Consider the following 72,089-nt stretch of genomic DNA (forward strand, 5'->3'; position numbering starts at 1 on the left):
ACTGGCGTCTCAAAGAGACAAATCACAACAAGAAAGATAGTGCCCCAAGAACAGAGAAAACGATCCAAGATTCCAAGCAAGCAAAGCTCTAACAAGACTGAGTTAGTCTCTAATCAAAGTGAAGAAAAAGGTTATCAAATAAACTCAGATTTCCATTCAATTATTATAAAAATAAATCAAGTGTTAAGCAAAGAAGAATTTTCAATTAAAAAATACACAACCTAATAGCAATCATAAAATAATAAACAACATTAATTAGTCCAGACCAGCCGCTGGATAGCCTAATAAAGCAAAAAAACAATATCAAACCCTTCTATGCCCAACCACAAACACCACCCCAATATGGGGATGAAATCAGATGATGCTAGAGTAATCATCTGATATCATAATACACAAGATAATATTTCTAATCCCGCCTTGAAATCAGACAGTACTCATGTCGATAATATCGAATAGAGTAGTTATCTGATCTCCTTCTTTCCTAAAACAATTTATTTAAATAAAATTTAAACAAATATGATAAGCTTCAAAATAATCTCACCTGAACAGTCCATTCATAACCACCTTTAGAACCTAACTCAAGGTTTAAGATAAGAAGAGTATTAAAAATATCAACAGATTATACAAATATACTCAATGATATTCCCAATTTATAAAAAATTTAGTGCAAAACATCGCTGAAAAGTGGACAGATTTTTAGTGCGAAAATGGTGAGCCACAGAAATATAAAGACGGGCTCCAAGTAACCTTATCATTGCCCAGAGAACCGACAGAAAACTTCTGAAATCAATGGACGATATAGGAACCCTGAGATCTAAGGAAAATCCTAAGACTAAGAGAAACCTCGAAAGGGAAGGAAAGAGAAAGCTAAGGTGACAGATATGATGCTCGAAACCGGGACAGATTCGTGGGTGAAAGCTGAGATCTAAATAGTTAAATCCAGGTATCAATCTTAGGTCAGGAACGGCTCCTCACAAACTGCAATTCCTAAGACTCAATTTAACAAATTCTGACATGTTGCCATAAGAAGCTGGAATTTCACTATCGAAGTGGTTGCTATCAAGCTGAAGCAGGAAAAGGTAGGGCAATTGAGATAACTCGGGTGGGAGATACCCAGATAAGCTGCTACTGCCCAGCAGCAAGTGCACAAGCTTCGGCAATCTGGCAAGCTCAGGTGGAATTTGCCCACTAATTGAATTATTGCTCACGTGGAGTAGTTCCAAAGATGTCAAATTGCCTATCTCCTTTGGTATACTGCCACTCATCTTGAAATGAAATAAATCACTGACAGAGCATCACTAGATGAATTTTATCATAGATCATTACACAGGAATATCATTTTAGAAAATACCAAGCCTCTGCAATTATATTTCCTATCCCATCCTCTGACCCCACAATTTGGGTTGATTCCAATTTTCTACATGCCATGAAATGGAGTAAATTACATGAGGAAGAAAGACTGTTTTCATGCAATCTAAGACAACGAAGAATGGCAATGATATTTGTGAAATCCAAACAACTCTTTTTCAATCAAAACAAAAAGGATAGGATATAAATCTCAAGATCAACACGATGAGCAGCAAGAAAGTATAAAATCACGAGTAAAACATGAAAATTTATGAATAGATGAATCGAGTAAAACTCACAAGAATTTCAATCAAAGAAAATTTCAGAACTACTTGGTAATGAACGGAACACCCGTCAGCGAGACAATCACACACAAAAAGATGATTACGAAGTAAAATTGCAGGGAGAAAATGAAATTAATTTTTACCTCTTGGATCGCCTTCCCTGCTCTACAAATAGGCGTGGATGGGTTCCGGTTTCCCGCTCTAGCTCTCCCGCTTGCCGCCGCTTGGATTTCTTATTATCTAATACATTGATTCACTCTCCTGTAAACGCCCAGACCCTACAAATGTCCATGACCCAAAACCCACAATCCCAAATTCAACAGCCACATTTACTCGCAGACCCAGAGAGGATATTTGACAAATTACAGATTCGGTGGGATATAAAAAAAAATTGGGCGGATGAATCTGCCCGGTGAAAAAGGGTTTTAGATAGAACAGGGGATGGGTTGGACATGGGGTTTGTGGTGGAGGTGGTTGGGTGGAGAAAATGAAGGAAAAGGGAAAAAATGGATGAGAGGTTGAGAGGATGGTCGGTGGGAAGTTGGTTTTGGATTGGAGGTGACCGGAATCCGTGGTGGCTGTAATCGGAGAAGAGGAGTTGACTGGCCGGAGGTAGAGGTTAAAATGGAAGTGGGAAAGGGGTAAAATAGAGGAGGTAGTCGGTGGTGGCTGCTAGGGAGATGGCCGGAGGTAGCAAGGTTCGCCGGAATCCATGGAAGCTCGCCGAAGAAAATGGGTTTTGGCTAAATCCGGTCGGAGCTTATGGGTGGAAGAGATGGAGATGAAAAATAGAGAAATGGGAAATGGAATAGGGGTATGGTGGTCGGAGAAGAGTGGCCGGATTACAGAGAAAGGGGTTTTTGGGTTTGAAATGGGTTTGAGGGTTGGGTTGCAGTGGTTGGAAGATGGGGTTGAAACAGAGGTGAGGGTCGGTGGTTGAAGTTGGTGGAGATGGATGATGATCGGCCGGAGGATGGTGGTGAGTGGAAATAGAAGAAGAAGAAGAAGAAGAAGAAGAGGGAGATGGTGCTGACCGGCGGCGAGGGGGAGTGGCCGGAGAAGGTGGCTGGCCAGGAGGATGCCGGAGAAGGTGGTTGGCCGGCCGGAGGAGGTGGGTCTCTCTCTCTCTCTCTCTCTCTCTCTCTCTCTGTTTCTCTCGTGAAAATGGTTTTTCTCCCCCTGGGAAAAAACCTAGCCTAGCCCTTTTATTCTAAGGGAAGTGATATATTCCACCCCTTTTATTTACTGGGACAGCCCCTCTTAGGGTATATATGGTTATTCATTTGGCATATATGGGGGGGGTCCATGTAGAAAAGGGGGCAAAGAATCTCTTCTCTCTAAATGATCCCAACCCCTGATTCGATCCAAAGGTTATTAGGGGTTGCTTAAAGCAAAAGCAACATGGGGATTACTCAAACACCCTTCTAAACATAGCAAATCCCTACAAAGCCTTTGAGTTTTATGGTAAAAGGGGGGGATATTTGCACACCCAAGCTTTGACAATTCATCCCAACGCATCCATCTTTGATTATTGCACACACTCCGCTTGTCTTATCTCCCATTTCTCAACCCCATCACTTGAAATTTTACAGGGGGATCCTCGGGATCACTAGCGACTTCTTGGGGAATTTGTACCCACAAATGTGGGCCATAAGCTGATGGAAACTAAATCTTTCCTCTCATTTTGGGCCCACTCTCTCTGGAATTATTTTTTTTTAACTCTGAGGCCTCAACTCTATTTTAGGGACTTTAGGGCCCTGTCAAAATGGGGTGTCTACAGAAATCCGTTTACGTACCATAAAGGTACTAGGCTAAGAGTGGAATGCTTCTCTAGCACAGAGGCACCAGGTGATGAAATCTCAGTCAACCATGCTAGATAACACTCTGAGTTCCTAAAATAGGATGTGTGTGCATGTGAGATGCAAGGGTTTAGATGCAAGTGATGTAAGTGTGTGCAATATGTTTGCGCAATCTATGATGCCTTCAGGTTTTGTTAGATTAAGTTTGAGTATGATGTGATGAGAAAACAAAGCATACAAACTAATCTAACAAGTATATAAGAGATAGAGTTTTCATGAGCCAGTTAAAATAGATTCAAATGAGTTATCCTTTGGAATTGTAATGAAGTTAGGTGGTACCCAGCAGAGTCGCCAAACTGTGGGACCCTATCCCGCGAGAGGGGTGGGGCGCGAGCCGCCACGCTCTCTCTTGGTCTCTCGTACCCACGCGATTGGAGTGTGCATTTTTATTATTGATTTTAATTCATCTTTTATGTGAACTTGGGATCACTAAGGCAATCCGAATTCCACACAAAAGAGAGTGACAGAGTCGCCACCTAGATGTGGGATCTAGGACCCATAATTAATCAGAAATCTAGACTCGTTACCTGGTTACAAGAATGGAAGGTATGGGGAGTTATCCACCACATGCACAATTCCTGCCCGATAATCGGTCTTCAATTACAAAAGTTAACTCTTTTAAATTTATTTTAAATGGCTCATTCAACTCTTTGTTAATGTGCGAACTATGTGACATGCATCCTATGATCTAATTTCAATGTAGATCCTAAATGTGTATCTTGATTTCTTAATTTGTTTGAATTCAATCTAAGTGAAAGTTCCCCTAAAATTCTAATTTCATGGAAAAATCCTAAGTGATTTAATTAAGCATTTACAAGAAAATTAATATACAAAACCCCACAATTTGTTGTGGAGCCGACTCGCGGTTGGTATGCCATCACACATCCAAGCTGCATACGTACCCAAGCCTCACTGGGATCAGAGTCGATGTAGTTCGGTGCATCTAAGCTAAGCTACTTATGCCTAACTCAACTAAGACACCGATCTAGACTGGATTGACTGTTTCAACAGTTTTAAGAGAAGTTATTTAATTCAAGTTGAAGATTTTATTATCATAGGATTTCATCTAAGATGCTATATGATCCTATCTAAGTGCAAGTTGTCCCTTAGACTAATGCAGGTTAACCTACATCCTAGGTAACTAGGCTTGTCCTAGGGAAAATTTGGGTGACTAGTGTAACTAAACCTATGGCACGGTTGCTATCCATAGCAAACGTCTGTGATGAGGCTGGACTCCTAACTCTAGGACTCCCTAAAACCTAAGACTCCCTAGGACCTAGGACACGACCTGACATAACTGTTCCTAAGTTGGGCTCTAATGGTTCTTATATCAGAAACCATAATCCAATGGTTCCGAAAGACATGAGATAAATTGATTCAAGTTCTTAAAGTTAATTAATTTTAGATTTCAAGGATTTTCGGTTTCTGGACATTTAAGGAATACCAAAGGTTCTAGGGTTCTCCAATTTCGGCCTCGAATGGCATCCAAGGAAGGGAATCGTGCGCTCTTTCCTTGTGTAATTTAATACTTAGGTTATAGCACCTTATTGCCTGGCATATCTCAGGATTTTCGTGGACAGTAACCTCGGAGCCAATAACATGCTATAGCTTAAATATTCAAATTGTCAAAGATCGGTTACAATTGGGATACGATTATGGATGCACTGACCATTTTACCAGGGAAATCTAAAGATCCTAAGATTTCTGTTTCGATTGATTAAAGAATTAATATGTAACAAAAATTTAAGGTTCTTTAGAAATTTTGATAATGATTTTTAATTAATTTCAATTTTGAGTGGATTTTATCAATTTTAAACCGCATGAGTGATTTTACAAGTGAATTTATTGCAACCGAATTCGAAATGGATTGAAATTTCTACAGCAGCAAGATGGGAATGTATGTAGCTTACTCGAAAAGTTTTACAGATTTTTAGATTAACTTCCTATTTAATTTTGATTTAACAATAATATGACCAGATTGTTAAAATAACACAGAAACTACTAGAAATAGAAATCTAAATTCATTAAAATTTCTACAGAAATAAGATATGGGTAAACATAGAATCCTGTGAGATTTTCATGAATTTTAAAAACCATTTACTACCAATTTCGGATTTTTCAATTTTAAGACCAGATTATGGATTTACACTACAACCCTTAGGAAAAAAAATCCAAATCACTTGACAAGTTTACAGAAGCAATAAATATGACATATAAGACTACTGTAAAAATTTTGAGAATTTTAATTGTGATCTGATGTCAGTAACAATTCTCACAAAATCTAATAATTTTCAAAGAAAATATTAAATAATGTATCAAACAATATCCAAAAATTCTCAAAACTTCATGGTAGAATGTATCAGTATTATATTAGTTTTCCACGAAATTTCATTAATTTTGGAATCTGTTTACTATATATTTTAGGTTTCTTCGTCAAAAAGATGTTTTTGAAGAGTTTTCTATTTTTAAAACACGATTTTCGAGAAAATTACGACTCCGAAAAATTGCATTTAACCTTGTTCTGATGTGATGAACACAAGAAAATTTTGAAATTCCACAAAACAAATCATCCTGAGATAGCTATTTTTTTAACTTTTGTAATTTCTCAGCCATTATTTTAAATGAAATTCCACTCTTCACTCAAAATTTTAAAATCCTTTGATTCAATGTCCGATCCGATCTTATGGTTATTTTAGTCTATTTAAATAAATCAGTGTATTAAATTTCGGGACGAATCGAAATTGAAACACTCATGTAGATCATGATTTTGAGCACACACATATAATATCGAATTAAATTCAATTAAATGCTAAAAACGATGCAAAAATATATAAGGAATACCAAATAATCCTGGAGAAATCTGAGAATAGTGCACCTACCTGTGATGGAGATCCTCGCCGAATCCAAAAGCCAAAAATTCTGAAAAATCTCGCCGACGCTCGATCATGCGTCCTTTCTTCCCTTTCTTTCTTTGCTTTTTTTTTTTATTTCCACCACGTTGATCGCGCTCCTTGTCTTTAGGGTGTGTAGATCCGAGGTATACGCTTTGTCGCACCCTTTTTTATGATGAAGAAGACCCAAATAATTCTTGATTGTATGATGCCTTGGAGAAGAAGAAGGAATTCAAGAATTCCTTTTTTGAAGAACACTTGAGAGAGAGATCACACTTCAAGGAAGAAAAGAAAATAAAATAAAAAAATTTCTTGGGATGAGAGAGAAAATGGACGAATTTGGATTTTTTTCCCCTTGTCTGGATTGTTTGCTTTGATTTTTATATAAAAAAAAGTTAGGGTTAAGAGAGAAATAGCAATTTCCAATGTGAGAGTTCTCTTTTTGGCTTGTTTCCAATTTTCCCCTCTTGCTTTCTTTCTTTCTTGTTTCCAAATTGGATTTGATTCCAATCTTAATTTCTTGTCAATCAAGACATGTTATTCTCATTCCACATTGTTTATTTGGAAGAAAACCTTTTTAAGCAATCATTCCTCTTTTCCTTCTTTTCATTTTTTATTCTTTTTATTTTTCTTTTAACAAATATGATGTCACCATTGTGACATCATCAAGGTGGGTGCTCAACTCATGTGGGTCAACCATGTGGACCGCCCACCATGGTGGTTGACCCATATGGGTGAACCCACATGACCTCCATCTTTGCGGGCTTTAGCCCAATGGGCCATTTCACACGGGTTTCGGGTTTTTCCGTAAAAAATCAATAAAATCTTTCTAAATTCAACATTCTATATATGGACCCAACCCATTTGACATTTATGTTGCATCCCTCACACATGATCGGACCATCTTTTTTGGGAAATAACTTTTCGGACCAAAATGCCCCTACTTGACTCTTAGACATCCAAATGCGACCAAAATACCCTCAGATTGGTTCACCCCTAAAGGGAAAAATTAAAATGAAAAGTCTTTATGGTCAAACTTAAAAAATAGAAACTTTTAAAATTGGGTCCTTTCGGTGGGCAATATTAAACAGAATCATTTGGTATCCCCTGAAAATACCCAAAATGCCCTCAACATTTAAAATTTCCAAATTAAGCAAAATTCCTGAGAAATTCTAAATTTAGCAGGTTTTCCAAAATTCAGGAAATCATTCATAATCTCTCAGACATATTTCGGGGATCAAAAGAATTACACAGGAAAAGACCAAATTACCCCAAGGTGCTAGAATTTTGGCGAGACTAGGGAAAACCCTGAGAAATTCTAAATATAGCAGACTTTCGAAAATTTATGAACGGACTCAAGATTTCTTAGACACAACTTAGGGACCAAATATGATATGTTTGGAAATGTCTAAAATACTCCCGAAGTGCAAGACTAAGAGAAAATCTTGAGAGATCTAAATTTAGCAGGTTTCCCAAAGCTTACGAAATTATTCATAATCCATCAGCCGTACCCTCGAGATGGTTTTGGACATATGAGAAATGATTGAAATATCCATAAGATGATGAAAATGTGGAAGCCCCATGAGTTTCTAAAAATAGCAGCCTTTTCAAAATTTGTAAAATCACTCAAGATTTCTCAAATATAACTCGGGGGGTCAAACGAGACACATCAGGAATGACCAAAATACCCCTGCAGTGCAAAATAGGCAAAAATGAGGGAAACCCTGAAAATTCTAAAAATAGCAGGTTTTTTCATTTGCTTGAAAACTTGAACTTTCATCTTTCAGAGGCCAAAGGAACCACCTAGAGACCTTCAGGATTGTGAATCAACTTCAAAACTCTCATAATGAAATGAAATCTACCCTAAAATGCATGGATGCCTAATCTAATGCTGAATACGGATATAAAAATTGATGATACTACCGAATCTTTTGCTTTTTAAAGCCTAGCAAAATGGGGGTGTTTACAGAAAGTAAAGAGCAAGTCAGAGGGAATAATGTCTCAAGAGCTCGGTCGTAGCGGAACAAGTCTCTTTGACACCTCAACCTCGTATCTTACTATGCAAGTGTAAAAGTAAAAAAAAAACAGTAAAGTGCTGAAATTAGTGAAAGGTAGGTAGAGGGGCTTGACATCAAGGCGATGAAACCCACACTACCCGTTTTGTAAATACCCAACAGAAAAGTAAATGGATTACTTATTTTAGGTTTGTATCGTAAGTTGCTTTCGGGAGAGCCTGATTTCGCAACTTACTTTACGACAGAAAAGTAAATGGATTACATTTTTTAGGTTTGTTGATCTTACCAATGGAGAGTTAGGCAGCATAACCGCGCTTGTTGGAAGAAGGAGACTTCAGAGATTGCCGAAATTTCGGCAGAACCATGGCGCTATATTGAAAATAGGGCGTTGGGTTCTCTGAAATTTGGCAGCACTACCACGCGTGTATTAAAAAGGGGGCCTTCGAGGCTGCGGAGAAATCGGTGGCGCAACAGTTCTCCATAGCCGAAAATGCCTCCGAGTTTACCGAAATTTCAGCAGAACAACGATGCTACTATGAAAAAGTAGCTCGTAGTTCTGCAAAATTCTACAGAACAACGGCGTAAACAAAAAAAAGATTCTCTGAACCTTTAGAAATTCGGTGGAGTGCCGACGTCCGAAAGGAGCTACCTAGTGTTTCTCTACTTTCTCTCTTTTAAAGCAAGCTAACTAGGATTTCTGTCTGATTTTATGCAAGGGTTTGGGGTATGGAAAGAAAAGAGAAATACACCGAAAGAAGGTGTACACACCTGAGGGGAGAGAGAGAGAGAGGAAAGATAAGTGTTAAAAAACCTTATCCCCGCTCCCTTATTTATAGGGGAGGGGTAAAAAATATCTGGGCTCGACCCAAATTCGTCTGGGACGAATTTGGTGCTGACATCACCCACAAATATCTGGGTGATGTCATCCCCGGTTGTCGCGATAGTTCGTCTCTTCTCCGTTTTGTTTTGTAGTGTTTTCGTCTTTTATCGGTACTTTCGTTGGTCCATATCTCTTCTGATTAGACTCCGATACGCACAAGCTCAAATCCGTTGGATCCCTTGTGTTTAAGGCTTTCCAATGGACAAGAAATCGGATGCTTTCTGAAAACCAAATGCCCTTTGGATGCCAAAAGAGAGTTTCGGACCCAAAGTTAACCTACCGATTGGGAATGCCGTGTGCAGACGGGCTCACCTACGAATGTCGTAAATGGCGGGTGCTGAGTGGACAGGCTTCTGGTTTGACGACAAAAGTGTTTGCTGTGTTTAAACAGGCTTCTTAGTGGTGGCAGTTTTGTCTCTTGCTAATGCATTTGGTAATCTATATCTCTTCCGATTGGACTCTGATTCGCACGCGGTCAGGTCCGTTGAATTCCTTGTGTTCAAGGCTTTCCAATGAATCTGACATTGGGCACTTTCGAGATAGAGGGTGTCCTTTGGGTGCTAAAAAGAGAGTTTCAGACCCTAGGTTAGCCTACCGATTGGGAGTGCCGTGTGCAGACGGACTTATTGGTTTATGCCGTAAAAGATGGGTGCTGTGTAGTAGGCTTTTGGTTTGTCGGGTGCCGTGTTAAACCAGGCTTTCGGTGGTTGAAAACATCGTTAGGTACCCTAAAGAAAGATTGAGAGAAACACGAATGGTGCTCTAGAACTCGTCATAAGGTTCTTCCTCGCGTCACCTATCACTAATACATTCTTGACAAAATTGGGTGTCTACAGAGATTTGGGGATTTTAATAGAAGGGACGAATTTCTAGTGTTTTAGTGGAAAAATAGGGTTTTGATGAAAGATGGCGGTGGATTAGGGTTGGATTTCGGTGGATTTGGAGAGAAAAAGGGTTTGGAGAGTTAGGGTATTTAGATGGATGAGAGAAAGGAAGATAAGAGATAGAGATATTAGGTGGAAGTGAGTGAAAAAGTTCGGTCCAGGGGTATAAAACGCGCCGGATTGAAATTCGAAATTCCAAAAAAATCCAGCGGAATTCCGAGTTTTAATTTTCTTTTTGTTCTGTTTCAAATTCAGAGTTCCAAGAATTTTCTCGGAATCCGAATTTAATTTTTTTGTCTCTATTGCAACTGCGGAATTCCTAGGATTTTCTTGGACTTCCGATCTTGGAATTCCGAAAAAAAAATTCGAAGTTCCGAGTAGTGTATTTTTTTTTGTAAACAATGTTGAGGTTACTCCATATAAGGATATATCCAATAAAAACAGTCTATTTCAAGCACGAAGCACACATAAGACTTAACCATGGTTTAGACGATGGCACATGGCCACAAGATTAAGTGTCTTAATTAGAGTGACGATACCGACCCCCCTTCGAACAAAGTGGGCTATGGGCATCAATTGAGTAAATTTCAGCATTAGGGTTTGATTCTCTTGAACCATGTAGTTACTATCAAAACAAGGGTAATAAATATATATAAATACATGTATAGAGAGACATTACCACAAAGTCATGCTTCATTTTCGAACTCTTTTACTTGATCTAAACTCCAAATGTTGAGTCCACTTCTAATGTCACAAAATCTATCCTCATTTAGGGGTTTTGTGAATATATCCGTCAATTGATCATTTGTGTTGCTATACTTAATAGAAATATCCCCCTTTTGAGAATATCTCTTAGGAAATGATGCCCAACCTCTATGTGCTTGGTCCTTGAATGTTTAATAGGATTCTTTGTCAAATTAATAGCACTTATATTATCACAATGGATTGGAACACAATTAAATTCAAGATTGTAATACATGAGTGTGTTTTTCATCCATAAGATTTGTGCCCAACAAGCTCCGGCCGCAATGTACTCGGCTTCGGTAGTAGATAGGGCTACATAATTTTGTTTCTTGCTAAACCAAGACACAAGAGACTTACCTAGGAATTGACATGTGCCACTTGTGCTTTTTCTATCGATCCTACATCCGGCAAAGTCGGCATCCGAATAACCTACTAGGTTGAATCATTAGATCTTTCATACCACAAACCTGGAGAAGGAGTTCCTTTGAGATACTTGAAGATTCTCTTAACCGCACTCAAATGGGACTCTTTTGGAGCCGATTGATATCTAGCACAAATGCACACGTTGAACATTATATCCAGCCTACTAGCGGTCAAGTACAATAGGCTTCCTATCATTCCTCTAAACTTCTTTTCATTGACCGGTTTTTCAATTTCTTCCTTTTCTAATTTGGTGGATGTGCTCATTGGAGTTGGCTTGATTTGAGAGCTATCCATTCCAAATTTCTTTAGGAGTTCCCTAGTGTACTTCTCTTAATTGATGAAATTTTTATTTTTACATTGTTTGATTTGAAGTCCTAGGAAATAGGTAAGCTCTCCCATCATACTCATCTCAAACTCTTTTTGCATGGATTGAGCAAAGTCTTCACACATTTTATCATTAGTAGCACCAAATATAGTATCATCAACATATATTTGAACAGTAAGCATATCTTTTCCTTTTCTCTTAATGAACAAGGTTTTGTCAACCTTGCCCATTTGAAAGTCACTCTCTAATAGGAAGGAGCTAAGCCTTTCATACTAAGCTCTAAGAGCTTGCTTTAGACCATATAAGGCTTTATCCAACTTATAGACATGATTAGGGTATTTAAAATCTTCAAAACCGCGAGGTTGTTCAACATAAACTTCCTCCATAATATACCCATTAAGGAATTGTAAGCCCAAGGATTTCCCTGGGTTAATCATTCATCTTACCTTCTTATTTTGATGCTAGCAAACTAAATTTATTAGCATTTATGGACTGATGTATTGCTTTAAGGTGCTGTGTTGTATACAGGATTTTCATGTCATAATCGCCATTACACAACTCTTCACAACACATGACTTCTGGATCAAGGATCAAAGGAACCAAGAGCTTGCATCTACATTGGAGTCATCCTCATTTGAAGATGCTCAAGTAAAGTAGCTCAACATGAAGATCCCACAAGTGTCAAGAAGGAGCTTGGAGTTGAACATGCCATGGTGACACCTCAAGTACCTCAACATGCATTGAAAATTGGACAAGTCACAAGATCCAAACAAGGTCAAGATGTTCACCCAAGCCGAAGAAGTCCAAGAAAGTGCAAAGGAGCCAAGACATTCCAAGAAGACTCATTGTATTCATTTTTAGAATGTCTTTGGAGTCCTCTTGATTTTATGTGTAAATGCACTTTCAAAAGGTTTTCAAATGATTTTTACACAACATTTTACATCTTTAAAAACCATCAACACACCCAAAAATGTGTTCAAAAACCTTGGACTTAAGTCCATAGACCATTGCCCAAAAGCCCCTGGATTTTAAAGTTAAAAGGGAATTTCACTCAGGGCCGGTCGACCGGGCTATGCACAGCGACCGCGGGATGGAACTTGGAAATCCAGGCCATCTCGAATTTTATCGGGCCGGTCAACTAGTTAAGCCGGGCGATCGCGGATGCGCTTCTGTTTCAAGCAGAACAATCCAATTTGGTCTAAGGCGGGCGACCGCCGTGGGTCGGTTGACCGAAATATGTTTTTGAGCCAAATTTTTTGAGCAAACAGTAAGCCCTCACCGGGCGACCGCCATGTGGCCGGTCGACCGCGACAGTAAGAAATTTGAAAATAGAATAGGGCACCCGAGAGGGGCGGACGACCGCTGTAGCCCAGTCAACCGCCGTGGTCGAGCAAACTAGCCGTTGCAGTGTTTTCTGCTTGACTTTTTCAAGCCATTTATTTACAGTTTTACCCCAAACGGTCATATTTTCAAATACACTATATATACATCATTAAAACCTATCTCTACAAGCTTTTGAACATTTGAGAAAGATCAAATCCCATTTCTCTTTGAGCTTCAACCTTCTATTTCAAAAGCTAAAAACCTCTTTGATCTTCCATTTCTACATGTTATCAAGAGACACTCCTTAGGTCTTTTATTTGTTTATTTCTTGGAGTGATCGTGAGCTTTCAACTTTGTAATCCGCCTATTAAGAGGTAAGAGAATTTTTATTTTTTATTTGTTCTTCATGTGAGGGTCTCCTCTTTGGCCTGTAAAAAAAGGTGAAGAAAATGGTCATCGATTCGGCCCATGAAGAAAGGTGAATCATGTGTGAGGGTTTGATTTCCTTGCCAAGGCTTCGTGCGACGGGCTTCGCTTTGGCCCTTGGGAATGGAAAAGCTTATTGAAAAAGCTTCTAGATTAAGCTTGAAATCTCACCATAGTGGAGTACCCAAAGAGCCAAACTTGGAAGAGTGGAGTAGGTCAAGTTGTGACCGAACCACTATAAAATCTTGGTGTCCTCATTGTGGTGTGCATTCTCTCTCTCTCTCTCTCTCTCTCTTCCTTTCCATCTCTTACACGTGTGGTGATTGGTAATCTCTAACCTTACTTGTGTTTATGCCTTAAATTGAACAAGGGTTAGTAAATGCACTTGTGTTAAATGTTATAAATCCTAACTGCATTATGATATCCATTTGAACAAGGGTTAGAAAATGTACATGATTAGAAAGTCTAAATCCTAGCTTTTATTGATATACATATTTTAACAAGGGTTAGACTAATTAGTGCTTAATTAGAAGATTAATTTTTAATCTCCCTTAATTAAGCCTAAAATTTCTAATTGACCAATTCACCCCCCCTCTTGGATTGTCACACATGTATTTCATTTGGTATCAGAGCTTAGGCTCTTAAAGAGATTTTAAAATCTTAAAAATCTACAAGAGAAAAGATCTGTGACAATCCCTATGGATTTTGAGAAAGGCCGATCCACCCTAATGCCTCCATTCTTTGATGGAAAGAATTATGGAGCTTCGAAAGCACAAATGCTAGCTTATCTCAAATCCATAGATCATGACAATTTAGATGTCATTAAAGAGTGAATTTCTTTTTCAAGAAAATGCACTAAAGGTGATATGAAATTATTTTTCTTAAACTCAAAGGCTATGATTTTATTGTGTTGTGGTTTAACTCCGAACATTTTTAACAATATTTCAAATTGCATTAATGCAAAAGATATTTGGACTTCACTAGAAATCACTTTTGAGAAAAATATTTGTCTCTTTTCAAATAATAAAATTTCTAGACAAAAGGAGATCTCAGAAAAATCTTTTGCAATTGAAGTTTCTTTCAGGCATTTAATTTCTGATTTGAAAATTCAAATTGAAAATTTGAAATTGGAAATAAATGAATGTTTGAAAAGAAATGAAAAATTAAGTCAATTGAGCATATTTTTGATAAATAAAAATGTTGACTTATTTCAAAGATACAATGCCTTTGAGAAAGAATTTAAAAGCCTTAAAATTACAAACATTTAACTTGTTGAAAAGTATAAACATGTTTGTGAAAATGAAGAACAATTAAATGAAAAACTCTCTAATAAGAATCAAAGACTTCAAGAAGAAAAAGATAAACACACTTCTAAGTCTTATAATTCTAATTGCTCCTCATCTACCAATCATAAATATTGTGGTAGAGTTGAGCATCACAATTCTTAGTGTAAGCTTGGAATTGTGAAATCTAACAAGTTTGTTTGGATAAGAAAATGTACACTCCCACAAACAAACTTGGATGGAACCAAAAGGATTTGGGTTCCAAAAGAATCCCTCTAATCTAATTAGTGAATGAATTAGTTTAGAGGCTATGTTTAACTGTTATATCATTCACATTCATGCAAGATACTTTAAATTCATTGGACACATTTTGTATCTAGTTTTCTTGAGCTTAATGATATATCTTTTTAATTCTGAGCTTAAATGATCACATTTTTCTTTTTTGTGCTTTATTGAATATCTTACTTAATTAAGCCTATCTAAGTGCAAATCACATCACTTGTGCACTTAGCATCCACGAAGTAAATCCACAATAGAAAATTCAATGTGAAAACCATGTGTGCTTTAATGAGAATCAACCACCCCTTGAGTTCAAATTGATCTTTCAATTTCATTCCTTTCAGTCTTGAACTCTTTTGTAGGACAATTTTGGCATTTGCTAGATCTTTGTATATTCAACTTATGAAGAATATCATTTCTAGCAAAATTGAGTGTTAAAACCCATGTCTAAGAAAATCCACTCAAATTCTTTCTTAGACATCTCATTTGCCCTAGGTGAGTAAGTATGTTTATTACTATGCACCTAGTTGTCCTTCTAACCCATTCTTATGTGCTTAATGATGATCATTAAATCCATAAGAAATCTTGATGGGTTAAATTAATGTATTCTAAAAATGCTTAAAATGAATATCCTCTCATAACTAAGATAAAACTATCTGGTCATAGTAGTTCATTTTGGAATGCATGTGTCCAAGGTGTTCATCACTTGACATTCTTTAGAAGTCCTTGGATTATTCTCTATAGTCCTGCATGAATATCTTTGTTTGGAGCTGAGAGGATATATTTTTCATAATCATCTGGACCTGTTCCTCTTCTCAGGGACGCTGCATCATTTGAGCTGCTAACCTACTCCATCTTTTGATGAAAATTAAGAATGACTCTTTTGAGTCCTGCTTGGTTCTCTCAAGATCCTTCCTAGTGATCTCGGTTCCATCATCATATTTGAATTGCTTGATGAACTGCTCTCCAATATCCTTCCATGTCCTATAACGAGTCTTGTCTAGGACCATGAACCATCTTCTAGCGACCTTTGTCAGAGAAATCGGGAACAATTGAGCCATTTGCTCAGCAGATAGACCTTGAGGGTGGCACATGATAGTGAACATTTGCAAGTGTGTGATCGGACAACCCACGCCGTCATATTTGTCAAAATCTGGCATCTGAAAGCTTGCGGCGAGACGGATTTCAGGGAAGAGTGTGAGATCTCTTGGGTTGAAACCTCCCTGGTTTTGAAGCTGGATGTCTTGAACTTTCCTGGTAAGACTTTCTAATTTCTCCATAACCGTCTTATCAACCATCGATTGAGGAAGTTTACTGTGACCTTCGTTGTACTGCTTTTTCTCAAACTCTTCTTCAGTTTTATCTGGGATAGGGATGAACGTTGGCTGGGCTGGTGCTGCAGAAGTAGCTGTATGGTGCATGGGCTCTTTACCTTTAGAACTGGAAGGCGATGGCCCGAGTTTCTCAACAAGTTGGGCTTTGATGGCCTGATTGTCATCTTTGATCTCTTGTAATTGCTGGAGAACTAAGGCAAGAGTTTCAGCAACAATAGCGAGCGAAGGATTCTCTTGGTTTTCTGCCATGGGTGAGGAGAAAGAAGGGGACGCTGGGGTTCTCACAGAGGGTGGTGGAGAGACAGATTTCCTCTCCAACCGTGAAGAAGTCCGAACCCAAGGAGTGGTAAACTTAGCTATGGTGCCAACTGCCTGTCATGGAAACAATGAACACGAGGTATATGAGCTTGACATTCATGGAGTGTTTCTTCTCAATGACTGAAAAAGATTATGGAGTAAGCAAGTAATTGGGACAATAAGATGAATCCTAAAGGACCAAAACATGACAATGATGATAAAATCGTATAAGGAAATGCCCCTAGTTCAAGGATCATGAGAGTGAACTCTGAAGGACTTAGCAAAATATTCTTGAAAAAGGTTGCCCTTAGAGTAAGAAGAGACTAAGGGTACAAGTACAATCAGATCATCAAGATTGCACAATCAAATGATTGAGACACAATTCCTGCCAATTGAGAAAGAGAATGGAGACATAATCTAATCCCACAAGAGGCGAATGATAAACACATGATCAAAAGATGAGATTACATAGGATTGCTTTCAATGGGTAGATCAAGAATGGCTAATCCTAAGAGATCTTAGGAAAGATGGGATTTATATCCTAATCCCAAAGGGAAAGTTTTGTAATCTTCGTACAATTTAACAGTGTTACCTGAAGGCATCAAACCCTAATCCTAATCTAGTGGAGTGGAGAGAGGATCTCTACTCAAGACTTTGTTAGTGTTCCTAAGAACCGATCGTAGCCATTGGAACATGGACTACGGCCTAATCTAGACACCATTGGATAAGATATCCTAATCTAAGCTCACACACGTGATGCACGTGTGTTCGTATACTATATGCATGTGTGGGATAATCTAGGGGTAAGGCCAAGAGTTCCCTTAGCGCGAATCCGTGCTCAATATACTGTACCAGTGTCCGGCGTATCAGTACGTGAACAAGATATCTGTTTACGCACCATAAAGGTACTAGGCTAAGGGTGGAATGCTTCTCTAGCACAGAGGCACCAGCTGATGAAATCCCAGTCAACCATGCTAGATAACACTCCGGATTCCTAAAATAGGATGTGTGTGCATGTGAGATGCAAGAGTTTAGATGCAAGTGATGTAAGTGTGTGCAATATGTTTTACGCAATCTATGATGCCTTCAGATTTTGTTAGATTAAGTTTGACTATTATGTGATGAGAAAGTAAACAAACTAATCTACCAAGCATATAAGAGATAGAGTTTTTATGAGCCAGTTAAATTAAATTCAAATGAGTTATCCTTTGAAGTTTTAATGAAGTTAGGTGATCCCCAGCAGAGCGCCAAACTGTGGGACCCAATCCCGCGAGAGGGGTGAGGGCGCGCAGTGCGCTACACTCTCTCTTGGTCTCTCGTACCCACACGAATGGTGTGTGCTTTTTATTATTGATTTTAATTACCCAACTAAGTAGCCAGCAACCAAGCCATAAGGTGCAAATAAACGTGCAACCCAGTACCCATAAGGGCAGGGGTAAGCCGCCGAGCCTAGCAAGGTGTGATTTAATTCATCTTTTCCATGAACTTGGGATCACTAAGGCAATCCGAATTCCACGCAAAAGATAGTGACAGAGTCGCTACCTAGATGAGGGATCTAGGACCCATAATTGACCAGAAATCTAGACTCGTTACCTGGTTACGAGAATGGAAGGTATGGGGAGTTACCACCACATGCACCATTCCTGCCCGTTAATCGGTCTTCAATTCCAAAAGTAAACTCTTTTGAATTTCTTTTAAATGGCTCATTTAACTCTATATTAATGTGCGAACTACATGACATGCATCCTAAGATCTAATTTCAATATAATTCCTAAATGTGTATCTTGATTTTCCTAATTTGTTTGAATTCAATCTAAGTGAAAGTTCTCCTAAAATTCTAATTTCATGGAAAGTCCTAAGTGATTTAATTACTTTTAATTTAAGGATTAATATACAAAACCCCACCACTTACGTGTGGAGCCAACTTGGGCTTGGTATGCCACTCAAGTATCCAAGTTGCCTACGTATCCCAGCCTCACTGGAATAAGAGTCGATCGTAGTTCGGTGCACCTAAACTAAGCTACTTATGCCTAACTGATGTAGGACACCGATCTAGACTGGATTTGCTGTTTTAACAGTTTAAGAGAAATTATTTAGTTCAAGTTGAAGATTTTATTATCCTAGGACTTCATCTAAGATGTTATATGGTCCTATCTAAGTGCAAGATGCCCCTTAGACTAATGTAGGTTATCCTACATCCTAGGTAACTAGGCCAGTCCTATGGGAAAAGGGGTAACTAGTGTAACTAGATCTATGACTCAATTGCTAATACTAGCAATTGGTCGTGATGAGGCTGAACTCTCTAACTCTAGGACACCCTAAAACCTAAAACACAACATGACACAAGTGTTCCTAAATGGGGCTCTAATGGTTTTTACGATGGAGACCGCAATCCAACGGTTCCGAAAGACATGGGATAAATCGATTCAATTTGTTAGAGTTAATGATTTTCAATTCCTTAAAGGTTTTCAAATCCTAAAATCTAAGGAATAACAATGGCTTTAATATTGGCAAGTTTCAGCCTTGAGTTGCATCCATGGAAGGGAATCATGCGCTCTTCCCTTGCGCAATTTAATACTTATGTTATAGCACGTTATTGCCTGGCATGTTTCTCAGGATTTCCGTGAACAGTGGACCTCGGAGCCAATAACATACTATAATTTAAATACTCAAATTGTCAAGGATCAATTGCAAATGGGATCCGATTATGGATACAGTCTCGGCATCTAAATTATCCTAGCATGTTATTTTACAAAGGAAATCTATTACTCATAAGATTTCTGTTTCAGATGGCTTAGTGATTGAATACATGATGAAAAGTTAGAGTTCTCTGAAAATTTTCAAGTTGCTTTGAATTAATTTGGATTTTTAAATGAATTTATCACAATTGGATCAGATTAATGATTTTACCAAGAAGCTTATAGCTAATTAAGTTATCTGTTCCAAAAAATTTAGGATATAATGTGTTCTTGAAAAATATATTCTTTTTTAATTTTTCATGATTTTAAAGATTGAAATTCGATTTTTAATTGATTTTCCACTTTCGGGTTAGATTGATGACATTACACTAACAAATATAGCACATTAATTTCAAATCCAACCAAAATTTTAATAGACTATTCTCAGACAAATAGAAAATTATGAGAAAATATTCAGACATTATTTCGATAATTTTCTATTTTTAACAGATATATTCATGTTCTGGTCAGAGCAATTAAAAATCAATAACAAATATTAAAATATGCCCAAACTTTTTGAGAAATTCACAATATGATTCTGACTGATCAGTTCATCTTGCTACCAAATTTCAGATTTTAAGGAGTTCGTTTAATGGTATGTCCTTCATATACATGAAAATCAGTGATTTTATCAAAACAGTTTCAGTAAAAATAATGAATAAACTCCAAATCTTTAAAAAAAATTTGTATGATATTTAAACATCAAAGATCTACTGAGGACCAAATTTCAATCAGTTTTGAATTGTTTTGTTATTTGAACGATTTTTAGAACCATCAAAATCCTATTTTCGGGTTTTATTTAAACGAATTTTTGAGCCATCAAGACAAATAAAATCTACAGGAATTTTTAGATTTTTTGGGTTATTTTAACCTCCTTAAGACTCAGAAAATATAGCTTCATGAAAAACCCTTGGTTTTAAAACACTCACTTTGTACAAACGATTCAAAAGCCACTAGATATCCCAATCAGTTAAACGCCCAATTTTCTCATATAATGATTTCTTTTTTTACCAAAATTGATAATTAAATAAACTGACCCATCAAAATCATGCATGGTAGCTTTTACGAAAGTCATGAGGAAAACAAAGAAGAAATGGCCCTAAGCATGCTTTTCTACTTTTGATTTTACAAAGATGAAAAAACCTACCGTTGATCACGCTCCTCGTCTCTAGGGTGCATAAATCCGAGGTATACGCTTTGTCGCACCCTTTTATACGCAAGAGAAAACCTCTTTGATGAAGTTGTGAACCGAAGCTATGTGCGAAGACCCGCAGAAAGATGGCTGACTCGGCACAATGAAAAGATAACACCACCAAGAGAGAATGAGTGAATCTCTTTTTTTCTTTATCCACCAAATAATAGAGAAGGTTGCACTTATGAGAGGATTCAAGAGGAGAGAATGGGAGAAGAGAGAGAGAGAGATGATGGAGACTTTGATTAGAGTGAGAGCCCGTTGTAATGAAACTTGGAAAAAAATTGGAATTCAAAAAAAAAAATCCACGTCCCTCTCTTCATTCTCATATTAATAGTATTTATATCTTCCTTCTCCCTTCTTTTTAGAATCAAGGCAACGTTCTTTTCTTAACCAAACCCATGTAGCAACTTTCTTATTTCTAAAGTAACTCTTTTAGGAATGGTAGCCATCTTCTCAAAGAAGTTGAAAAAGAAAATAGTAGCTAACGCCATACAAAAAAAGGTATTGCTATTTCGACCACAGAAATGACGCTCATCCAACCCTTCAATTTTAATATCTTGCTATCTAGTTGAAGCATTCTCAACTAATGTTCCCACATATGTAAAGCAAGAACAACCAAATTGATAATCCTTCCTTTCACTCAGTCGCTTTCCAGAGGAGTAAGTAGTAGGATTCCAAAATGGAGAAATCGTGAGATCTTCTATTTCTTTCAAAATTGCCGCATGTATCTTCCCTCCACCAAATAATTACATGTATAAGCCATTTTTCTAAAAAAAAAAATCAGTTCTTTCCAAATCAATATACATAAAGGAGTTTTTTTTTTATATAGAATCAGTCATACTTGGCCATAGGACAAGAATCCTGTTTTTAATCTTGAATTTAGATCAACTCCAAGTGGGACCTACGCATGAGCTTTTGTGACAGCACAACAACCTCTCTATACAAGTGTAGATGGATTAGAAAAATATTGTCTTGAGAATTCAACTCACATAATTTCTCCACAAGATAGAGCTTATCTTGTTCAAAGTGGGCCTCATTCCAAGTGAACCGAACACTTGTGGAAATAAAAATCAATTCTGTAAAATTTTGATGAGCTTTTGCAACACTAGTGGACCCCACTTGGCTGCAAGGACTAAACTACCGAACTCTCATTTGTCTTAAAACCAATACAAGGTGGATAACACAAGGGTAATGCTTATGTGTGGGACCCCATCCAATAATGACCTAATGTATGTGGTTGGAAATTCATATGACTGTGGGTCCTCTCAATGTTGGCCCAATACTCTTTCTATTGGATAATCCAATCCGTCCAATTAATAAGCCACGGTCCAAATGGAATGCACCCTATAATTGTTTCCATAAGATGATCCGAAATGTTCATTTAACGAGCCATACACGGGTCATAGCCCGCAAATTACTTCCCTCTGATGATCTAGTCCATCTAAATGATGGGCCAAGCCATAGATTGATTGTGACCACCTAAATCATTTCTATATAATGATCCTAGCTATCCAATTGTTGGGTCGCGGCATAAATGAATTGTGCCCCACCAAATCATTTCCGTTAAATTTCAATGCTTTTAATCATCGGCCCTACATAAATTTGACAAATTTCATCTAATTATCAACACACAACATCGCATCTTTAAGTGGGACTCGAAAGAATAAGATAAAATTAAATCACTTTGGATAGGGCCCACAGATATTTAATGGGCCACTCGATTTGGAGGGTCCATCCATGGAAAACGATTTTATTTATTAGATTCAATAAGCTCGAAACTCATATTTTTCATCAATATCAATGCAGGGCACACCTGCTTGATCCCATTCCAATCGAAATGCTCAATGCGAGCCCACCCAGTAGGTCCATATTATCTCTTGATTAGATTCTTGTGACTAACCTTCCTCAACACCCGACGGAAAAATGCAAAAATATTGGAAATGACAAAAAAAGATCGAGAAAACATAAGAGACGGACACCGAAATGGAAAACACTGAAAAATCGATAGGAAAACACTAACTTCTTTGTCGATTAAAGCGGAGAAAAATGGGGGTGTCTACACCGGGCGAATCAAATCTAAAAGAATTAATTCTCTTCTCTTCGGTTGTGCCAATCACTCTTGTTTGTTGTTATTCTTGTATGGCCTCAAAAGTTATTTTTGTTAGGGTATTTTATTTGAATAAATAATAATTTATTTTTGACTTATAATATCATGAAAGTTTATGGGCATAAGGTTCCTTAGGTATCTTTGTAGAGACAACATGCTTGTGATTGAAGAATGATCAGGAATATGAAGTCACAATATTTTTGGTAGAGTTGAAATAGTTCTTTGCAGACGATAATGATTGAAAATCTCATCTAATTTGTGGTTATTATATCTGTTGCTCTTATATGATAGTTGCACTTAAATGACGAAAGTTCTTCTCCAGATAAAGTCCCAAGGAACAAACAATGTTGACTGCTAACAACTTACAAGTCAATGAAGCCAAGACATTATGATAGGAGACATTTGGACTAAAACCTATATTTCATGGAAATCCGTGTCGGACACGTCTTAGATTCCAAAACTTTAGGATTCACAGAGACACTCTTGGTCTCTTTTAATTTTTTTTTTTCTGTTAATTGTTTTTTTTTTTTAGTACTGCTACCACAACCATAGAATTACGGTATGTTTCAAGTTTTCACCATCCTAATAATAAGTTTTTATATTTTTATATGAAAATAAACCATTATATTTACTTAACCTTATTAAAAATTTTAATATATTATTTATTCTAATTAAAATATTTATGTGAATTTACCGTTTTTTTTTTTTTGAGATGTCGAATCCAACACTCAACATCCGTGTCGGATTCCGACACAAGTATCTGTACTAATGCAGCATAGACTAACACACTCCCATTTTGGAAGAACAATTGCTTACATGAATGCATTAATAGAATTCCAGAAGTATCTGAACAAAATATCACATGTGCAGATTTGTGTCATATTCTCCTATTATCTAGTCAAGATGATAAACAACAGCATTGAAACAGTTACTATATGCAGTCATAGAACATTGGAAACACGCGATAGTTAAACTGTTTTTCCTATATAGCACCACCACATGTTTGAACATAACGATTAGCAATTAGAATCATTAGACAATAAGAAAATCATTGGGCCTACTTTGTATGAAAATCCTAATCATTCATTTCTTGGACTCCGATATAAATAAATAGGCCTCTTAACAAAAACATCTCCATAGGCCGGCAACCGAAGTGTTAAGATCTTTGAATAAGGTGGGCCACGTTCTATTTTGTTTTTAAAAAATATATGTGCACCTACTTAAAGGCACTATACAATGCGTATTTATTATAAAATTCATTGGGACCCACCTTGTTTGAAGATCCAACTGTTCATTTATTGGGCCCCGATGCATATAGTCCTTTCGAATAAAATCAGTTCCATAGGATGATCCTAACTTCAATCTATAGAGGCTTATACGTGATGTCGTTTGTCAATATATTTGAGGGATCATACCATTGGATTTGGTGTATATCTCACCATTGGATTAAGTGGTGGATGAGGTAGGTACCGTAGATTAGATAAGGAGTTCAGAATACGTTTATCATTTTTTCCTAGTACTTATCTTTTATCTCTTTTCCACTATTTATTTGCAAATGCTTATTTAAGCACATGTTACGATTAATGAAAATCATACGAGATTAGTGAAAATACCAAAATTTAACATGGTATCAGAGTGATTGATCCAGACCGAGAACTGATCACAACCTCAGATTTTCAATTCTCCGACAGATGGCCGATCTAGCCATCCGTCCGGCCTATAATCATAGCCATCAATGCCCCTAACACCATCCCTGTTTTTCCTTTTGGGCTTGTCAAACCCAAATCCGCCCTTCTCCTTTTCTCCCATGGTCTCTCATGAAAGCCTTGAAAACATGACCCAGAGCTCGCGTTTGGCGGAAGGCTCTATGGGTCTATGGATCTTTTGTTTATACCGCAGAAAGTGTTTCTGTTGGCAGTCAGCCTCGCCTATGCTGATCCCCGTCCACCACAAAAACTGCCTTAGTCGCTACAGTCATCCCAACCCCAAACCTATTTGCTGCTTCTTGTCGACGAGAAGATAAAAATGGAGAGTGAATTTTTATAGAGAGCTGCTTGATTAAGCTGGTGCAAATAGAAATGTGTGTGGTGGTTGTAGAAATCTGCATGCACGAGTTTTTCTAGACTGAGGAAATGAGTGGGCTGGAACATGCATGAAATGACTCTTTAACAAGAATAAAGGTGTGAAATCAGCACCCCTCATTTTGGCTCTGTCCCTATCTTTATATTCAGCGAAATAGCAAATCCTAACTTGATATCGGCAGCCCATTCTCTTCTACTTTTTCCCTAGTGGCAACCATGGTTTCAAATTTCGGTTTCGTAATGCGTTTCGATCCTCACCAAAACCAAAGTTTCATGATATTTCAGCCGAAATCCGACGAAATCAATCAAGAATATATTTTATGTAATACAAAATTTCGGCTGAAATTACCATAATTTCTTGCGATATTCCTAAATTTTGGACCGAAATTTCAGAAAAAACAAATTTCAATAGAAATTTCGAAATTTCGGTCAAAATTTTATACCGTTTCGAGTTTACCCATTTCAATTTCAGTCTCGACCGAAACCCGAAATTACGGGTTTCAGTCGAAATTTCAAGCCATGGTTGCAACTGCCCTCAGTTTCTGCAAACGCCCCTTGTCTTGTCTTTTATGAAAGATACCATATTTGATATTTGCACTCCTCTTTTTATCCCGAATCCAATTTCTTTTTAAACAATTTGACGCGGGCGGAAGCGTTCGGAAAGGCGAAGAATATCGTCTTCAACCCGGCTGAAGATGAAGAACACCACCTTCTTTGATAAAATCCTTGAATCCACAAGGAAGAAATAAGAATCTTTGAATTCACAAGGATACGATAAAAGAAACTGAAATTTTATTCCATCATATGTCTCTTACAGCTGCTCTCTTGTCCTATATTTATAGGCACTACACTGTTGCTTCATACCCAAGTTAGAATCCTTAAAATAGAAAGTACAAGAATATCCTAGAATGTGCTAGAAAATCAAGAATACTCTAGAAACTACTAAGAACCGTCCTACATCAAAATTTCTTATAACCATTCATGTTTGCCGATTGTTGTTGTCCTAATAAAGCCTCTAGTTGTTGCTTGTCTCTCTCTTCTTTTTCTTTAAATCATCATTCTCCAAACTACTCCGGTTGAAGTGCCTCCTTTGAGGTTGAGGTGCATGCCTGAAATAGAAATATTTACTCTCCTCAGTTGAGGCGCTTCGGTCTTCAGTCCCTTGAAGTGTGTGCCTGAGAGAGTTCTTCTAATTCCATGAGGATCGATACAATTAATTGACGCATGATGTCTTGCCCATCTAGGCTCATTTTCGACAATTATGGCATTGGACCATAGTGCCCCATATCGCTCACTGAGGCCTTGAGTCTCTCTTTCTTATTCATCGTGTAAGCGGCAACCGGCATTTGTGGAAATTCAGCAAGAAGCATCAGTCTACATCAGTGGACCTTCATCTTGGTTGTCCTTTGTCGTCGGCTTGGATGTGCATTATTTCTAATTATTTGGGGACTTTTTTTATTATCATCAATTGGGGGCATTTGATTGTAATCAAACGTATGTAGATTTTCGATCAATATACATTTGAGGGGGCATGTTAAGATATGTCAAATTATTAGACCTGGCAAACGCGACCCGTGCCCGCGGGTCGACCCGGCCCACCCGCAAATTTGCGGGCACGGGTTGGTTTTTTGGTGACCCGTCAAAACAGACCCGCGGGTCACCCAACCCATAAAAACACGGGTCGGGTCGGGTAAACCCCTCGGGTTTTTAACTTTTTTTTTTACGTTTTTAAATTTTAAAAGAAAAAATTTGATGAAGGGCTCAGATCATTGCTAGGGTTTTAAAGGAGAAAAACGAGAGGCCATTTCTATTTTCTCATTCTCTCTTTTGTTTACACTGTTTTAGGGTTTGAAGGGGGCTCTCTCATTTTCATGGGACAGAACCGAGCATCTTCTCCGATCGGTTCTTTCACGCCGGCGCTCCATTTCCCCTTTCCGACCACCTTCTCCATCATCTTACCCCTTTGAAACCCACCACCACTACAACCAAACCCATTTCATTTTTCCCCATAACCATCATCAGCTCAACCCATTCCAAAACTCATCTTTTTCTCCACCAGATCTGCTCGAGTAGCATTCCAGGTCTGATTTCTACAAATTCCTTTCTCTTCATTAATTTCATTTTTTAGATTTCTCATATGATCTACCGTTTATAATTTACTTTTGTTCGTATGAGAATCTCTATTTTCTAGTGAAATTTCCTGAAATCCTCCGTTATTTATAGATCTGCCAACCGATTTAAGAAAAAAATTCGTGAAGATCAGTTGTAAGCTAGAATCTAAATTCCGAAATTTTGATCTTTATGGCGGTTTATGTGCTTTTCTAGGGCAGAATATCTAGATCTCTTAGCTTAGGTGTTTTATTTTTCTTTCGTTTTTCATGTTACGAGTTAGAGTTCTGAAATTAATTAAATTGGATTCCTGAAAGTTACTGTTAGGATCTTTTCTTTTTGGTGTTTTTAGTGAAATAGAACTGTTTTTTGTATATTTCTCCCCTTTTATTCCTCAAGTAGTCTACTCAGAATATGCGCGTGGCAGTTTGGAAATGGCTTGTTTTAGTTTTGTTCAACACTTGTAAGTATTGAAAGAAGTAAACCCATACTTCTTGATTAGGGCTGATTATTAGTTTCATTTTTTCTGATTGATGTTTTGGTTTCAGTTAATCTTGTAGGTCTGAAAGAGCTAGAAATCTGGATACTTAACTGTTTCAAAAATTCTACTTGAGTTGGTAGCCTTATCTTTCCTTCAAGCATTCAAGGTATGATCCTTCACTCCTTATGTTGTGATGATAATCTAGTCTTCTGGAAACTCTTTTTTAAGCATGTATTTTGAATGTTATTTTGAAGGCCTTATGGAGTCTATGAACACCAACTCTCCTATGAATGAGGAAAGCGATGGCGAAGGTCCTTCTCAAGATCCAAGTATTGCTACTACCGGTAAAAATTCTAAACACAAATCTAGAATTTGGGATGACTTTGAAATCTATGAAGATGAGAATGGAAAAGAGAGAGCAAAGTGCAAGGTATGCCCAAAAAGTTTTGCCATAGGTAGTAATACTCATGGGACTTCAAATTTAAAAAAGTATGTTGAAATGAATGGAAAATGTACAGGACGCACCAATAAGGATGTAAATAAGATGCATATAGGCTATGCTACATCCTTACGTGCCAAAACAATTTCTCAAGAAACTTATCGTGAGAAGGTTGCAATTTCTATTATGAAACATAATTATCCATTTTCATTAGTTGAACATGAAGGTACAAGGGATCTTCACAACTATTTGAATCAAGATGTAACACCCTTTTGTAGGAACACCGCTAAATCTGATTGCTTGAAAATATATAAGAGAGAGAAAGAAAGGCTTAAGCTTGATTTGGGGAGAGTTACAAGTAGGATATGTCTCACTTCATATGTATGGTCATCCATCACAACCGAGGGGTACATTTGTCTTACCGCACATTATATAGATGAGAATTGGATTTTGCATAGTAAAATTCTCAATTTTCGTCACTTCCCCCCTCCACACAACGGTGTCCTTTTGGTAGATAAAGTGTTTCAATTCTTGAAGGATTGGGGAATTGAGAAGAAAAAAATTTCTCTTACTTTAGACAATGCATCTAGCAATGATAGCATGCAAGAAATCTTGAAAAACCAACTTAGTGTGCAAAATGCTTTGTTATGTAAGGGTAATTATTTTCATGTTAGATGTTCGGCACATATCTTGAACTTAATTGTTCAAGATGGTTTGAAGATCGCTAATGTAGCTATACATAAGATTAGAGAAAGTGTCAAGTATGTCAAAGGTTCTGAGGGTAGGATAATAAAGTTTACTGAGTGTTGTGAACAAGTTGGTGTGAGACACTCAATGGGTTTGCGCATGGATGTACCGACTAGGTGGAATGCCAATTTTTTTATGCTTGAAAGTGCCATCAAATATCGTCTCGTATTTCAACGTTATGCTTTGATATGACCAGGGTACAATTATTGTCCATCAACTGATGAATGGAAAAGGGGAGAGGAAATTTGTAAAATGTTGAAGCCGTTTTATGACATTACGATGCTTTTTTCGGGTTCCGATTACCCAACGGCAAACTTATATTTTCAATGTGTGTGGAAGATTCAAATCCGTTTACTTGAAGGGAAGGAAAGTGCAGATGATGTAATTAGTAGAATGGCAAATCAAATGATCCCTAAGTTTGAGAAATATTGGGAGTCTTACAGTGTTGTGCTAGCTATGGCTGCCGTTCTAGATCCTTGGTACAAGATGAATATGGTGGAATTTTGCTATAAGAAGATTGATGACAACACACACAAGGAAAAGGTAGCATGTGTCCGAGTGGCTTTGAGTTCACTTTTTGAAGAATATATTTCCCAATTCTCCGTGGATACCTCGAATCATGCTTCAGCTATGACTAGTTGCGACATTTGTATTGATGATGACTTTAGTGTAAGTTACACTTTTTTAATATTCTTATTGTATTTAATTTTTTAAGAAGTTGAATATCTAATTATCTATTCCCCTTAAATATATTTGATATTTCTCTCATGTAGGAATTTGACTATTATGAGAGTGAATTTTGTACCACTAAGAAGTCAGAATTAGACCTCTACTTGGAGGAGACAAAGTTTGATCATAAACAACATTTGAATGTTTTAGAGTATTGGAAAGACAATGTTGGTAGATATCCTATTCTCTCTAGGATGGCACGTGATCTCATGGGTGTACCAATAACTACCGTTGCTTCGGAATCGGCTTTTAGCATTGGAGCTAAAGTTCTCACTAAATATCGAAGCTCGCTAAGACCAGAAAATGCCGAAGCCATAATTTGCACTCGCAATTGAATGTTTGGGTATGAAGTTCAATGTAAGTTTTAATATTTAGCTTACCTACCATAGTCCATAGCACTACTAATATTTTTTGAAATATTTACGAGTGCTAATAATTACTAGATGAAGATCTTATGGTATTTAATTACTTACATTTGTTAAATGTAGGTGAAGATCCTACTGATGAACAACTCGTAGTACCATTATCCAAGGTTTCTCTTTCGGAATCAAGAGGATCAACTACCACCGATGTCATTTGATTTGGTATAGTTTCTATGCATTGATTTGGTATAGTTTTTATTCGTTGTTTCCCAATAGTTTCTATTCATCAATTTGCTATAGTTTCTATTCATTGTTTTGGTATAGTTTCTATTCATTGATTTGGTATACTTTCTATTCATTGCAGGAGCCTTCTTCATCGTACCGACAGTGGGAGACAACTGTCACAACTCTAAAGCATAAACTCTATGATTAATTTAAATATTTCTATGATGTTTTACTTATGGATTTGATGGGGACTATGTTTCTATGATGTTTCTATGATGCTTTTATGGATTCAGTTTGCTAGTGATATTTTGTTAATGGGGATTACGTTTCTATGATGTTTTTATGGATTCAGTTTGCTCGTGATATTTTGGTAATGAGGATTATGTTTCTATGATGTTTCTAAGATTATATTTTGCTCGCGATGTTTTTTTTTACATTCGAGTTTGCAGAAGCTCGGCCTGGTGAATGGTGTGCTCTTGACTAAGGTATCTTCTCCATCTCACAATTTTGCTTCATTTAATCTAGTTTTTGTTGTAATTGTAGATTGGTAAGGCTTTGAAGAAGCTGTTTGAAGAAGGTGTAGTGAACGTGAGGATTTGCGGATTACCTCCAAACTCTGGTTGGCTTCTTTGATTGAGTAGTAAAACATTAGAGGCACTTGTAGTGTGCTGGTAGCAGTTTGGATTAATTTTTTTTAATACATCCATCCATTTTTTTTCCATATAAACAACGAAAAGTGAATTTCACAGGTGTAGCCATCCTGAAGATATGCTGTGGTAGTGGATATAACTTTGCAAGAGCTGTAGCTTGATTACGTAGACTTGTACCTTGTATGTGCTTCTTGTTTCAATGTTAAATTGTGTACTTGGCAGGTTATCTTTTAGTTAATTGTGTTTAGTAGTATACTTGTAGGTTTATATAGGCTTTGTAGTATAATTAAATGTGTGCCCTCCTGCTGCGAACCAGGCGGAATGCCATCCTGTTTGGCAGCAGAGCAAACTCTTCCAATTTTGTCAATCTAAGGGAATTCACCTGTCTGTAAGCTTTCAAATCATTAGATTGCTCATTTTCTATTTCATATCAATTTATGATTTCTACTTGAATAATTACATACATGTTATGATTCATGCAATGGGTTTTTTGTAGGCTTATTCCCCATTAGGTTCTTCAGGCATGACATGGATCAGATAAAGTGTGATAAAGTGTTATGAATATGGTTGCAGAGAAATTGGGAAAGACACAGGGAAAAGTTGCTCTTCGTTGGGGGCCTTCAAATTGGTCAGAGTGTAGTGACTAAGAGCATAACTGAAGGGAGGATAAAGGAAAATTTTGATATATTTGATTGGTCTATCCCTGAGGACTTGCTCACAAAGTTCTCTGAAATCAAACAGGCAAGTACATATTTTCTTCAACATCAATACTTTACTTCTAACCCAACATAAATATTTTTCTTCCTTAGACCACTTATCATTGCTGATTAATTTGGTTTCCTTGGCTTGTTATCTAGTTGATTTAAGTCTAGGTTGGCTGTTGAAATTAGTTACTGAGCATTTTTGGATACAACACTTACAATTGAATGTAGGCAAGGCGCTTTTGTATCTGCTCTCTTCAACACATTGTAGACACCCCATTTTGACCGGACCCAAGTTCGCTATGCTTGGGCGTGTAGACACCCCATTTTGCTCTGCCTTAAGAAATTAGGGTTTTTCCATCGGTTTTCCAATGTCCTTCCTTCCCGCGTCCGTTTGTTACATTTCTAAATATTTTTGGTCGTTTCCGTCATGTTTCGTATTTTTCCGTTGAGTATTGAGAAGGGTTATTCATGAGAATCCGAGCAAAAGAGAATGTAGGACCCGCTGGTGTGGGACCCGTTTGTGTGGGACCCGCTAGTGTGGGACCCGTTTGTGTGGGACCCGCTGATGTGGGACCCGCTGGTGTGGGACCCGTTTGTGTGGGACCCGCTGATGTGGGACCCGCTTGTGTGGGACCCGCTGATGTGGGACCCGCTTGTGCGGAACCCACAAAGTGGGACTCACCATTAGCATGACTTAACTTTCTCTACCATTTCCACTAACTTCATTTTTCCCTTTAAAATAACATCATTATCTCCATTACCATTATATATTCCATTATTCCCACCACCATTCCCACCATTACCATTATATATTCCATTATCCCCACCACCATTCCCACCATTACCATTATATATTCCATTATTCCCACCACCATTCCCACCATTACCATTATATATTCCATTATTCTCCACCACACCCACCATTCTCATTATTTATTTCCACCTCTCCACTAAGTTTTTCACTATATAAAGAGAGGTGATGAGAAGGAAAAGAGAGAGAGAAAAAAAAAGGAGAGAAGGAAGAGGGAAAAAAAAAAGAAGAGAAAAAAAAAGAGGAGAAGGAAAAAAAAAAAAAGAAGAGAGGGAGAGAAAATAAGAGAGAAAGAGAGAGAGGAAAATATAAAAACAAAGAAGGAAGCGGAGCGGATCGCACGTCGGCCGGATTTTTGGATTTCTTCGGCTCTTGGATTCGGCGAGGAACTCATCACAGGTAGGTACACTGTTTTCGGAATTTTTTAGAATTATTTGGTATATTTTCGGATTTTTGCATGATTTTTAACAAAGAAAACTAAAAGATATACTAAACAGATTCCACAAATAATGAAATTTCGTGGGAAAATAATATGATAATGATACATTCTACCATGAATTTGTGAGAATTTTTGGATTTTGTTTGGTATATTATTTTATGCATTCTTTGAAAATTATCAGATTTTGGGAGAATTGTTACTGATGTCAAATCACAGATACAATTCTCCAAATTTTTACAATAGTCTTAAATTCTATACTTCTTGCTTCTGTAAAATTTTCAAGTGATTTTGATCTTGTTTCATATGAGCTGTAGTGTTAATTCATAATCTGGTTTGAAATTTAAAAAATCCGAAACTGATAGTAAATAGTTTTCTAAATTCATGGAAATCTTACAGCATGCTATTTTCACTTATATCTTACTAATGTAGAAATTTCATGGAATTTAGATTTCTATTTCTAGTAGTTTCTGTGTTATTTTTGCAATCTGGTCTTATTGTTGTTAAATCAAAATTAAATATGAGCTTAATGTACAAATCCACAAAATTCATCCCGTAAGCTGCATGGATACCCATCTTACTGCTGTAGAAATTTTGATTCATTTCGAATTCGTTTGCTACAGTTTCACTTGTAAAAACACTCATATGTTTAAAATTGATAAAATCCATTGAAAATCCGAAATTAATTGAAAATCATCTGAAAATTTCTAAAGAACCTTAAATCTCTGTCACATGTTAACTCATTAATCCATTGAAACAGAAATCTTAGGGTCTTTAGATTTCCCTCGAAAAATGGCCAGTGCATCCATAATCGTATCCCAATTGCAACCAATCTTTGACAATTTAGATATTTAAGCTATAACATGTTATTGGCTCCGAGGTTACTGTCCACGGAAATCCTGAGATCTGCCAGGCAATAAGATGCTATAACCTAAGTATTAAATTGCGCAAGGAAAGAGCGCACGATTCCCTCCCTTGGATGCCATTCTGGGCCGAAATTGGTGTACCCATAGGAGGCATGCTTTGCCTCATATAAAAGTCTTTGACTCATTTGTTTGTGTGATGTTGTTGTCAGTGAGTCTTTGACTTGTGTTTCCATCTCTTTTAGGGAGTCTTTGACTCGTCTATCCTTTAGTTGTTATCAGTGGAGTCTTTGACTCGTTTTTCCACCGCTATTAGAGAGTCATTGACTCATTTGCTCATTTGTACCCTTCTTTAATATTTTTAGTTAGGAGTTTCTCCTTTAGAGTTGTTGATTACTTCGCTTTAATTAGAGGCTAACTCAGTCTTATTAGAGCTTTGCTTGCTTGGGATCTTGGATCGTTTTCTCTCTTCTTGGGACGCTATCTTTCTTGTTATGGTTCGTCTCTTTGAGACGTTAGTTGTTTGTTCGGGGTTTCCCCTTTTGGATTTAGGGCTTTGCCCTAGTTTGTGGTTGTTCTTGCGTGTTCCCTTTAAGATTGAAAACATCTAAAGGTCCTGAGCATTGGAAAAGCTTTAAAATCCAAAAACATTAGAAATTTAAAACTCAAAAACATTTGAAAACTTTAAAAATATCAAAAACATTTGAAAATATAAAAAAACCTTAAAAAATCTGAAGTGTGAGTGTTTCTTTTAGAAGCGTAGTTTGAGAGTTCGTTTCGAACTACGTTGGCTTGATCCTCTTCCGAGGTACGTAGTGCAGCTTGGGATTTACATCCCAAGTCCAGCCAAACTTTTTTTGTAAATAAACGTTTTAAACCTTCTTCAAAAACCTTTAAAACATTGTTTTCAAAAGACCTTCCTCTAGAGTTAGGAGTTTCTCCTCGATAGAGAATTTTAGAGTTAGGGTTTTTCTTTTGATAGGTTGTTTGATTGATTGTTTGCTGTGTGCTTGTTTTAGAGTTAGAGGTCTGTCTTAGAGTTATAGGAGCGCCTCTGTCCGGTCAGTTGGCGATCCACATCGCCGAGTGATGACTAGAGTAGGATACGCTAGTCCACCCTTGGTTTTCCTTAGGAAATACAGCCTAGTCACACATAGGTTGTAAGAACCACCTGCATTAGCTTAGGGCTAATCTGCATTTAGTTAGGGCATATAGGGTGTCATAAAATCCACAATTCACTGAAATTTAAATAATCGTACAAGAAACTTTAATAACCGGTTCGGTCTTTTAGATCGAGTCTAGGATAGAAGTCTAGGTGTCTTAGGCATCCTAGCTTAGAATAGGCGCGAAGAACTACGTTGCCTTGATTCTCGTGGAGGCGGGGATACGTAGGCTTCTTTGGATGAATACCAGGCCATCTGAGGACTCGGGCTAATCACTTTTAAAACTGTTGAAACAATCAAATCACTTAGGATTTTCCATGAAATTAGAATTTTAGGAGAACTTTCACTTAGATTGAATCCAAACCAATTAAGAAATCAAGATACACATTTAGGATTCACATTGAAATTAGATCATAGGATGCATGTCACATAGATAGCACATTAACAGAGAGTTGAATGAGCCATTAAAAATGAATTTAAAAGAGTTAACTTTTGGAATTGAAGACCGATTATCGGGCAGGAATGGTGCATGTGGTGGATAAATCCCCATACCTTCCATTCTTGTAACCAGGTAGCGAGTCTAGATTTCTGGTTAATTATGGGTCCTAGATCCCACATCTAGGTGGCAACTCTGTCAGTCTCTTTTGTGTGGAATTCGGATTGCCTTGGGTTCACATAAAAGATGAATTAAAATTAATAATAAAAGGCACACGCCAATCGCGTGGGTACGAGAGACCAAGAGATAGTGCGTGGCGGCTCTCGCGCCACCACGCCCCTCTCGCGGGATCGGGTCCCACAGACTGGCGACTCTGCTGGGGACCACCTAACTTCATTACAATTCCAAAGGATAACTCATTTGAATCTATTTCAACTGGCTCATGAAAACTCTATCTCTTTTATGCTTGTTAGATTAGTTTGTATGCTTTATTTTCTCATCACATTTACTCAAACTTAATCTAACAAAACCTGAAGGCATCATAGATTGCGCGAACTTATTGCACACACTTACATCACTTTCATCTAAACCCCTGCATCTCACATGCACACACGTCCTATTTTAGGAACCCGGAGTGTTATCTAGCATGGTTGACTGGGATTTCATCACCTGGTGCCTCTGTGCTAGAGAAGCATTCCACCCTTAGCCTAGTACCTTTATGGTACGTAAACGGATCTCTTGTTCACGTACTGATACGCCGGACACTGGTACAGTATATCGAACATGGATTCGCGCTAAGGGAACTCTTGGCCTTACCCCTAGATTAACCCACACATGCATGTAGTATACGAACACATGTGCATCACGTGTGTGAGCCTAGTTTAGGATATCTTACCCAATTGTGTGTGTGAGCCTAGTTTAGGATATCCTACCCATTTGTGTCTAGATTAGGCCGTAGTCCATCTTTCAATGGCTACGATCGGTCCTAGGTACACAAACAAAGTCATGAGTCGAGATCCTCTCTCCACTCCGCTAGATTAGGGTTAGGGTTGATGCCTTCAGGTAACACTGATAAAATGTGCGAAAATTAAAAAACTTTTCCTTTGGGGTTAGGATGTAAATCCCATTCATTTCCAAAGATCTCATAGGATTAGTCATTCATGATCCATCTGTTGAAAGCAATCTTATCCTATCTCATCTCATCTTGATCTCATCTTGTTGTTGATATCCATCATTCAGATTTTAGATCTGGTCCTTGACCCGACTTTTGTCATTCTTATGGCCATGGTCTATTATCTGAGCCATTGATTGATCCATGTTTATCATATATCTTTTACCCCTGGATCATATCGAAATCATTGATGAAAAAGTTTGATCTCACCTGTATTCTTTGAGTGCATGATCGTTGCTGAGATCGAAACTTATTTTGATTAGGGATGTTTATCGTTCCTGACTCTTTCATTCCCAAAAGAAGAACGGTTATACCCAAAGAACACCTTAAGGAATAGATTGAGGATTCTTTACAAATTAACATACCCGTTGATGTATTTCAAGATTACTCTTTTCTCTATTTGTTCAGAATCTTTATCTCATGATTATTGATCTAGTATGTTAACTTCCAATCAGGATTCTGAAAGATAGCAACCATCGCTTCAAAAAAGGGCACCCAAGCTAAACCTACCTGGTCTAGACCTACCTCAATATCTAGACTTGTTCGTCACTTTGATCCCACTGTGTCACCAACAGCACCTTTACCATCTTCACCAGAGTTGTCAGGTTCTTTTGAAGTCAACCAAATGGCTAATGATCCAGTGGACCCCATGATAACTATACAGGAAATGTTGAGAAATATGTGTCGAGATATAGCAGGGTTGAAAGATGAGGTGACTCATCTAAAAGACCAGAGTACTCAAAAGGTCTCTACTTCTAAAGATCCCGCCATTCAGCCTCCTCCGGCCACATCTCCTAACCTCACCAGACCAGTCATCTCTCCCGTAGAGATCGATCTAAAAGATGAGCAATATGCTGGGGAATACTTTGTCCCTCCGGTTAACAAGGAGAATGAGTTGTTCGATAAGTATGAGAAGATGGCTCGTGACATTGAGAGCATGAAGGTTCAAGCGTCCAAGGGATTCGATATTTCTGAATTTCTGATGTCCCCTAATGCCATATTCCCGCCTAAGTTCAAGGCACCAGACTATGACAAATATGATGGAACTGGGTGTCCGAGAAACCACGTCAGATGGTTCATCACTCTTTCCCAGCAGCATGGCTTAAGTCGAGAGCAGATGGCTCATTTGTTTCCTATGTCTCTTATAGGGGTAGCCAAAAGATGGTTTTTGAGGTTGAAACCAGAAGAGATTAGGACATTAGAAGAAATCTCTAACCGATTTGTAGAACAATTCTCCATGGAGGAAGGGATCGAGGTCACTAAAAGAGATCTGAAGCTGTTGAAGCAGAATCCTCAGGAGACATTCACATCTTTCATTAGGCGCTGGAGGCGCAAGTCTGCCCAACTGAGCCATAGAATGTCAGAGGAAGACCAGATAAAGTTGGTCCTCAAGAGCTTGTCCCCGCAGTACTTTCACTTCATGGCGCCGCAGCACTATCAGAATTTCGATCATTTGATTAAGACCGGCACCCAGATCGAGGATGCTATTGCTAAGGGCCTCCGAGCCAAAACGCTATCTGATGTCCGAGAGGGGAAGAGGCCTATGATCCAACCGAAGGAAGTACAAGCAGTCAGTTATACCAGACCAGTGGCCAAGCCTGTTGATGAAGTTGTTAGACCAATGGTGACGAAGCAGTTCAGGCAGTTTGACCCATTACCATTTCCACTGCCCATGATACTTAAGAAGTTGATCAGAGACAAGAAGATCAGACTTCCGGATGTCAAACCTGTACCTAATCCGCTGCCCGGAAACTGGAGAAGGGATCAATACTGTGAATATCACAGGGGCCCGGGACACATGACTGAGAACTGTTTGGCCTTGAAGCACGCGATTCAGAACATGATCGATAAAGATGAGCTTGCAGTTGAAAGGCCGAATATCACTCAGAATCCTCTCCCCAACCACCGTGCTGTTGCTCCTCCCACTACAAACGCTATCTTTGTAGATGAGCCCATCCTTGATCCCTCTGCTCTCATTTGCGCTATTACATCTGATAAAACATATGTTTTGAACTTTGACGATGAAGAGCTCAGAGAATTCAGAGAAAAAGAACCTTATGTGCTGTCGTTTGACGATGCTGAACTCGCTGAGTCATCTTCAGCCCAGTCATATGCGCTTCAGAATGTTGGTCTGGAAGAAGCAAAGGAAGCCACCTATGTTCTAAGGATGGAGGACTTTGAAGAGGATGTCAGTAATGCACCTTATGTTTTCAGAACGGACGAAGACGAACTGCTATTGCTGGATGATCAGTGTAACGAGATGCGTCACATGACCCGAGGTGGGCGAGTGTTCAAACCACCAGAATTGAGTGTAGAAAACCCGGCAGGGGTTGCAAGAAACTCAGAAAATCAGAGGCAGAATAAAGTGAGCGCAGACGAAGAAGATGAGAGCCTGTTAAAGCAGCTGAAGAAGACTCAGGCTAATATCTCGGTATGGGGTTTACTAATGGCCTCATCGAAGCACAGAAAGCTAGTCCTTCAAGAGCTTAATGCAGCACAAGTTTCTGTTAATACCTCACCTGACGAGCTTGTCAGTCTCGTAGCCATGGCCAGAGCTGCGAAAACATTGTCATTCGCTGATGACGATTTACCTCCTGAGGGCCGAGACCATACTAAGCCTCTTAAAATCACAGTCTTCTGTAACAAGAAGAAGGTGCCAGAGGTGTTGGTTGACAACGGCTCTGCACTGAATGTTTGCCCATTAAGCACCGCAGCAACCCTGGGGTTCAGTCCTGAGAATTTTATTCCATCAGAGCAGGGTATTCTAGCATATGATGGCACTCGCCGAGATGTAATCGGGACTTTGGTCACTGAGATACAGATTGGCGGAGAAGACTTTGAGGTAGAATTTCAAGTCTTAGATATTAAGGCTTCATTCTTACTGTTGCTTGGCCGTCCTTGGATGCACAAGGTCGGGGTTGTTCCGTCTACTCTCCACCAAAAACTGAAGTTCATTCGCAGGAACAGAGTGATAACAGTAAAGGGGGATCCTGATCTCGAGATAGGGCAGATCACTCCGGACATAACTGGGGAAAGATCCAAAGATGTCAATTTGACGGGGTTTTCACTAGAGGTAACTACGATCACTTTCAAAGAGGCTTTGAATGAGGAAATTTGTTTCCTGACCAGTACGAATTCGAATGTCATCAGAATGATTCGCCGACAGGGCTATATGCCAGGCGCCGGGTTAGGCAAATATCATCAAGGTTTGACCGAGTTTCCTGTGTTCAAAACATTCAATGGTTTGTTCGGACTGGGTTACAAGCCTACAAAGAAGGAAATTGTAGAGATGAAGCAGTTGATGCTGAAATGGGCAGAAAACCGTCGTCGGGGCTTGGGGCTACCAATGGCACCCATTGATTTGAAAATGAACGGTCGATTCCGAAAAGAAGGCGCAGCCTTTCCTTTCTGTGGCTTTGCAGAGTTTTGGTTGGATGAGAGCACAGGTCAGATGCTTCCGGGGTTTGAGATTTTCTTCGATCTTGAGCTAGAAGATGAGCCAGTGGGTATGCAGATTGTAGAGACAGAGTCTGAGGCTGATTGGACAGAGCACATAGAGCCGAGTCTTCTGAATTCACTTTTCCAAGAAGGGTCACAGACTGTGGCCGTGATTGGCAGGAGCCCGCTGATACTTGACCCAACTCGTCTTATCACCCCGGCTGAGGAACCTCTGACTAACTGGACTTCTCAAGTCCTACCCCAGGTTATTTTCCAGTACAAACGAATCCCTTCAGAAGAGTCAGTCGTCCATAAATACGTGTCAGTCTCCGGGTTTGATTCAGAGTCTATATCTTCTAATGAGTCTTTTGATGCAGGTACCATAGAGGACCATTCACCTGAGATCGGCGACGTTTCTTCCTTTTCAAGCGAGATTGAGTTGGAGTCTGTTCATAATAAAGCATCTGTTGCTGTTTCCTTTTATAGTTCTGAGTCAGTTGACGCAGGTGTCAACATTTCCATCGAGTCTGTAAAAATGAGTCCAAAGTTCATTGTACCCCCCGATGAGGGTAATTCGTCTGTTGATGTATATGATTCAAATTCCAATGAAATGAAGGATTCTTCTTTTGAGTACATTCCTGTCTCTATTTCATCTGCTGAATCTGCTATAAAATCTGATAATCTTAATAATAACAATCAAGACTCCCCCTCTGATGAGGATGCCGACAAAACTCCCCCTGAAATCAGACATATGATCCAACAGGAGGAGAGTCGCCGAGCAAAACCACTTGATGAGGAAGTTGAAACTGTGAATATTGGTGATGAAACCTCAATTAAGGAAATAAAGATTGGCAAAACTTTATCCCCTGAAGAACGCGAGGAATTGATCACCCTGCTTAAAGAGTTCAAAGAAGTTTTTGCTTGGTCTTACGATGATATGCCAGGATTAAGTGAGGAAATCGTCCAGCACAGATTACCCTTAATCCTTGGTGCTAAGCCAAAGAAGCAAAAACTCCGAAAGCTCAAAACAGAATGGGAGTTGAAAGTCTATGAAGAAGTGAAGAAATTGTTAGAAGTAAAATTCATCCAGGTGGTGGAATATCCTGAATGGCTCGCTAACATAGTACCGGTGCCCAAAAAGGACGGGAAAGTCAGAATGTGTGTTGATTTTAGAGATTTAAATAAAGCAAGTCCTAAAGATGACTTTCCTCTTCCAAGCATTGATCTCTTGGTGGATAACACTGCTGGGCATGCTCTTTTATCCTTTATGGATGGATTCTCAGGGTACAATCAGATTAAAATGGCACCTGAAGACATGTTGAAGACAGCGTTCATCACTCAGTGGGGTACATATTGCTACAGAGTGATGCCGTTTGGCTTGAAAAATGCTGGTGCTACATATCAGAGAGCCGCCACGACTCTTCTTCATGATATGATTCACAAAGAGGTTGAAGTTTACGTTGATGACATGATCGTAAAGGGGAAGACTCGGCCTGAGCACACTGTTGCCCTGAGAAAGTTTTTTGAGCGGATCAGGAAGTATCAGCTTCGTCTGAACCCGAGTAAATGTGTATTTGGCGTTACGTCAGGGAAACTCTTGGGGTTTATGGTCAGCGAAAGAGGGATCGAAGTGGACCCGCAAAAGATCAAGGCGATTCAAGAAATGCAGCCGCCGACGACAGAAAGGCAGATCCGAGGTTTCCTTGGCAAAGTTCAGTATCTGAGACGGTTCATAGCACATCTGACGATGACGTGTGAACCCATTTTCAAGCTTCTGAAGAAGAATTCCTTGAAGAAGTGGAATGAAGAGTGTCAGGAGGCTTTTGAAAAGGTTAAGCAATGCCTATCCTTGCCCCCTGTTCTTTCACCAGTTATTCCAGGCCAGCCGTTGCTGTTGTACTTATCTATCACGGATACAGCGATGGGTTGCATGCTTGCTCAGCAGGATCTTGAGTCTAAGAAAGAAAGACCCATTTACTACATCAGCAAGAAGATGCTAGAGTATGAATTAAAATACACTGTTTTGGAGAAGACTTGTCTCGCATTAGTTTGGGCAACCCAGAGGCTTAGACATTATTTGCTTTCAAACAAGGTTCTTCTGCTTTCACGAATGGACCCTCTAAAGTACTTGTTTGAGAAACCTGCCCTTACAGGAAGGACTGCAAGGTGGTTATTGTTATTGTCTGAGTTCGACATCAGTTATGTCACTCAGAAATCAGTTAAGGGGCGGGTTATAGCTGAACAATTGGCCGATGCTCCAGTTGAGGAGAATGCTGTTCTAAGAGCCGAATTCCCTGATGAAGAAATTATGGATATCGAAGAAGAAGAGGTTCTCAGTACCAAGTGGTTAATGTACTTTGATGGAGCCGTAAACAGTCGTGGGCAAGGAGTAGGTGCAGTCTTGGTCTCTCCGAAGAAAGAATACATTCCTATCTCCATCAAGTTGCAGTTCGAGTGCACCAACAACATGGCAGAGTACGAAGCCTGTATTGCCGGACTTGAAGCAGCCTTAGCATTGCAGATTCAAGATATTGATGTGTTCGGGGATTCCATCCTGATCATTTACCAGATTAATGGGCAATGGAAAACTCGAGAAGATAGATTGATCCCTTATAATATGTATTTGGAATCTCTAGTCCAAAAATTCAAGAGCGTCACATTTACTCACTTATCAAGGACCAGAAATCATTTTGCTGATGCTTTGGCCACTTTGGCCTCGATGTTAGATATCTCCGCTACAATGGAAGTTCAACCGTTAGCCATCAGACTGCAATGGGCCCCTGCGCACGTAAATGCTATAGAGATTTCAGCTAGATGTCCAGATGGGAAGCCTTGGTACACAGATATCAGAAACCTCATTTCAGGCAAGGGTCATCCTCCGGAAGCTTCAAGCAAGGAAAGGAAAACTCTCCAGAAGTTATCTGCGAATTTCATCATTTGCGGTGAAGAGCTATATAGAAGGTCATTTGATGGCATACAACTCCTTTGTGTTGATGAAGATAAAGCTGCAGAACTTATTGAGCAGACTCATGAGGGTGTTTGTGGACCTCATATGAACGGGAAGATGCTATCTAGAAAGATCCTTAGACTTGGATTCTATTGGCCTACAATGGAAACAGACTGCTTCGCATTTGTAAGAAAATGCCATAAGTGTCAAGTCTATGCGAATCTTATTCATGTTCCTCCTTCGGAGTTGCACTCCCTGACTTCGCCGTGGCCGTTTTCGGTATGGGGAATAGACATCATTGGGAAGATTTATCCGAGATCCTCGAGCGGACATGAGTACATTCTGGTGGCTATTGATTATTTCACAAAGTGGATAGAGGCTGCATCTTATGCTTCCATCACTTCGAACACAGTTGCGAAGTTCATCCGTACCAATATAATTTGCAGATACGGAGTACCTCACGAGTTGATTTCAGATAATGGATCACATTTCAAGAAAGAAGTGTTACACCTGTGTGAAGAGTTCAGGATAAGGCATCACAAGTCGTCTCCTTACAGGCCGCAGACGAATGGGGCCGTTGAAGCAACAAATAAGAACATCAAAGTCATTATCAGTAAGATGACTGAGACATATAAGGACTGGTCGAACAAACTTCCTTATGCCTTATGGGCTTATAGAACATCGATCAGGTCTTCAACAGGCGTGACTCCGTATTCTTTGGTGTACGGAATGGAGGCTGTTCTCCCTGTTGAGTTAAGAATCCCCTCTTTGAGAGTGATGGTGGAGGCCGATCTGCCAGAGTCAGAATGGGCGAAGGCCAGACACAATGAGCTACAGATGATAGATGAGAAGAGGCTGAGAGCCTTATATCATATCCAAGGATATCAGAGACGGATTGAGAGAGCTTTCAATAAGAAGGTTCGTGTCCGAGATTTGAAGCCTGGAGATCTTGTATTGAAGTCCTACAGGGCACCGGTATTTGACCCAAGAGGAAAGTTCAGGCCAAACTGGTCTGGTCCTTACATTGTTGATGAAGTCCTGCCTGGAAAAGCCGTAAGACTGCTCAATGAAAATGGAGAAAAATTAAATGAACCTACAAACCTGGATCAATTAAAAAAATATTATGCTTAAGTACACCAGGAGGCCATCCTTGGACGATTTGAGCTTCAAGCCAATACCCAAATGTTTTAAACTATTTGCAAACCCGTTGGGCCTAGAAAAAAATGAATAATGAAACCCCTTTCCGCTAAAAGAACCTGTGAGCCAAAAGCAAAATCAAAATTTCTTTGTTAAACTTAAACCAGGGGCATCTTTTATGACTTTCGTCATAAAAGATTTTAAACCCGAACTACGCGTGACCTGATTCCCAATTTCTTTAAGGATACGTAGGCAGTCTGGAGGATCCAGATTCGGTCCAGATACATGCAAACATACCAAAGTCTAACCGGTTTGAACCTAAGCCCACCCGAAAGTCCTTCTGGTGTACTCAGGCCCAGGTTTGTAGAGAAACAGAAAGAAAGAAAAATGATGGAGTCTTAGACCCGCTAGACTGAAAACCCGCAAGGGCGGTCTAGGCAAAAGTTAGGGTCATTCACCCGCTAAGCTGAAAACCCGAAAGGACGGCTTAGGCAAAAATCAGGGTGCTGAGCCTGCTGGATGGAAAATCTGCAAGGGCAGACAGTCCAGGCAAAAATTAAGGCATATGGTCCGCCGAATCGAAAACCTGAAAAGGCGATTTGGTCATGGCAGTGACTTCATGGAGAGAGGACAAGGCTTTAAAAAGCCAGCTAAACTTTCGATTTTCTCTGGCACCTTCTCAAAGTCTAAGTAAGCACCATCAAGACTTCTTTTGGTACTCTTTGAGCCAGAGAAGTTGAAATCGAGCAATCTGAAGGGAGGATAACCATGGCAGAAATCCTGAAAAGAGGGTTGAAACACCTTTAAACACGGTATTCAAAAGACTCTAAGAGAGTGGCTTTTACCATTTTTTTTGTTTAAAAAAAAAAAAAAAAAAAAAAAAAAAAACCCTATCAGACTAAGAAGCAGATTTCAGTCTATCTTGGTATTTGAGTCAGGTGTCCGTCAATGTCCTCGTTCGTTGTTTGTCAAAGTCTTTCCTTTGTCAAGTCGAGTTCAATTCTTCAGAGTCCTGTTCCTCCCCAAGCCGGGGTGGCAAAAAAAAAAAAAAAGAGAGAGGAGGGAAAGCAGAACTCTCAGAGAAGCAGAGAATTTATGGCCCCTGTGAACAAGTGCAAAGCAGAGCAATTCAGAGGTTGATAGGCTTTCAGCCCAATTCCAGCATTAGCAGATGGTAGTGATGAAGCAGGATTTTGAGCAGAACCATGTTCTTGTATTTTTAAGAGCCTTATAAGCCCAAGTGTTCATCAGAAAAGTTTGTAACCCCAAGTGTACATTAATGAAAGCCTTTGGCCCATTTTTCTTGTGTTGCTCTCCAAATGAATTTTGTTATGGAAGTAATCATACTAGGGGCATCTTTTATGACTCACGTCATAAAAGATGTCAAATACACATTGATATTTGAAATGGACATTCTCCTCAAATAGAGACTAGAGAGTTTGAACACGCTCTTTTTGTTCAAGCTCTCCTGTCGAGTATTTGGCTCGTGTTGCTTTGGTAAAGCTTCAATCTCTAAAAATAAAAAATAAAATAAAAATAATAAAAAAAATAATAATAATAAGAATGACTCTTTGAGTGTGACATTTGGGACTTTTTAAGTGTCCGCAGTGTGTCCCTACCTAACAAGTTGGGAGTCAGGCATACCTGCGAGGGGGTTTGTATGGATCCGTGTTGCATGACGGGCATACAAATCTGGATTTATATGGAACCGTGTTACACCACGGGCATATAAATCTGGGGTCTTATGAGATAATTTAGCAATTCCTTTGTTGATGTGAGACTCTTTGAGTAGTTAAGACCCTTCGAGTGTTACAGACTCTTCGGGTAGTTGAGACTCTTTGAGTATAAATGTTTTGTGTTGATTTGAGACTCTTTGAGTAGTTGAGACCCTTCGAGTGTTACAGACTCTTCGGGTAGTTGAGACTCTTTGAGTATTAAATGTTTTGTGTTGATTTGAGACTCTTTGAGTAGTTGAGACCCTTCGAGTGTTACAGACTCTTCGGGTAATTGAGACTCTTTGAGTATAAATGTTTGGTGTTGATTTGAGACTCTTTGAGTAGTTGAGACCCTTCGAGTGTTACAGATTCTTCGGGTAGTTGAGACTCTTTGAGTATAAATGTTTTGTGTTGATTTGAGACTCTTTGAGTAGTTGAGACCCTTCGAGTGTTGCAGACTCTTCGGGTAATTGAGACTCTTTGAGTATAAATGTTTGGTGTTGATTTGAGACTCTTTGAGTAATTGAGACCCTTCGAGTGTTACAGATTCTTCGGGTAGTTGAGACTCTTTGAGTATAAATGTTTTGTGTTGATTTGAGACTCTTTGAGTAGTTGAGACCCTTCGAGTGTTGCAGACTCTTCGGGTAGTTGAGGCTCTTTGAGTATAAATGTGTTTTGTGTTGATTTGAGACTCTTTGAGTAGTTGAGACCCTTCGAGTGTTGCAGACTCTTCGGGTAGTTGAGGCTCTTTGAGTATAAATGTGTTTTGTGTTGATTTGAGACTCTTTGAGTAGTTGAGACCCTTCGAGTGTTGCAGACTCTTCGAGTAGTTGAGACTCTTTGAGTATAAATGTTTTGTGTTGATTTGAGACTCTTTGAGTAGTTGAGACCCTTCGAGTGTTACAGACTCTTCGGGTAGTTGAGACTCTTTGAGTATAAATGTTTCGCGTTAATTTGAGACTCTTTGAGTAGTTAAGGCCCTTTGAGTATTACAGACTCTTCGGGTAGTTGAGGCTCTTTGAGTATAAAGATTTCTGTGTGTTTGAAGCTCTCTGAGTGATTGATTTGAGACTCTATGAGTGTTACATACTCTTTGAGTAATTTGATTTGATATTCTTTGAAGGGTTGATTTACGTCTGCATCGATAGTGGTCTGCTTTCTTTGAGGTAATTTCATTGGGTTCGTTTTCTTAAAAGCTTTGTTATAAAAGAGTATGTTTGTGTTTGCTTTAATAGAGTCTTTGCGTATTGATTTAAATAGTTGAGTTGTGAGTATTAGAGAGAAGCCATCTCACTGAGATGTCGTGATTGCCGAGTTATGGGTCGGTGAGAGGTTATCTCCCATTTGCTTGTTGTTTATGAGTCTCTTAATGTTACTTTGTTGTGTGCCCTTGTGAATACCATCCTTAGAACCCGAAAACCCAAAAAATTGCTTTGCTTTCGGGTCAGCCAAAATGTGTCGTCTGTTCAGCTTTGCCATTCGCGTGTTACACAGGCTTTGCCAAAGAGGGGCATCTGTAGACACCCCATTTTGACCGGACCCAAGTTCGCTATGCTTGGGCGTGTAGACACCCCATTTTGCTCTGCCTTAAGAAATTAGGGTTTTTCCATCGGTTTTCCAATGTCCTTCCTTCCCGCGTCCGTTTGTTACATTTCTAAATATTTTTGGTCGTTTCCGTCATGTTTCGTATTTTTCCGTTGAGTATTGAGAAGGGTTATTCATGAGAATCCGAGCAAAAGAGAATGTAGGACCCGCTGGTGTGGGACCCGTTTGTGTGGGACCCGCTAGTGTGGGACCCGTTTGTGTGGGACCCGCTGATGTGGGACCCGCTGGTGTGGGACCCGTTTGTGTGGGACCCGCTGATGTGGGACCCGCTTGTGTGGGACCCGCTGATGTGGGACCCGCTTGTGCGGAACCCACAAAGTGGGACTCACCATTAGCATGACTTAACTTTCTCTACCATTTCCACTAACTTCATTTTTCCCTTTAAAATAACATCATTATCTCCATTACCATTATATATTCCATTATTCCCACCACCATTCCCACCATTACCATTATATATTCCATTATCCCCACCACCATTCCCACCATTACCATTATATATTCCATTATTCCCACCACCATTCCCACCATTACCATTATATATTCCATTATTCTCCACCACACCCACCATTCTCATTATTTATTTCCACCTCTCCACTAAGTTTTTCACTATATAAAGAGAGGTGATGAGAAGGAAAAGAGAGAGAGAAAAAAAAAGGAGAGAAGGAAGAGGGAAAAAAAAAAGAAGAGAAAAAAAAAGAGGAGAAGGAAAAAAAAAAAAAGAAGAGAGGGAGAGAAAATAAGAGAGAAAGAGAGAGAGGAAAATATAAAAACAAAGAAGGAAGCGGAGCGGATCGCACGTCGGCCGGATTTTTGGATTTCTTCGGCTCTTGGATTCGGCGAGGAACTCATCACAGGTAGGTACACTGTTTTCGGAATTTTTTAGAATTATTTGGTATATTTTCGGATTTTTGCATGATTTTTAACAAAGAAAACTAAAAGATATACTAAACAGATTCCACAAATAATGAAATTTCGTGGGAAAATAATATGATAATGATACATTCTACCATGAATTTGTGAGAATTTTTGGATTTTGTTTGGTATATTATTTTATGCATTCTTTGAAAATTATCAGATTTTGGGAGAATTGTTACTGATGTCAAATCACAGATACAATTCTCCAAATTTTTACAATAGTCTTAAATTCTATACTTCTTGCTTCTGTAAAATTTTCAAGTGATTTTGATCTTGTTTCATATGAGCTGTAGTGTTAATTCATAATCTGGTTTGAAATTTAAAAAATCCGAAACTGATAGTAAATAGTTTTCTAAATTCATGGAAATCTTACAGCATGCTATTTTCACTTATATCTTACTAATGTAGAAATTTCATGGAATTTAGATTTCTATTTCTAGTAGTTTCTGTGTTATTTTTGCAATCTGGTCTTATTGTTGTTAAATCAAAATTAAATATGAGCTTAATGTACAAATCCACAAAATTCATCCCGTAAGCTGCATGGATACCCATCTTACTGCTGTAGAAATTTTGATTCATTTCGAATTCGTTTGCTACAGTTTCACTTGTAAAAACACTCATATGTTTAAAATTGATAAAATCCATTGAAAATCCGAAATTAATTGAAAATCATCTGAAAATTTCTAAAGAACCTTAAATCTCTGTCACATGTTAACTCATTAATCCATTGAAACAGAAATCTTAGGGTCTTTAGATTTCCCTCGAAAAATGGCCAGTGCATCCATAATCGTATCCCAATTGCAACCAATCTTTGACAATTTAGATATTTAAGCTATAACATGTTATTGGCTCCGAGGTTACTGTCCACGGAAATCCTGAGATCTGCCAGGCAATAAGATGCTATAACCTAAGTATTAAATTGCGCAAGGAAAGAGCGCACGATTCCCTCCCTTGGATGCCATTCTGGGCCGAAATTGGTGTACCCATAGGAGGCATGCTTTGCCTCATATAAAAGTCTTTGACTCATTTGTTTGTGTGATGTTGTTGTCAGTGAGTCTTTGACTTGTGTTTCCATCTCTTTTAGGGAGTCTTTGACTCGTCTATCCTTTAGTTGTTATCAGTGGAGTCTTTGACTCGTTTTTCCACCGCTATTAGAGAGTCATTGACTCATTTGCTCATTTGTACCCTTCTTTAATATTTTTAGTTAGGAGTTTCTCCTTTAGAGTTGTTGATTACTTCGCTTTAATTAGAGGCTAACTCAGTCTTATTAGAGCTTTGCTTGCTTGGGATCTTGGATCGTTTTCTCTCTTCTTGGGACGCTATCTTTCTTGTTATGGTTCGTCTCTTTGAGACGTTAGTTGTTTGTTCGGGGTTTCCCCTTTTGGATTTAGGGCTTTGCCCTAGTTTGTGGTTGTTCTTGCGTGTTCCCTTTAAGATTGAAAACATCTAAAGGTCCTGAGCATTGGAAAAGCTTTAAAATCCAAAAACATTAGAAATTTAAAACTCAAAAACATTTGAAAACTTTAAAAATATCAAAAACATTTGAAAATATAAAAAAACCTTAAAAAATCTGAAGTGTGAGTGTTTCTTTTAGAAGCGTAGTTTGAGAGTTCGTTTCGAACTACGTTGGCTTGATCCTCTTCCGAGGTACGTAGTGCAGCTTGGGATTTACATCCCAAGTCCAGCCAAACTTTTTTTGTAAATAAACGTTTTAAACCTTCTTCAAAAACCTTTAAAACATTGTTTTCAAAAGACCTTCCTCTAGAGTTAGGAGTTTCTCCTCGATAGAGAATTTTAGAGTTAGGGTTTTTCTTTTGATAGGTTGTTTGATTGATTGTTTGCTGTGTGCTTGTTTTAGAGTTAGAGGTCTGTCTTAGAGTTATAGGAGCGCCTCTGTCCGGTCAGTTGGCGATCCACATCGCCGAGTGATGACTAGAGTAGGATACGCTAGTCCACCCTTGGTTTTCCTTAGGAAATACAGCCTAGTCACACATAGGTTGTAAGAACCACCTGCATTAGCTTAGGGCTAATCTGCATTTAGTTAGGGCATATAGGGTGTCATAAAATCCACAATTCACTGAAATTTAAATAATCGTACAAGAAACTTTAATAACCGGTTCGGTCTTTTAGATCGAGTCTAGGATAGAAGTCTAGGTGTCTTAGGCATCCTAGCTTAGAATAGGCGCGAAGAACTACGTTGCCTTGATTCTCGTGGGGGCGGGGATACGTAGGCTTCTTTGGATGAATACCAGGCCATCTGAGGACTCGGGCTAATCACTTTTAAAACTGTTGAAACAATCAAATCACTTAGGATTTTCCATGAAATTAGAATTTTAGGAGAACTTTCACTTAGATTGAATCCAAACCAATTAAGAAATCAAGATACACATTTAGGATTCACATTGAAATTAGATCATAGGATGCATGTCACATAGATAGCACATTAACAGAGAGTTGAATGAGCCATTAAAAATGAATTTAAAAGAGTTAACTTTTGGAATTGAAGACCGATTATCGGGCAGGAATGGTGCATGTGGTGGATAAATCCCCATACCTTCCATTCTTGTAACCAGGTAGCGAGTCTAGATTTCTGGTTAATTATGGGTCCTAGATCCCACATCTAGGTGGCGACTCTGTCAGTCTCTTTTGTGTGGAATTCGGATTGCCTTGGGTTCACATAAAAGATGAATTAAAATTAATAATAAAAGGCACACGCCAATCGCGTGGGTACGAGAGACCAAGAGATAGTGCGTGGCGGCTCTCGCGCCACCACGCCCCTCTCGCGGGATCGGGTCCCACACACATCTAATAATCTTTTTATGTTATCTAATGATGCAGAGACGTCTAATTGATGGTCAGTTTCTTATTCATGAGCTTGGTCCTTACAAAAATGTCGAAGAACTATGGGATGGTGAAATTTAAGGGACCAATCTATTTTGTTGTATTGATAAGTTTAGATTTCTCATGCTTGCTTGAGAATCTCAGAAGAGGTTTGAATTTGTCCGAACACACATGTTCAATGTTATTGTTTTACATTTGAACTACTGTAGCTTTTGAAGTCTGTTTTTAGCACACAAGTTCAGTGCCACTGTTCTATATTTGAATTAATAAAGCTTATTTGAAGTATTGTCGATAGATTGGGGCCGTAGAAACACGTATTGATCATCCCACCCTTGATAATTTTGATCCAACAGCAACTCACTTTCTGTCTTTTCTGAGGACTCCCAGCTTCCAGAGTTCCAGTAGCTCATGGGATGGGCACTACTAATTTACTATGCATGAATACACTCCATATTGTTGTGCCCAAAAAATCATTAGCATAGGATGATTCTACCCCTCCAATCTAAAGAGGGACCGACAATATGGAAACTTCTATAGATCGAACGGTTGAGATCATCCTATGGCAAAGTTTTCTGGGGCACGAACTGTTTATGTGTGGCCCATCAAATGGTCGGTTTGGATCATCCTATGGTGTAGGCTATACCGTCCATTTTGAAAATTAGGGGGTGAATCCATACATAGAAGGGGGTGAATTTATCACCGCCCAATAAAAACTCATTTTTGGAAAAACATGCGGGTGACCCGCGCGTCGACCCAACCCACCCGCATCGGGCACGGGTCACGTGTTTCCTGGCCCGCAGGAATGCAGGTCATTTTGACCTGCAACCCGCGTGACCCACACCCGCATGACCCGCGGGTTGACCCGACCAGACCCACCCGTTTACCAGGTCTTCATATTATATCTGACTGTTGACTTATTAAAGGATGAGATTAGGTTTCTTAGATTGATTATCTTTAGTTAAGATAATCCTTATCCTTAGATGATGAGATTAGGCAAGTTAAGATAAGTCTTATCTTTTCTAATCTTTATCTGTAATACTTATATAAGAACATGTAACAATTAATGAAAATCATTTGAGATTGAATGGCTTGGATTTCGAGTGCGAAGTGGGCCCAAGTATATGGTCTCCACATGCACGTATTTTTTAAAACTACAGCGGGGTTTACCTTTTCAAAGATCCAAAGGGAAGTAATATATTTGCCCCTTTTTTACTTGGGACAGCCCGCTCTACTATATTTAGGACTTCTCTTTTACTCTAGAGAGGGTGTCCCAAGTAAAAAAGGGGGTGAATCTACCTTTTCAAATATCCAAAGGGAACTAATATATTCTCCCCTATTTTTACTTGGGACAACCCCCACTAGTGTATTTAGTTCTTCTCTTTTAGACTAGAGGGGGCTATCATAAGTAAAAAATACGGTTGCGAATTGAATATATTCACATTTAGTTGTTGGGCATAGAGAGAGAGAGAGAGAGAGTTGTCAATGTTTGTACGTTTTTTGACAAATTGACAATAAAAGGGGGAGAATAGGGTGTGGTAGGGGGTGACTTTATAAGCGCCCTAACGTAAAATGCTAAATGGCTCGATTTCTCCTCTCAGGGGTCAATTTATCACCGCCCACAATTTATACAATTTCAAAAAATAGCTACGACAGCTAATTAAAACTTATAAGACGAGGCGATTTTACAGGTTCCAAAAAAAACTCTTACAGCTGGTTAAAACATATAAAACAAGGTGATTTATACAACTGTCAAAAAAGCTCAGATAGGTGGTTAAGCATATCAGACAATGCGATAATGCAATTTCCAAAAAAACGCTAATACAGCTGGTTAAAACATAAAAGTCGAGGCGGTTTATACAATTTCCAAAAAAGCTCTGACATCTCATTAAAACATGTAAGACGAGGTGGTTCGTGACAATTACCAAAACATGTACTCTCTGTTATCAGTGGCATATTCCATCATTTCAAAAGGGTTTTCATGTATCTTGATTTGAAATCCTATGGTGACTAAGGTCTATTCTGCGTAAAAGAGAGGGGAATGAAAACTGAAAGAAGGGAAGATTGACGTTGGGAATAGAAGCAACAGAAGAATTGATTATGGTATGCCTTTACTCTCCCTTCTTTTTTTTCACTTCCTTGACTTCCCTTTCTACATCTCTTCATAGAGATTTTTGGAATACCCTAATCGATGTGAAAGAGAATGTTAAAGAAAAATGGAAAAGAATTGACTATGGTATCCTCTATCTCAATTCTTTCCATTTTCTCTTCATTCACTTTTGCTCAACTATTAGTATAATTTTTTGGATTTCCCTAATCGATGTGAAAGAGAAGAGGAAATATCAAAATTTTCCTTCTACAATTAATCTTGATTTGTTAATCTAGGATTTGAGTTTCATTGTTGGTGATTTACCATAGATTATTTATATATCTGTTGAGTTCGGGGATGCTTAATCAGCCCTATTATATGAGAAAGAAAATGAAGCAAAAATTCCCGAAAAGAAAACAAGAGCCTACACCAAGAAGCTTAGGGGCTGATCTCGTAAGTATCAAGAATTTTATTTTCTCTATTTTTCTGTTACCTTTCTAGATTTTTCTTTCTTTCTTTCTCTGAAATAGTCTTCGGGGTCTGTATATTCTAGGGGAGATTCATCAGTAGAAAACGAGTTAAATGTTCACAAATCAAAGGAGAAGAGCCCACCGGTAGAGAAGATAGTAAGTGGTCTCAACTTCCCAAAGAAATCATGGAACTCATCTTAAAGCAGCTAATCCTATCCGATTACATTCGGTTTGGTGCCGTTTGTGTCTCATGGAGATCGGTAGCTACAGAGAAGCGTTATCCTCCGGTGCCTCAATTACCATGGATAATGCTTTCCAAGTGTTCAAAGAGTGAGATTAGAGCTTTCTACAGTCCCTCTGAGGATAGAATTTACAAGCTAAATCTGCCAGAGATTCGTGCAACCCAATGTCGTGGTTCTTACAAGGGCTGGATGATCATGAGTGAAGTTAATGGCAGGAACTATCTCTTAAATATGTTTTCAAGGGAACAAATTCAACTTCCATCCCGCCCTCGCCACCAGTCAAGCAACACTGGAAGCTACATTAGCAAGGCTATTCTATCATCAGCCCCTACTTCTGATCACACAGCCATTTCTGAAAATTGTGTAGTTGTGGCCATTACAGAGCAGGTATTAGTCTTTTGTAGATTGGGAGATAAGAAATGGACAGCCTTTGAAGAGTGGAACGGAATCACATGGGGATCACGATTTTACAAGGATATTGCATTTTGTAATGGATTATTGTATGCTGTTAATGTGAAGCAAGAACTTATAACTTGTGCATTCGGCCCCCCTCTTAAAGTCTGTAATGCCATTGTACCAAGAGAAGATATTTACAATGGGCAAGCTAATTTGGTTGAATCTTGTGGGGAGTTATTCACAGTCGGAAGGACTTGGGATAATGGTTTTCAATATCTTCGATATGGACTATTCAAACTAGATGCAAGTGTTCCCCAATGGGTTGAGATAAAAAGCTCGTTTGATGAAGATCCATTGTTCTGGAGATCATTCTCATCTACTACCAAATTTCTAGGGTGTTGGAGGAGTTGCATCTATTTTATTCATAAGAACAATGTAGACGGGAGTGAAATCATGTTTTGTCACTTAGGCAATGGCAGTATCGAGCGTTGTCTTCCAATGAATAGACCATCACTCCGTATTACAGACACTTGGGTTACATCGGATTCATGGTAGAGAGAGAGAGAGATTTTTCTTATATTTTTGTTCTCTTTATTTTGTTTCAAGACTTTGTTTAAGTGTGTTCTAAGTATGATATTAATATGAATTCTTGGGTATTGGAGGAGTTGCATCTATTTCATTCACCCAGACCCTGTAATTTGGAGCGAAATTTTGAATTTATGCTTGGAGGATAACAATATTAAGAAACATCTTTCAATGAAAAAGTTCGCATTGCATTTGATAGTAGGCACTATTTTTAAATTCTATATAGTTTTTACAAGACTTTTGTTAGATTTTTATGATTATGATCTAGGATCTGAATTAACTATGGTTTTCTGCTCTTGTAATTTGATTCATTTTTTATTCATTTTCTATATATGTTTTTCCTTATATAGACTTTATGTCTGATTCTCTTGTACTTTTGGTGCTCTAGCTGCTTGTGCATGTGGTTATTTTTCTTAACTAGTAAAAGTGCACATGCCTTGCACGTGCAACTGATGAGAGGCTAGAAAATGGACGGAAGAAAAAGGATATAGAGAGAAGTTAAAAACATTCTGCAATGCCTTTTCATAGTAGCAACCTCCAATGTTTTTTAGAGTAGCAAGTTCCAATCTGAAATGATATGATTGGATTGCAAGAAAAAAATTATGATGGAATTTTTTTCTTGAGAAATTTTTTTCTTTTCACAATTTAAAGAAAAATGATATGATTGTGATTAATTTAGATGTATTATCTTAAAGTTTCCTCTAAGTAAAAATTGAATTGAGTTTGTTCAAATATTTTTTTTAGGGTGTAAAAAAAGTAGGAACTTTTACCAATAATTTTTCCTTTCCAAACTTTTCCAGAAAATTCATGCAATGCAAACGAACCTTAGAGTCTGTTTGGATTGAAGGAATTTTTTGGAAAAGTTTGGAAAGGAAAATATTTTTATAATTTCTCACTTTTTTTTTACTTACTAAAAAAGATAACTTGAGCCAACCCAAATCAGTTTTTACTTAGAGGGACCTTCATTTTATGATAATATCTCTCTAAATTAACCATATCATTTCCCTCTAAATCTTGGGAAGAAACAATTAATGCAAGAAAAGATTTTCCATTAGAAATGTTTTTCTTACAATCCAAACAAGGCCTTAGTGTCTTGCCTAAATTCTAAAGAGACACCAACCAAAAAGAACAAAGAAAAACTGTTATGAGATATTCAAACCCCATCTCCAATCTCCAATTTTCCATAAATATGTTGGGTCCTGGGTAGAACTAACCTTCAAAAGCTAGTTGTTACAGGGAGGGAACCCATTCCCTTATAAGCCCATCCACATCGTTACACTTTTCCGATGTGGGACTATTTTGCTTTCACGGGGAACCCCCCAACGATCTCCCCCTCCACGTGGAAGCACTGTGGACAATCTCAGCCCTCCACGCAGCAGGAATGTGGGAACTACGAGATGTTCCCCGAGGGATTTTTCCGTCCTCGGAGGGATACCGGGGTTATCGAGATCTTCCCGAGGGATATTTCCATCCTAGGAGTCTAAACTAGGGTTACCACGTGCCCGGCTCTGATACCACTTGTTGCGACCTGGGTAGAACTCGCCCTCAAAAGCCAGCTGTTAAGGGGGGGGAACTCATTCTCTTATAAGCCCATCCACATCGTTACACTATTCCAATGTGGGACTATTTTGCTTTCATGTGGAACCCCCCAACAAAATAAACATCCACATCCAGTTCAAGTTTGTAGCATTCCTTTTACCTTACCCATATTGAATAAGAAAAAGGGCGGAAATGAAAAAATGACTGAATTAAATAAGAGGAGATTTTCAATTCATTATATTATCTACCCAAGGAGACACAAGTTCCCCAGCAAAGAGTGAATCAATAACTCCCAAAAAAAAAAAACCCATCTCCATTGCCTTCTACTCAGCTAACAAATTTCATCATTATTTAGTGGAATCACTTCTGTTGCATCCTTTATTCCTATTAATCCAGAAAAGACCATCCTCATGGTCCTTGGCGATGGCCACAATGTCTGCAAGGCCTCACATACGAATAATAAAAAAGACAACTCACAGAAATCACGAAATGCCTGAAAGTAGATGGTGAACAAAGACGCATAGTAGAAAAAGGGTAACCTACCAAATACCGAATTACAGGTTACATCGAACTTGCGCTGCAATGTTTTCACATCGTAGGAGCATTCTTTCTCACCCTGTAAGAGAACATAATTATTTTAAATCATATCAGAACCTAATCAAAGTCTGCACATCTCAAGATTTTATTCCATTAAGATGCAAATTAACTATTATGCAGTATTAAGAAAGATTAGAAACCTCAAATCAAAGATCATCGGTTGCATGTGCCATGGCATACTTGAAAGGATTTTACATTTATTAAAAATAACAAAGCATAAAGATATGGGTGCTCATTGATGCACCTCCATACCTATGATGGTAGTACTTGCATGTATCACCAAATTTGCAAGTCCCGGTCTTCAAAATACTTCAAAATATGCAAAATATCAATATTGGTTCCCCTCAACTCAACTTACAGTCAATTGAAACTTCAATGTCTCAAGTTCATATTGTTGGTGACCTGGTGAAGCAATCGAAAGAAAAATCACAGTATGAAACGATCCAAAGAAACAAATACAATTGAGGGCGATGGATCAACATTGTCCAAAGACCAAAGAATCAAGCATTAGTTGGTATTCAATAATTCTTCTTCCGTCAACAAGTCCCTATAAGAAGAACCTGACATATAGGTTGGCCGACCCTCACCTCCACTCCCTCCACCAGGTCTAATGACTCCGGCAACATGAGGACAACATATGCATTATAAATTTCATAGAAGAGAAATTAAAGTTGGGAGACATCGAACAAACATATATCTTTCTAAAAAGGCCTTAATGCCATTACAAAATCTATGATGTAATACTATTTTCTAATCACACAAAATTAAATAAATAACTAAACCAGATCCCTGTTTAAAATACCAAAAATATCAAATGAGAAATCTGTAATGTTATGGAACATCAGAGAACAGAATTTGGCACTCAATTTTTATTAAACAAAGATGCATCTGAATAACACCCCAATGATAATTGAAAGAAAGCATTTGGTAAAGAATTTGATTGGTTGATTTTAAAATAATATAGAAAATAGAAAACCGGCATTATAAGGTAACACAATTTTCACAGCATTATAAGGTAATATAATTTTCACGGCATCAAAATCAGTGTTACAAGGATATAATTTGTATGTTCTGCAATCACCACATGAAACAACCAATTAGGGGCAATAATCACCATACATGAATGAAAAAATGAACAAGATTCAAATATCAGAGAAAGAAAAATACAGCTACTCAATTCATGCCCAACAGTGTATGGTGCAGCCCGCCTACATTTGTATCGTATATTTCAAGGGGGTCAAGAATTATATCAGATATTCTAACTTGCACATGGGATGCCATGGTTTCATTCACCCAATCAGCATACAATTGCTTGGATCTTTTGACACGTATATGATTTGTTTGAGCAGCTTGTTTAGAAACAAATTGCAAACAAATCGCTGCATGGAGAGTCATACAAGGGGGTGAAGACTTATATCAGAACCACATTGCAATAAGATTTTCCTCTTTTGTTAACAAATTTTTTCGTTGCTATCTCAAAGAGAAAAGATTAGATTTTGGACCCCATTAGAACATGTAACTAAATTAACTCAGACTTCAAAGTGATTCCAACAATATTGGAAACAAGCACGTATGCCACATCTTAAGCACACACGCTGAAAATAAATTACCTGAATCCAAGCTATAGATGCATTACCTGCAACAAGTTCAACACAACATACAAAGTTACCTGTAAGTGGGTGACAGAAGATGCTGGTTCCCAAACAAGAAATAAAAAATTTCATATCCCATATGTTTATATACATATAAACGTGTACCAGATCTAGACTGTGATTGTATAAGCAAACAGGTTGTCTCTTTCAGCGCTTTCTCGGTTCTATCTATTTTTAAAGGTTGGTTATAATGAAAGGGGAAGAATCTTGATGCATAAGGATTTGAAAATTTCCCACCACATCACAGATAATGGCTTTCGCTTTGGCGCTGGCAAAGAAAAGGGTTGGTAGATGTGATCGGTTAAAAAGAAGGAAAATCCATATGACTAGTTGTTGTGTTTAATGCAAAAAAGAAAAAAGATTTTTAAGAACATATTATGGTTCTTTGTCCTGTTTTCCATCGTACATGGATGTACATCAATAAAAGTTTTGGCCTGTATTGGACCCTTCAAAGATCTATCAAAAGCAAATTATTGGATTGGAGTAAGGTCCATTTGACAAAGTGGGGCGGGCATTTTGGCGGTTGGCTCCTTATATTTTGATTTGGAATAAATGCAAAGAAAGGAACCGTCGCGTTTTCAAAGATCAAAAGACAGTATAGGGAGGAATGGTGCCAGATATCAAATCCGATCTTAATGTGGAGTAGAAGTGGCAAGGATGCTCCTTGCTACAGTGGAGGGGGTGATTTGAAGAAAATAGAAGACGGTAATGTTCAAGAAAAAAAAAAGACTCAATGCGGTCGAGGTGGTGCCCACCACAGTTCAGATGGGTCAAACTTAATTTAGGTTCACAGTTGGGGACAAGATGTCCCACTAATATGCCTACGCTCTTAGAACCTGAACACGTTGCCACCCACTTACCTATAAACACAACACAGTTGCAGTCCCCGTGGCTTCATCATCCCACTAGTAGCAGTAGAAGCTAACAACCCCCAAAAAAACCAAACAAAGACAATGAAGATAGCCCTAACAGCATGGCCCGCCCACATAGAATCGACCCCAATCCCAAGCTGAACCTACTGGACATTGAGATGATCAGCTGACATGATTGTCATCCCCTCCCAATCCACTCCTTTAGCTAATTTAGCAACTTTTTCATTAGCAGCATGTCTCATATGCTGAAATTTAGGCACAACCAAGACAACTAGGTCCCTAATTTCCATAATTATGCATGCTAGTATCCATGGCCTGACTGCTTTGATAGTTGTTCATGCTAGTACGGTTGTTGAATCCATTTCTAGTAGAGGTCGATTATGGGAATCATGCCTTAAGATGGATCACTCATCATGCTCGGATTTCGTTTCTTGACGAGTGGTTTTGCTAGTGTTGTGATTGCTCTTCCTCGCTGCCATGCTCAGATTTCCTTTCGATTTCCCATGGACGACGCCAATCTTTTGCTGCTGAAATCTGGATGGGCTCCTTGAAGATGACCTGCGCACACAACACCAGTCATAAAGAATACCGAAGTTTACTATTGGGACTATCCAATGCTTAAGTCAGAAGCGGCATTAGTATTACGATAAGAGCTCAGTGAGAATGAATGAATGACTTGAGTACCTGAAAGTTTATCCCCCTTTTATAGACTAGAGTCCAAGCTTTTCAAGGGATCTTTCCTTTCAAGGTCACTTTCATGATTAAGCTTGTTTTCTGGAATATCTACCTCCCTCACATGTGTACAATGATTTTCGCCATGACTTGAAAATTAAAGCAATGTAATAGTTAGGTAAAAATAATTTTGAAGTGGAGAAGAAAGCACACAGACAAGTGCTATCTTTCAACTCCCATAATTTGTCTTGGATGATTTAGGTGTTGAGAATTAGGCATTGTTTACAAGCTAAACCAGCTAGAGGCTCATTCTCGAAAATATTGTTAGTGTATATTTTTTCTAGAATACATTTTCAATTAACTCAAGTCCAGCTCTCATCCATCGCTAGAATGCCACATTTCGGATATTCAAATATAGAAGAAATAAGCATGTTCTGTTGTAGATAGGTGCTCAATCTTGTTTTAGTTTTATAACAGGCACGAACTTACATCGCATATGCCTTAAAAGGCTGGTGAGAGCTTTTTGAGAGCTGTAATAGTTTGTTAACCATATATGACAAGGCGAGTTCGCACCTATTAGAAGACATGTTTGTGCCAATATCAGTTACCTTATAATATCATAATTCTTTATTGGCAAGTTATTTTATTTTCATATATATATCATATTGACATAAAGTTCCATGGGTCACTTTATAGAGACCACATGCTTGTGATTGAAGAATCATCAACGGAAGATATGAAGTCTCAGTTTTTGTGTAGATTTATCTTTAGTTCTTAGTCTACAATGATAATTGGATATCTTATCTAATTTATGGTTAACAAATCTCTTGCTGTTATATAATATGCTGGCTTATCTGATCTCTTGCAGATATGTGGTTTTATATAACATACATATACATTGTCTATAATTATAAATAAGACACTAAGAACGATCGCAGTTAGATGATTTTGGTTATTCTATTTACATGATCACGATACATGGGGCACTAGGAGGGTATAATAGTGCTTATTAGGAAGAAGTCTAATGGACTTGTTTTAAAGGAATTTGCTAGGGTCTATCGCAAAAGGCATTTCGCAGAATCTCTTGCAGCAGCCACCTCATGAATAATGACAAAATATTTTGGAAAGTGAGCCTATGTGTCCGCTCTCTCATGCAACAGACATTCTGCAAAATGCCTTTTGGCGGGACCGTAGTAAATCCCTCTTATAAATAGGAAAGGATAACTGATATTGAAATGACCATGTTATGATTACGGGACGAACTCACCTTGTTTTACACTGTCCAACCATATGTCAATGGCTATTAAAATTCCAAGCAGCCAATTAAAAAGTGAATTCACCCCATTATCAAAGCATGATCATGTGGATATCACACTCCTTTACCTTGATTGAATTATCTTAAGACTTGGATTCGCCACGCCTTGATCATGCTTTGTTTAGAGTTTTTCCAATAAAAGTTAAGAGAGCTGCTAGCAAAATGGAAACCGACTTTTCCAAAAAATAAATAAATAAATAGCGATGATAATTCTCCTTCCCCACCCCCCCAGCCCCTGCGGTACGCATTCGCCCCTGTTAACATGATTTGACGTCAAAAAGCGTTAAAGTTGCCCACTGTTCATGTTATAGGGGGCCAAATGCGTACTCCAAGGGTGGTGAAAATATCATCTCCCAAAAAAAAAAAACATAAAAAAGATTTTCTAGTTTCGCGTGCTCTAAAAGACAAAAAATGGCGGTAGTTGGGTCTAAATCTCATGTCTTACCAAATGACCAAAATATCCTTCTTTTGATGCAAATTTGCAAAGTAATACCCAGCAATCAAAGGAATGTCCGAACTGCAAAAGAAGGTCTGCTAGTGGCTGTAAGACCGATGTAAAAAACTGAAGGTATAGAGTAAAACATCCATAACTCTCTCATTTCAAATTCAAATGAAATGAAATTAGTCTCTATCTATTCATCTTGATGTTTTCTTTCAAACGCAACAAATAGCACCAAAAAAGTCAAAGGAACTGCTAGATTGATAGGCGCCCTTGCAAAAAATGTGTAAAAGGGCAGCCCCATTGGTCAATACTCATTTATGACAAATGTGACTGTAATTTTGTGTGCTGTCATAAATGTGTATTGACCAATGGGCGGTCCCTTTTATCCATTTTTGGCAAGGGCGCCTCACTCAGTCACGTATACATCACTTATTAGATAGTTTTTCGATGGGAAGTGATATATCCGCCCCTTTTTACTACTTGGGACACCCCGCAGAAGTGTATCAATACTGCAGAGGGCTGATGTAGTTCACATCAGAAGGATATTCAATGGGGTTGGACTTATATGTCTGTGACAACCAATATAAATATTAACAGAGACATATCAATATGTATAAATCCTTCAGAACGATTTTTGACTTAAGTGAATTAAAAATAAGATTTGTTTTTGTTATTGCCTTCTTCTTTTTTCATGTTTTCTTTCAAGTATACCTCACGTATTAGATAGGTTTTTTGTTGGGGAGGTGATTTATCCGCCCCTTTTGATTACTTGGGACACCCAGCTGCAGTGTTTCAATGACTGCAGACGGGCTAATGTAGTTCACGTTAGAAGGATTTAGTGGGGTTGATTGCCACATACACTGTTGGGTGTCCCAAGTAGTCAAAAGGGGTGAATATATCACCTCGCTTTTCGATGGCTGCTGTAATAGGGGTGCAATTTGGGTCTGGCTCAACCCAAACCGGACGAGTACAACCTGATTTGGGCTTGGCTTGGCTTGGCGTGGCATTTCCACTTGTTGGGTTGGGAAGAGCCAACCCGGTTTAATTTCGGGTCGGATTAGGGTTGAACACAATTAGAATGACACGTGAACTAAATTTGAACAGAGTCGAAACCTTTTCTGACTCGATTATTGTTAGGATCAATGGTAGATTCAACATTTGAATACGAGAGGACATGTGAAATCATGACCGTTGATATAACAAAACATTGTTCGGTGGAGCCTAATTGCCCTTCTTTTTAGTATATTCCTTTAAAAAATTAATCCTCATTGCTATATCAAGAGTATTAAATTTATCCGAAGAAACTATATAGGCCTGTCCGGTCCTCTGCCGTTTAGGCAACTTAACCTCTACTTGGGCTCTTTCGCTCCTACCAAATCGTTAAGTTTAATGCAGTTTCACCTATAGTTGTGCTCTTTTGCTACTCGTGAAGCCTAAAATTTTAGTTTATTTCACTCATAGTTGGGATCTTGTATTATATCACCCGTAGTTGGGATCTGGTGCTCCTCTCGAAATATGACGTTTTAGGCAATTTCACATCTATTCGTAGTCTTTTGCTCCTGAATTGTACAAGTTCTACGCAATTTTTCATCTCTTTCGCTCCTCTTAAATCGCAATGTTAATCAGGTTCTCCACGGTGTCAGCGGGCCCCCCATTGATCTACGTGAAATTTCTAATTTCGTTACTCTAAGTGTAGGTCTGAGCATGCCATGGCTCAAAGGATAAAACAAAGGGGTCATAACTGTATACTGAATATCTCATAGGATTCATAATAAACAATGAGTAACAAACAGAATAAAGTAAAGCTAAAGGTAACAAACAATAATCAAAGTCAAATTTGGGGTCCAGGAGTAAGAACAATAGTCATTGCCGAAATCAAACAAAAGTCAAGGTCTAAAGGTGTCCAAAGTATAGGTCCACTTCAATACCATTTGCCTGGTACAGAAGACGTGTTGTTGCTTACACTGACCGTCCACAGTGTTGGAACTAGTTCCTCCAAATTCAGAAGTCTATCGATAGGACGAATTGATTGACCCCCATATGGCAGGGTCCATAAGTCTCGTGTACTATCCCCACGGATGGGTCCAGAATTGCCAATTACTTAACCCCCATATGGCCGGGTCCAGAAATAACCCAAGCCTCCTTGTCCAGATAACAGATCCAAAGTCCAGAGTCCAAACAAATATTTTTGAGAGGTTCATATATCATATCAAAGGTTCATAAACGAACTATAACTACAAGAGTAGTGGCGGTAACAAAAGCAGTGTAAGTTCAAACAGATGTTTCATAGGGTTCCAAAATAGGCATGCTAGTGGTTTCAGAGACTGAAAGCTACAATACAAATACATAGCCTCAATAACAGTCTTAGTTCAAACTAGGTAAGGGTTTAAGAATACCCAAAGTAGTACGTTATTACGTACCTCAATGATGTTCGTTTCCTTCGATAAATCCGTTTAGGTTTCAATATCATAATTTGAACAGTGCATAAATGATAAATAAGGGTCCTAGAAGGTAACCCAAAAGCCAAAAATCCAAAATTCAATGTTCAAATAAGTTTCTAAAATTCCCAGAGTTCGGACACCCGAACCCCTATCCTCGGATGCTCGAACACCCTTCGAGTGCCCCCTTCGGACGTCTTTAAGAAGAACCCACCCTTGGGTTCAAATTTTATTCATGTTCGGACTCCCGAATCGGACCTTTGGGCGCCAAAACACCCTTAATCGAGCGTCCGAAGTGCAGGATGGATTTTCTGTGAATTTCAAGATTTTGTTCAGAAATTTCCAAAACATCAAAATTTCATACCTTATTTGTTCGGACTCTAAATTGCACGAGGTGGGATCCGATGGATTCCTTTCGAAGGGAGGAATCCGCAAAACCCAATTTCACGCTCTGAATTCCAACAAATGATGACAAATAGAATAATAAAAAATCTAGGTCAAAGTCTTCAATTTCCTCGAATTCGAATTTCTCCACAATTGATCTTGGGTCCGTTGACATCGTAGAACAAAGGGAATCTTATTTCTAAGCCATATCACTCACAAGTCTCTGCTTTTACTTATCAAATCCTTGCCTTAGGGTTCTTAAACACCCAAATCTGTACAAAGTGCATAGATCTTACCTAGATTTGTGTTTGGAATCACCGAGGTGCGATCTTCCTCTTCTTCTCTCTCACGAACTTCTTCTCTTGGGGCTGATCAAAACGTTTAGGCTTTCTTTAGCTCTCAAAGAATTATTTATAGGCTTTCTTATGAAACCCTAATCAAAGCCAAAGTCTAACTAACAAAAACACCTCTCTTGATAGAGGGGGATGAATTTTAATAAGGGAGTATTTTCGGTATTTTACATTCTACCCTCCTTACAAAAATTTTGCAATCTAAATTTGCAATCACGTACCTAAGTCATCAAATAGTAATGGGTATTTTTCCCGCATTTTCTCCTCGAGCTCCCAGGTGGCTTCATGTTCCGAGTGATTCCGCCACTGAATTTTCACATACGTAATAATCCTTCTCTGGAGGACTTGATCCTTACAGGCCACAATATGAATAGGTTGCTCTTTAAATGATAGATATTGTCTCATATTCAAAGGTTCCAATTTAATCATATTACTTGGATCCAGTACATACTTTCGTAACATAGACACATGAAACACATTGTACAATCCAGATAAGGATGGAGGTAAGGCTAGTCGATAATCCACTTTTCCAATCTTTTCTAATATTTTATATGGTCCCACAAATCTCGGGCTAAGTTTTCCTCTTACCCCAAACCACATCACTCCCTTGGTGGAAGATACCTACGTAAGCACCTTATCCCCAATCAGTCGATAATCCACTTTTCCAATCTTTTCTAATATTTTATATGGTCCCACAAATCTCGGGCTGAGTTTTCCTCTAACCCCAAACTGCATCACTCCCTTGGTGGGAGATACCTACAAAAGCACCTTATCCCCAATCTAGAATTTCAATTCTCTTTTTCTGACATCCGCATAGTTCTTCAGCCGGCTTTGTGCCATGCGAAGATGCTTTCTAATCAATTGAACTTTATCCACTACTTGTTGAACCAAATCTGGTCCTAAGAGTCTTCTCTCACCTACATCATCCCAACATATTGGTGATCTTCATCTCCTCCATAAGGGCCTTAAAAGGTGACATCTGTATACTTACCTGATAACTGTTGTTATATGAAAATTCAATCAAGGGAACATGATTACTCTAAGATCCCTTCAAATCCATTACCCAAGCTCTAAGCATATCTTCTAAAATCTGGATGGTCCTTTCGAACTGCCCATCAGTCTGAGGATGGAAAACTGTATTGAACTTAAGAGAAGACCCCATTATTGAATGTAAGCTGTCTGGGACACAAATAGAGTATCCCTATCAGATACAATAGTTTTATGTATAACATGATACTTAACTATTTGGTCCATATACACAAACTTGCTAACTTCTCGGGTGTTAGGCCGGTCGTAGTAGGTATGAAATATGGTGTCTATGTCAATCTGTCCACAATTACCCACATAGAATCATTGTCTGAGGGAGTATAAGGTAAAGCCGACACAAAGTCCATCGTAATCTCCTGCCACTACCATTCTGGGATGGGGAGTGCTTGTAGTGTTCCAGATTGTCTCTGATGTTTAGAATTAATCACCTGACAAGTTAGGCACTGAGATACATAATGGGATATATTCCTTTTCATATTGTTCCACCATAAGTTTCCTTTCAAGTCTGTATACATTTTTGTCCTTTGAGGGTGTACAGAGTAACGAGAACGGTGTACTTCTTTCAAAACTTCATATTTCAAAGCAGGGTCATTCGAAACACGAATACGATTTCCAAATCCTAAAGTACAATCACTATGGATTCGAAATTCAGATTCAGATCCTTCTTCTAACTTACTTCTTATTTTACACAACCATAAATCGGGTTCCTGAGCCACTCTGATTCTTTCCTGTAACATGGGCAGAACTTGGAGCACTGGCATTAGTTCCTGGAAAGTTGGACCACGAATTTCTACTTTTGCTCTGTGGAGGTCTTCCAAATATGCTTTTGAGAAGTTATGAAAGTCGATAGGTTCACAGACAACTTCCAATTTAGAGCACCAGCTACTACATTGGCCTTTCCAGGTTGATAGCTTATGGTCAAGTCGTAGTCCTTCAATAGTTCTTACCAACACCTCTGTCTCATGTTTAATTATTTCTGAGTGAAAATATATTTCAGACTCTTATAATCAATAATGATTTCACAAGGTTATATATATATATATATATATATATATATATATATATATATATATATATATATAATGTCTCCAAATCTTCAAAGCGAACATGACTGCTACTAATTCTGAATCATGGGTCAGATAGTTCTCCTCGTAAGGTATCAGCTGACGTGATGCAATGACTTTCCCATTCTACATTTACACACATCCTAAAACTTTCTTTGAAGCATCAGTATAGATTGTGAATCCCTGCCGCTAATAGGAAAGGTTAGGAAAGGGGCTGTGGCTAATTGTTGCTTCAATTCCTGAAAACTCTTTTCACAACCCTCAAACCAGACAAATTTACTCCATTCCCGTGTTAAACGGGTCAAAGAGCCTGCTATACGCGAAAAGTCTTCAACAAAATGGTGGTAGTATCCCGCCAATCCTAGGAAACTAGGAATTTCTGCAACATTGTTAGGTCTATTCCATCTTGTTATGTCCTCAATTTTCTTTGGGTCTTCAAACACTCCATCTTCAGAAATCACGTGACCGAAGAAGGAAATTTAGTCAAGCCAAAATTCACACTTCTTAAGCTTCCCAAAAGGCTTTTCCTTCCTCCAGGTTTCTAAGATAATCTTCAGATGTTGCTCATGGTCTGGCCGACTCTTACAGTACACCAAAATATCATCGATGAACACTACTACAAACTGGTCTAACAAGGGTCTGAATACCCGGTTCATCAAATCCATAAATGCTTCCGGGGCATTGGTTAATCCAAAGGGCATAACTAGAAATTTGTAATGGCCCTACCGAGTATGGAAGGTCATTTTTGGAACGTATTCTAATTTAATTCTCAATTGATGGTAACCGGATCAAAGGTAGATCTTTGAAAACACACATGCCCCATGCAACTGATCGAATAAATCATCTATCCGCGAAAGCAAATATTTATTCCTCATGGTTACTTTATTCAACTCTCTATAATCTATGCATAATCTCATACTCCCATCTTTCTTTTTAATGAACAGGACTAGTGCTCCCCACGGTGAGGCACGGGCTGCACAAATCCCTTTTCTAACAGTTCTTACAACTGACTCTTTAATTCTTTCATCTCTAAAGGTGCCATACAATACGGGGCCTTAGAAATAGGCGTCGTTCTAGGTGCTAGGTCAATGGTAAATTCCACTTCTCTATCCGGGGGTAGACCTGGAAGGTCATCAGGAAAGACATCTGTAGATTCTCTAACCACGGGTATATCTTCAATTTTCAGGTTACTATCATTGACTTCGACCACTGATGCCAAGAAGGCGTCACAGCCTTGTCTAAGAAGTCGATAAGTTTGTATCGTTATAGACACCCCCATTTTGCTATGCTTTAAAAAGAACAGGATTCGATAAGTCCATCAAATCCTAAGTCAATCTCTTTGCATTAGCTTATGCATTCTTACGTTTTAGGGTAAATTTTATCTCATTTCAAGTGTTCCAGTGATGATTTGCCATCCCGAAGGTCTCCAAGTAGTTCCATTAGTCTCCAGATGATGATATCTTGTGTTTCCAATCAAGTGTAAAAACCTGCTAGTTTTGAAATTTCTCAGGGTTTTTCCCATTTCTATCATTTTCTGCATTTTAGGGGTATTTTGGTCATTTCCAATGTGTCTCAGATTATCCCAAAAGTTTGTCTGAGAAATCAGGAATGATTTCGAGTATTTTGGGAAACCTGCTATTTTTGAAATTTCTCAGGATTTTCCCCATTTCTATCATTTTTTGCATCTTAGGGGTATTTTGGTCATTTCCAATGTGTCTCAGATTATCCCGAAAGTTTGTTTGAGAAATCATTAATGATTTCGAGTATTTTGGAAAACCTGCTATTTTTTAAATTTCTTAGGGTTTTCCCTATTTTTATCACTTTCTGCATCTTATGGGTATTTTGGTCATTTCCAATATGTCCCGGATTATCCTGAAAGTTTGTCTAAGAAATCATGAATGATTTCAAGTATTTTGGGAAACCTGCTATTTTTAGAATTTCTCAGGGTTTCTATCTCTTTTGGCAATTTTGTATCCTTGGGGTATTTTGGGTATTTCTGGTCTTGGTTGATGTTTTTCTTCATCTTAAGTGAGTCTCAATACTTTCTATTATTTAAAATTCCCATCACTTTCCATTTTTAACTTCACCCTTAAGGGGTATTCCGGTTAGAGGGTATTTCGATCACTTTTAATGTGAGATGGTTGAATTGGGCCTACTTGGGCAAAAATGATTTTTTCAAGGGGGGAGAGCGATTTGGCCATGTGTGTGGGACCCACCATGTGCATCACATAGTGTGGGTCCATCATTATAAAATTCAAATTATCCATTAAAAGTTGGTTAGATTTTATAAAAATCCAAAATACACACAAAAGCCCACAGTTCAAAAAGCCCATGGGCCGAAGCCCATGTGGGAACCACATGTGTGGTTCGGTCACATGTGTGGGTCGACCAACATGCGGTCCCCACATGTTGGGCACCCCCCATGGGGGAAGGTTTTATTTATAAAATTAAAAGATTTAAAAAAAAAGATTCTTTCCTCCCATGTGTAGCTTCAAGAAAAGTTATGAAATATCTTCTTTTGTGCAAAATAGAATGCCTTAGTCATTAAGATAGCCTCTTGTATGGGATTTGGAAACAATTACAAATAGGAAATAACAAGCAAAAGAAAGCTAATAAAGGGAATTAGAAAGAGAGCTAGAATGACAACTCTCACATGGGAAATTGTCATTCTTGCTTTTTGCCCTAGTTTTCTCTACAAATATAGGACAAAGACAACCTTTTGGGGATCTTGAATTTTCTTCCAGCCCTATTCTCCCCCAATTGAAATTTGTTCAGCCCTTTTAAAGAGAAATTGGTTCATCTTCCATTGAAGTTGGTGAAAAGAGTCTCCATCCTCTTCACCTACCTTCGATCGTATTTGCATCGTTGTTATCTACTCCGGCGATTCGGGTTTTCTGTTCCGTATTAAAATGCTTTTCAAAGAGAATATCTTGGATCAAAAGCCTTAGAGACTTTGGATAGCGTTTGAAGGTTGGTTCCCTAACTCTTAGAATAAAAACTAGAAGCATGCTTAGGGCTAAGATTTTAGGATTTTACATGTATTCATCAAGCATATGAATGAATTTTCTTATGAAATTTTGGTATGTTATGGAAGGAACTAATATATGATATTACATGTTTTTTGGCTGTAGGAAAATTATTTTTGCTAATTAAAATTGATTTTAATAAATTGATGGTTAAAACCCACTTTTCATAGCAAGTATTGTAAAACTCCAAGTTTTTCAGAATCTTTCGATTCCTAATCAATTTCACATTAAAAAAGGACCAGAAATCAAAATTCTTAGCAATATTTGACTTGTTAGGTTGGCTTTTTAATTCTACGAAAATTGCCTAGAAAAGGGTATTTTTCCGAAAGAATAAATCCAAAGTACATCAAAACAAGTTCCAAATTGTTTAAAATTTGTCTCCAGTAGTTTTTGAAGGTATTAAAGCCACACAAAAAATTTCAAGAATTTTCGGATTAATTTAATATTTTTATGAATTATTTGAAAAGCGTTTTAATTACTAAAAATAGCAAAAGAACTTGAAAATTTTCAAAAATTTTCAGAAATAAATCCTTTATATTTCTTAGAAGATTTATTTTTGAAATTCTAAAAAATCAGTTATTTTCAAAGATTTATGGTCATAACATCGATTTACTCATGGTGATGATTTTTTACATTAAAACTAATAATTTTTGGGAGTTTCCTCTTGGAATGGATTGAGAATGTTATTAGGATGTTCCAGTAAAATTTTGGTTGATTTTCAATGTGTTTTAGTACCTATTATTCATTAATATGAGAAAGTTGATGGAGAAAATAATTGATTTTCAACTTAAACTTATGATTTTGATGAAAACGAAATCTTCTAAGGCTAAAATTTGGTATTAAATTATATTGATCATTTCTTGACATACCATGAATGTTTCATGATTTTTCGATGTTAGTAGGTAATTTTAAGGATTTTCTTTTCAAATCAGCCTGATTTCGATTAATCTGTAATAAATAGTAAATCACAGTACAAATTTCTAAAATTTCTACTGGAGCTTACTACTGTTATGAGCATGTTTTAATACTGTTTTGGATAGAATTGAACTATATTTAGTGTAGGTTGCTTTGAAACATCAATAAATTGCCTAAATTGATAAAAATCATTAAAATTAACTATATTTCGTAAAATCCTGAAAAATTTCATAACATCAATATTTATTAGAAAAATCATAATCCTTAAGTTACTTAAGTAAAGATACCTAAAAATCACTAAGAGTCTTCACAACCTGCTGTTTTTGTCAAAACTCTAGCCTAGGTGAATTTAGCCTTATAGCCTTAGAATGCCTTGATTTCTAGGTGATAGGGACCCCTGAAAGATGGAAAATACCAACTTAATAATTTGCGTTGGTCAAACCCAAGTACAAAATGATTTTAGAACTGTTGGTCACATCCCACCTAGTAGGAGCCGTGAATAGTTCCTTTAGGAAAACTTAGGTCGCGATTGAGTCCTATGTCTTAAGAGGTCCTAGAGTTAGGAGTATGGTAAGCCTCATCACAACTGGTTGCTATAATTAGTAACCAAGCATTAGACTAGGTTTCACTTAGTCAACCATTTTCCCCGTAGGACAAGCCTAGGTAAACCTAGGAGGTAGAACCCACCTGTATTAGTCAATGGAGTGTCTTGCATTTAGATAGGATCATATAACATCTTGGATGGAGTCCTAAGATAATAAAACTGAATCAACTTGAATTAATTAATCTCTCTTAAACTGTTGAAACAGTGAGTCAAGTTTAGATCGGTGTCCTAGATGAGTTAGGCTTAAGTAGCTTAGTTTAGGCGCACCGAACTAGGTCGACCTTGATCCCAGTGAGGCTTGGGTACGAGAAAACTTGGATGGCACTCCAAGCTTAGGTCGACCTACACACACTCCAGTAGGGTTTTATTGATGTATTTTATTTCTTGATCATTTTCAACCCTAAATTAAATTGATTAAATCATTTAGGATTTCTCACAAATTAGATCTTTGGAGAACTTTCACATAGATTTCATCAAACCAAATTGAGAGAATCAAAAGATGCATCTAAGAACCACATTGAAATTAGATCATTTAGGGTGCATGTCCAGTAGATCACATCAAGAGAGTTTAAATGAGCTTTTCTAAAGAAATTTAAGTGAGTTAATCTTTAGAATTGAAGACCCGATTACTGGGCGAGAATGATGCATATGGTGGTAATTCATCATACCTTCCATTGACGTAATTAGGTAACGGATCTAGATTTCTGGGATCGCAGATCATTGCAGTGTCATTTATGGGCCATAGGTCCCT

At 38.2% G+C, this 72,089-nt stretch overlaps 3 protein-coding genes and 1 pseudogene across 4 annotated transcripts; all 4 read left to right on the top strand.

The window, feature by feature from the left end:
* The first annotated feature begins 26,547 nt into the window (after positions 1-26,547).
* Positions 26,548-30,215, top strand: LOC143857271 (zinc finger BED domain-containing protein RICESLEEPER 2-like). Of its 2 annotated transcripts, none has more exons than XM_077367689.1 (7): positions 26,548-26,796; positions 27,373-27,471; positions 27,560-27,649; positions 28,688-29,160; positions 29,265-29,577; positions 29,709-29,804; positions 29,947-30,215. In XM_077367689.1, exons 3-5 carry the CDS (start codon positions 27,565-27,567, stop codon positions 29,553-29,555), a joined length of 849 nt encoding a protein of 282 aa, XP_077223804.1. In that variant the 5' UTR covers positions 26,548-26,796; positions 27,373-27,471; positions 27,560-27,564; the 3' UTR covers positions 29,556-29,577; positions 29,709-29,804; positions 29,947-30,215. The 2 variants fall into 2 exon arrangements, with proteins under 2 accessions (XP_077223804.1, XP_077223805.1); XM_077367690.1 differs by having other exon boundaries at positions 27,385-27,471.
* On the top strand, positions 29,556-50,936 carry LOC143856955 (NADPH-dependent aldo-keto reductase, chloroplastic-like; annotated as a pseudogene).
* On the top strand, positions 32,200-40,112 carry LOC143857393 (uncharacterized). The gene is made up of 3 exons (XM_077367821.1): positions 32,200-32,371; positions 36,497-39,744; positions 39,857-40,112. Exons 2-3 carry the CDS (start codon positions 36,667-36,669, stop codon positions 39,863-39,865), a joined length of 3,087 nt encoding a protein of 1,028 aa, XP_077223936.1. The 5' UTR covers positions 32,200-32,371; positions 36,497-36,666; the 3' UTR covers positions 39,866-40,112.
* Positions 50,937-52,510: 1,574 nt separating the features above from the next.
* On the top strand, positions 52,511-54,413 carry LOC143857363 (putative F-box protein At1g65740). The gene is made up of 3 exons (XM_077367793.1): positions 52,511-52,742; positions 53,058-53,181; positions 53,282-54,413. Exons 2-3 carry the CDS (start codon positions 53,086-53,088, stop codon positions 54,389-54,391), a joined length of 1,206 nt encoding a protein of 401 aa, XP_077223908.1. The 5' UTR covers positions 52,511-52,742; positions 53,058-53,085; the 3' UTR covers positions 54,392-54,413.
* The last annotated feature ends 17,676 nt before the right edge of the window (positions 54,414-72,089 follow it).

This window comes from Tasmannia lanceolata, unplaced genomic scaffold (assembly GCF_043159265.1).
Source record: "Tasmannia lanceolata isolate RefF3 unplaced genomic scaffold, GAP_Taslan_0.1 ptg000024l, whole genome shotgun sequence".
NCBI classification, from domain to species: domain Eukaryota; kingdom Viridiplantae; phylum Streptophyta; class Magnoliopsida; order Canellales; family Winteraceae; genus Tasmannia; species Tasmannia lanceolata.

What these genes read in the sequence shown, in the direction of transcription:
- LOC143857271 (XM_077367689.1), top strand. Translation starts at nt 27,565, where the DNA reads ATGGAGTCTATGAACACCAACTCTCCTATGAATGAGGAAAGCGATGGC. An exon ending in TCCAAGTATTGCTACTACCG is followed by an intron (nt 27,650 to 28,687) that starts GTAAAAATTCTA and finishes TGATATGACCAG; the next exon opens with GGTACAATTATTGTCCATCA. An exon ending in GTATTGATGATGACTTTAGT is followed by an intron (nt 29,161 to 29,264) that starts GTAAGTTACACT and finishes TCTCTCATGTAG; the next exon opens with GAATTTGACTATTATGAGAG.
- LOC143857393 (XM_077367821.1), top strand. Translation starts at nt 36,667, where the DNA reads ATGGCTAATGATCCAGTGGACCCCATGATAACTATACAGGAAATGTTG.
- LOC143857363 (XM_077367793.1), top strand. Translation starts at nt 53,086, where the DNA reads ATGCTTAATCAGCCCTATTATATGAGAAAGAAAATGAAGCAAAAATTC. An exon ending in GAAGCTTAGGGGCTGATCTC is followed by an intron (nt 53,182 to 53,281) that starts GTAAGTATCAAG and finishes TGTATATTCTAG; the next exon opens with GGGAGATTCATCAGTAGAAA.